The 71,520-nt window shown below is 50.8% G+C and overlaps 1 protein-coding gene, 2 non-coding genes and 1 pseudogene across 3 annotated transcripts; 3 read left to right on the top strand and 1 right to left on the bottom strand.

Moving 5' to 3' along the window:
- Nucleotides 1-26,916: 26,916 nt before the first annotated feature.
- LOC121292058 lies at nucleotides 26,917-27,071 on the top strand (annotated as a pseudogene).
- Nucleotides 27,072-31,193: 4,122 nt separating this feature from the next.
- LOC121291298 (collagen alpha-1(I) chain-like) lies at nucleotides 31,194-32,681 on the bottom strand. Its single transcript, XM_041212370.1, has 2 exons — nucleotides 31,994-32,681; nucleotides 31,194-31,840 (listed from the first exon to the last, which is right to left on the bottom strand). The coding sequence occupies exons 1-2, from the start codon at nucleotides 32,679-32,681 to the stop codon at nucleotides 31,194-31,196; spliced, it is 1,335 nt and encodes a 444-aa protein (XP_041068304.1).
- Nucleotides 32,682-46,572: 13,891 nt separating this feature from the next.
- Nucleotides 46,573-46,679, top strand: LOC121292097. The gene has a single exon (XR_005946198.1). It is a non-coding gene; the product is annotated as a U6 spliceosomal RNA (small nuclear RNA).
- Nucleotides 46,680-51,041: 4,362 nt separating this feature from the next.
- Nucleotides 51,042-51,148, top strand: LOC121292096. Its single transcript, XR_005946197.1, has one exon. It is a non-coding gene; the product is annotated as a U6 spliceosomal RNA (small nuclear RNA).
- Nucleotides 51,149-71,520: the final 20,372 nt, after the last annotated feature.

Below are 71,520 nucleotides of genomic sequence, written 5' to 3'. Positions count from 1 at the left end.
ATTTTTCTGGTTTACTTGAAGTAGGTTCATGGGGGTAAATATAGTTGGGTCTGTGTGTGATTTAATTATATTTTGTAGTCAAGTAGACTATAAGTTTATAATTATCAAAAGGATCTAGGTGCTTGACATGCTAATGAGTAAACATGGGTGCTGGTTTAGCATGGAAGGTGTGGCAGAAATTTGCATTTTTAGATAAATGAAGGGAGGTTTGGATTTCAAAGGGATCTTAGTCTGTTTATAATTAGCCAGAAAAGCAAGGCTAAGGAATGTGTTTATTTTTCCCAAAGGTTACTGACAATATATAGTGGCAACATGGAAGTTTTTATATTATGAGGAATATACTGTTTCAAAGACATTTGGAACAATAGAATTTACATAGTAAAAAGAGAGAAACATATATAAAGGAGAATGAAAGGTTACATGTCAGAAGGCCCACGTAAGATCTAACAGGAGTTAAATAGCCTTAATGAAGCCTCCAGCATTTGTGCATAAGTCTGCTACCTAATGAAACTGAAGTTGAGGAAAAACATTTTGGAATTCCATTGTCCATGGTATTGTGTTAACTTGCTGCATTTGTTTTAAATCCATGATCTATTTTGGACCATTGCCTCAAAGGAAATGTAACTGGGTGTATAGTTAATTTGGTTTTTTAGGAGTTATTATAGTAGTAAATAATCTGTAGTCTTATGTATGTGCTTGAAATAATTTATATTTTGTTAATAAATATTTTAATTGAATTTTTAAAATCTCTAAAAGTCTTGGTGAACTTATTACTTCTGAATTCAGTGCACACACTTTATGATAAATACAAATTGCAAAACTTTTGTGATAGCATAACCAAGTTTTCCTCATGGATTTGGTTCACCTGGCATACATCATCTGCCACGTCATAATAGTCCTGGACAAATCCAACCTGGCCAATTATTGCCTCATCAGTCTACCATCGATCATCAGTGATGGATGGGCACTTTATCAAGTGGCACTTGCTTAGCAAAAATCTGGTCATTGACACTAAATTTGGGTTCTGCTAAATCCACTCAGCTCCTAACCTTATTATAGCCTTGGTTCAAACATGGGCAGCAGATAGATAGATACACCACATGGACTCCAGTGATTCAAGAAGGCAGCTTACCACTACCTTCTCAAGGGCAATTAAGGATGGGAAATAAATGCTGGCCTAGCCAGCAATGCCCACATCCCATGGATGAATAAAGAAATGTCATGCCACCTGTTTAGCATGACTGCCCAAGACAATGTTATATCAAATACAGTTTAATCCACTGCGTCTGTCCTTCCAAACTTAAGGCTGCCACTCTAAACTCCTTGACTGGACTTCTGATGGTTCTGGAAGAGCCACCAAGGCATGATTTGTATTGCCCAACTGAAATGGACAGCTCTCTTTGTTTTTACCTTTATTCTCAGACTGTCTTTAGATGATAACTGGTGTGAGAAACTAAAAGTTAGACATGACAGCAGCACCAATTCAATGCAAATCACATTCAATTCTCTTTGTAACACACATTGGGACAGAAAAAGGGATGAAAATTCAGGTGCTGCCTGAAAGAGTAGGAGTATGTGAATGAAAGCAGGCCAAAGGGGAGGAAAGGGAATGTAGAGTAGGTGAGGACGGTTATTAAAGAGAGCAAACAGAAGAGTAACTTTAGGCTGGAAGACTGTGAATGCCAGTTCAATAGTAACTTTCAGAAGGGAATTGTCTATAAACTGGATAAGAGAAAATATGCAGTTTTAAGGAGAAACAGCAGGGGAGTAGAACTAAGTGGATAGTGCTTCAACGATACCACGGCTGCAATTGGCCAAATCACCTCATTTAAACAAAAAACATCATTCATGGATTTGGGCATCACTGGTGAGGCAGCATTTAGTACCCACTCTAATTTCCCTTGAGAAGGTGCTGTTGAGCTGCACCCTTGTGGCCATGAATCTGGCATAGGTATATTCACAGTGCTGTTAGGAAGGTAGTTCTAGGGTTTTGATCCAGTGACAGTGAAGGAACGGGTGTTAAATCTCAAAGTCAGAATGGTATATGAGGGAGCCCTGCTGGTGGTGATTTTCCTATGAACCTGTTGCCCTTGTTGTTCGAGATGATAGAGGCCACAGGTTCGGGAGCTGCTGTCCCAGGAGACTAGACACGTTGCTCCAGTACATCTTTAGATGGTGAGTACTGCTTCCATGGTGCACCTGTGTTAGAGAGAGTGAACTTTAAAAGTGATGGATGGGGTGCGAGTTAAGTGGATTGATTTAATCTGGAAGATTTTTGTTCATTCATTCATGGGATGTGGGTGTCGCTGGCTAGGCCAGCATTTATTGTCCATCCCTAATTGCCCTTGAGAAAGTAGTGGTGAGCTGCCGTCTTGAACCGGTGTGGTATAGGTACACCCACAGTGCATTTAGGGAGGGAGTTCCAGGATTTTGATCCAGCGACAGTGAAGGAATGGCAATATGTTTCCAAGTCAGGATAGTGAGTGGGTTGGATGGGAACTTCCAGGTGGTAGCGTTCCCATTCATCTGCTGCTCTTGTCCTTCTAGATGGTAGTGGCTGTGGGTTTGGAAGGCGCTGTCTAAGGAGCCTTGGTGAATTTTTGCAATGCATCTTGTAGATGGTAGACACTGCTGCCAATGTGTGTCAGTGGTGGAGGGAGTGAATCTTTGTAGATGGGGTGCTAATCAAGCAGGTTGCTTTGTCCTGGATGGTGTCAAGCTTCTTGGAGCTGCACTCATCCAGGCAAGTGGAGAGTGTTTCATCACACTCCTGGCGTGTGCCCTGTAGATGGTGAACAGGCTTTGGGGAATCAGGAGATGAGTATAATGTGGGAGAATTGAAATTTTCCATTTTGACAGGAAGAATGAAATACAGGCATATTATCTAAATGGTGAGAGATTACAGAGTTCTGAGATGCAGAGGGATCTGGGTGTCCTAGTGCATGAATCGTAGGTATAGCAAGTAATTAGGAAAGAGCATAGAATGTTATAATTTATTACGAGGGGAAATGAATACAAAAGTAGTGAGGTTATGCTTCAGTTGTACAGGGCGCTAGTGAGACCACATCAGGAGTACTGTGTACAATACTGGTCACCTTATTTAAGGAAGGATGCATTGGAAGCAGTTCAGGGAGGGTTTACAATACTAATACCTGGAATGAACAGGTTGTCTTATGAGGAAAGGTTGGACAGACTAACCTTGTATCCTCTGGAGATTAGAAGAGTAAGAGGCCACTTGATGGAAATATATAAGATTCTGAGGGGCCTTGACAGGGTGGATGCGAAGAGGATGATTCCTTTTATGGGAGAATTTGGAATTAGAGGTCACTGTTTAAAAATAAGGGGTTGCCCATTTAAAATGAGATGAGGTAAATTTTTTTCTCTCAGAGGGTCTGTGTATTTGGAACTCCCTTCCTGTAAAGGTGGTGGAATCAGAATCTTTGAATATTTTAAAGCAGAGATGGATAGATTCTTGGTAAGTAAGGGGGTGATTGGTTATCGGGGTAGGTGGGATGCAGATTTGAGGTTACTATTAAATCAACCACGATCTTAACGAATGTCGGTGCAGGTTCGAGGGGTTGAATGGCCTACTCCTGCTCCTTATTCAGATGTACTTTCTGCAGAATTCCTAGCCTCTGACCTGCTCTTGTAGCCACAGTCCTTAAATGCTAGCCCAGTTAAGTTCCTGGTCAATAGTAGGATGTCGATATTGGGGGATTCAGCGATGATAGTGCCAGTGAATGTCAAGGTGATGGTTAGATTTTTTCTTGTTGGAGAGGGTCATTTCCTGGCACTTGTGTGGCATGAATGTTACTTGCCACTTGTCTGCCTAAGCCTGGATATTGTCCAGGTCTTGCTGCATTTGGACAGGGACTGCTTTGAGGTTTGAGTCTTGTTAGATCTGCACTCATCCAGGCAAGTGGAGAGTATTCCATCACACTCCTGACTTGTGCCTTGTAGTTGGTGGACTGGCTTTGGGATGTCAGGAGGTGAGTTAGTCATCGCAGAATTCCTAGCTTCTGGCCTGTTCGTGAAGTCATAGTATTTATGTTGCTCGTCCAGATAAGTTTCTGGTCAATGGTGATCCCCCAGGGATGTTAATGGTTGGGGATTCAGTGAGGGATGTCAAATGGAGATGAATAGATTCTCTCTTGTTGGCGATGGACATTGCCTGGCATTGTATGGGGGGAATGTTACTTGTCACTTGTCAGCCCAAGTGTGAATATTGTCTTATTTTTGCTCAATGCCGGCACAGAGTTCTTCCTTACCTGAAGAGTTGTGAATAATACTGAACATTGTGTATCATCCGTGAACATTCCCACTTCTGACCTTATGGTGGAGGGAAGGTCATTGATGAAGATGGATGAGCCCAGGACACTCCCCTGAGGAAATCTGCAGCGATGTCCTGAATTCATATTGAGCCTTTCGTGACATCAGAAACCAACATGCTTTTCAGCCAATGAAGTGCTGTCACTGTCGTCTTGCAAGAAACATGGTGGCCAATTAGAGCACAGAATAATTACAGGGAACATTAAGCAGATACTAATCAGCTAATTTGTTTCCTTTAACATAATCACAGAATCACAGAATCACACAGTGCAGAAGAGGCCCTTCAGCTCATTGAGTCTGCACCGACACGTGAGAAACACCTGACCTACCTACCTAATCCCATTTACCAGCACTTGGCCCAAAGCCTTGAATGTTATGAAATGCCAAGTGCTTTTTAAAGGATGTGAAGCAACCCACTTCCACCACCCTCCCAGGCAGCGCATTCCAAACCGTCACCACCCTCTGGGTAAAAAGGTTTTTCCTCACATCCCCCCCTAAATCTCCTGCCCCTCACCTTGAACTTATGACCCCTTGTGACTGACCCTTCAACTAAAGGGAACAACTGCTCCCTATCCACCCTGTCCATGCCCCACATAATTTTGTACATCTCGATCAGGTCGCCCCTCAGTCTTCTCTGCTCCAAAGAAAACAACCCAAGTCTATCCAACCTCTCTTCATAACTTAAATGTTTAATCCCAGGCAACATCCTGGTGAATCTCCTCTGCACCCTCTCCCGTGCAATCACATCCTTCCTACAATGTGGTGACCAGAACTGCACACAGTACTCCAGCTGTGGCCTCACCAAGGTTCTATACAACTCCAACATGATCTCCCTACTTTTGTAATCTATGCCTCGACTGATAAAAGCAAGTGTCCCATATGCCTTTTTCACCACCCCACTAGCATGCCCCTCCGCCTTCAGAGACCTATGGACACACATGCCAAGATCCCTTTGTTCCTCAGAACTTCCTAATGTCATGCCATTCATTGAATACTTCCTTGTTAAATTACTCCTTCCAAAGTGTATCACCTCACACTTTTCAGAGTTAAATTCCATCGGCCACTTATCTGCCCATTTGACCATCCCATCTATATCTTCCTGTAGCCCAAGACAATCAACCTCACTGTTAATCAACCGGCCAATCTTTGTGTCATCCGCAAACTTACTAATCCTACCCCCCACATAGTCACCTATGTCGTTTATATAAATGACGAATAATAGGGGACCCAGCACAGATCCCTGTGGTATGCCACTGGACATGGCTTCCAGTCGCTGAAGCATCCTTCTGTCACCACCTTCTGTCTCCTACAACTAAGCCAATTTTGAATCCACCTTATCAAATTACCCTGTATCCCATGTGCATTTGCCTTCTTTATAAGTCTCCCATGTGGGACCTTGTCAAAGGCTTTGTTGAAATCCATATAAACTACATCAAGTGCACTACCCTCATCTACACACCTGGTCATCTCCACAAAAAATTCAAAAAATCCCCGCTTTGCTCTCCTAATTGCTTTCTTAAGTTCCACCCTGCACTTTCTGTACTCCACTAATGCCTCTGCTGATTTGCTTCCCATGTACCTGCTAAAAGCCTCTCTTTTCCTTCTCATCATATCCTGAATATCTCTGGTCATCCATGGTTCTCTGGGCTTGTTACTCCTTCCTATCACCCTACAGGGAACATGTTGAGCCTGTACCCTCCCCATTTCCTTTTTGAACGCCTCTCACTGCTCCTCTATAGATTTCCCCACAAGTGGCTATTCCCAGTTGACCTTGGCCAGATCCTGCCTTATTTTACTAAAATCCGCTCTCCCACAATGCAAAACATTTTTTTTTGCAACTTGTCGATTTCTTTGTCCATAAGAAGCTTAATTTGTACCATGTTGTGGTCACTATCACTAAAATGCTCCCCCACCACCAGCCAACTGTCTAGCTTCATTCCCCAGAATTATGTCCAGCACTGCACCGTCCCTTGTTGGACCCTCTACATATTGACCTAAAAAGTTCTCCTGTACATATCCATGGGGGAATTATTGCTGGTCATGACAGAACGGAAACATCTTCGAAATGGTGCTGTGGGATCTATTAAGTTCACCCGGGAGTTTTTGGAATATGAGATTTATGAAGCTGATAAAAGAAATTAGGCATTGGAAGAGTTAAGTTTCTCCAAGTTTTTTTAAATAAATTTGCTCTTGTACAAAATGTTCTATTTACAAAGACTCAGGCCGATGTATTATCACAAGTACCCCCGATATCGTACAGACTAATTGTGACCTCCCCGCCAACTGTGGACATGAATGCACTCAGAACTTCTGTAACTTTTCAATATGAAGCCTTTCCAGGTTGAAACGTAATATTAAGTAAAATATAACTACTGCGGGTGCTGGAAATCTGAAACTAAAACAGAAAATATTGGAAAATCTCAGCAGGTCTGACAACATCTGTGCAGAGAAAGACAGAGTTAATGTTTCGAGTCCGTATGACTTCTTCAGAGCTAAAGAGAAGTAAAAATGTGATGAAATTTATACTGTTTAAGGGGGGTGGAGTAGATGAAGCTGGATAGAAGGCCAGTGATAGGCAGAGGCAAAGGAGAGATTGACAAGGATGTCATGGAGAAAAGGACAAAGGGGTGTTAATGGTAGTGGTACTGGCTAAAGGAGGTGTCGATGGTGGCGTTAAGGGCTAAAAGCAGAATGTGATAATAGCAGGACAATGTTAAGTATGCTTGTTTATAGTTTTATTACTTCAGTTATATTTCTCCCGTTAAACTTAGGAAAAGGAATATTGAGCTTGGGTTTTATTTAAACTTATCTCCAAGGCCCATGGCGTGCATAAACTGTAAAAACCGAAAAGAAGCACAGCTGAAGCGTGTGCTAAAGATAAAGATGGCTAAGTGAGGCTCAAGCCTGTGCCAGGCCTTAGATCTGCTGTCACTTTGATTGGTTTGGTTTCTTTTAATGCATTTCCGGTTTTGGGGTTATACCGTAAGGGTTTTACTTAGTGTGAAGGAGGCAACCAAAAGGTTGTGCAGTTTAGTATGAGCAAGGGGAAGGGGTATGGGAATGGGTCACAACTTGGAACCAAACAGCAACGAAATTACGCAATTCTCGATTCTTCCTAACAAACTGCTACTCAAATACTGCATGTGTTAATTCTCACCGTGTTTAAATAAAATTCATAAAAACAAAATACTGCAGATGCTGGAAATCTGAAACAAAAACAAGAATAGCTGGGAAAAACTCAGCAGGGCTGACAGCATCTATGGAGAGGAATACAACTTGGTGAGTGCTGCTTCAAATGCCTTATCCTATCAATCGCATCCCTGACCTCACACACTGCTCAATGCACACAACGCTCGCCACGCCCTTACCAACTACCTCTAGTGATCAGGAATGCAGCACGTTCAGAAACTCCACTTTGCCTTCACAAACACCTACCAGTGCTGCAAGCCTCACACCCACATCTCACACCACCTACATATTGCTGGATATTCAGCTATGACAGCTACATCATCCAACAACATTGCAATATTCACTGTCATCGCTGTCTCTCTTGCAGGACCAGGTGGCCCATGACAGGCGGCAGCAGCAACAAGCTGGTGGGGTCAGGCGTAGCTGCATGTCCTCAGCCCTCATAACCATGGCCTCCAGTTAGTGTATCATTGACTATTTTTTTTAGATTTGAGATATTTTCCCACAGTACAAAGAAGTTTTTTGGCTGGATTTCACTGGAGGAGGCAGGAGGGCTAGTAAAATGGTGGTGGGAGTTGTTGGAAGTGAAGTACAACGTCTTCCTACCAGCACGGGACACTAGCGGTGGCAAAAGACTTCAACAATGCAGTGGCTCACTGGCTGCCAATTAAGACAAGTAGGTGCCCAGTTAAGGGCCATTTCCTTTCCCATGGCATTTTACTGGCATCCGGAGATGCTCTGTCACATGGAGAGACCACAGGTAAAATCTGGCAGCCGCCCAGTGGGTTCCCAGGATCGTGGACTATGGAGCTGACTCCCAACAGCTAAGGCTGCGCCCTCATAAGCTATGGAAATATTGATGGAGGGTGCAGCTCCTGATTGCCTGGGGCCTGGCTAGTCCCAGCAATGTTAAAAAATCTTACATTGTTTGTAGTGGTGCCTCCCTTTGGAGGTGTCCTCTCAATCCTGCAGCCGCAGCAGTGGCTGCCTCTAACAGTAGCGATGCCAAGACTGCTGAGCTGCCAAGCCTCTGGTTGGGTCAGCAGCTCTGGTAGGAGGGCTGCCACCCTTTACTGGTTCTGAAGAAGAGTCATACTGGACTCGAAACATTTACCCTGTTTCTCTCTCACTGTGCTACCAGAGCTGCTGAGTTTTTCCAGCGTTTTCTGTTTTTATTTTAGATTTCCAGCATCTGCCATGTTTTGCTTTTATCCTGAATTGACTGGCAGTTCAGCCAGCAGTCTCGTAACTGGCTGCAGTCAGTAAAATGCCACCCAGCGTCCTGCTTGCCTGCCTTCATGGGCTCAAGTCCCGCTTTTGGCCTGTGCGGTGTGACTTCATCTTTGATTTAGATTTCAATCCTTGTTGTCATTTGTTCATGGCTGTATCTATATCGTGCCACGTTATTATTAATTTTTTCAATAAGCGTCAGTACTATGAAATTCTCCCATGTCAGTTACAGCATAAATTATATGCAGAGTAAAGCTCCCCTTATACCTGTGCCATTAAACACTCCCAGAACATGTAGATCCTGAGTTAGATACTGAGTAAAGTGTCCTCCCCGCTGTCCCATAAAAGCACTCTGAAGACGAAAGGGCCAGGGACCTGTGCCCTTGTGTTCTGGGGTACTAGGAGCTCATGCCACCCACCTCGAGGACCACCTGACAAAATTTGATTTGAGCAAGCCTTGGGCCCTTGTATATCTTTCTAATCTTAACATGTGTTGGCAGTGAGGTGAAACCTCATCAGTTGAAACTCCCCCCCAAATTGTTTGAAATGATTTTGTGCAAACATATTCACTGAAAGATCCTTCCTTAAAATTTACTAATATTGCAATGCATGTTCCATGTCATTCTGTGAAGGGAAATGGAGCATTTCACTGATACTCAGACTCGAGCTGGCAGAGCCCTTGGGGCTGAAAAAGTGACATTGAAGGAACTGAGGCTACTAAATGTGAGCAACAGATAACCAAGAGTGGTATGTGAACGGAACAGCCTTGAGGTTGCTCATTAGATACGTTGCACAATTGCACTCCATTTTTCCTGTCCGCTTCCTGTGGGTATGAACTAATAAGATCTTATGACGTCTACTTTCCTGTTTACGAATTCTCACTCAAATCGAAAGGTCTTCCAGCCCCAGAAAGGCACAAAGCCTCACTCAACCACACCACGGCACCCGCAGTAGATGATCTGAGATGATATGATAGGAAAGGTGGATTGTACAACGCCTCTAAAGAGCAAGCTCAAGGCTGTTCCGTTCACATGTCACTTCTGGTTATCTGTTGCTCACATTTAGTAGCCTCAGTCCCTTCAACTTAACTTTTTCAGCCCCAAGGGCTCTGCTAGCTCAAGTCTGAGTATCAGTGAAATGCTCTATTTCCCTTCACAGAATGACGTGGAATGTGCATTGCAATATTAGTAAATTTTAAGGAATGATCTTTCAGTGAATATGTTTGCACAAAATCACTTCAAACAATTTTGGGGGAGTTTCAACTGATGAGGTTTCACCTCACTGCCAACACATGTTAAGGTTAGAAAGATATACAAGGGCCCAAGGCTTGCTCAAATCAAATTTTGTCAGGTGGTCCTCGAGATGGGTGGCATGATCTCCTAGTGCCCCAGAACACAAGGGCACAGGTCCCTGGCCCTTTTGCCTTCAGAGTGCTTTTATGGGACAGCGGGGAAGACACTTTACTCTGTATCTAACTCAGAATCTACATGTTCTGGGAGTGTTTAATGGCACAGGTATAAGAGGAGCTTTACTCTGCACGTAATTTATTCTGTAACTGACATGGGAGAATGTCATAGTGTCGATACTTATTGAAAAATTTAATAATAACGTGGCACGATATAGATACAGCCGTGAACAAATGACAACAAGGATTGAAATCTAAATCAAAGATGAAGTCACACCGCACGGGCCAAAAGCGGGACTTGAGCCCATGAAGGCAGGCAAGCAGGACGCTGGGTGGCATTTTACTGACTGCAGCCAGTTATGAGACTGCTGGCTGAACTGCCAGTCAATTCAGGATAAAAGCAAAACACGGCAGATGCTGGAAATCTGAAATAAAAACAGAAAACGCTGGAAAAACTCAGCAGCTCTGGTAGCACAGTGAGAGAGAAACAGGGTAAATGTTTCGAGTCCAGTATGACTCTTCTTCAGAACCAGTTAAGGGTGGCAGCCCTCCTACCAGAGCTGCTGACCCAACCAGAGGCTTGGCAGCTCAGCAGTCTTGGCATCGGTACTGTTAGAGGCAGCCACTGCTGATGCTGCAGGATTGAGAGGACACCTCCAAAGGGAGGCACCACTACAAACAATGTAAGTTTTTTTAACATTGCTGGGACTAGCCAGGCCCCAGGCAATCAGGAACTGCACCGTCCATCAATATTTCCATAGCTTATGAGGGCGCAGCCTTAGCTGTTGGGAGTCAGCTCCATAGACCATGATTCTGGGAATCCACTGGGCGGCTGCCAGATTTTACCTGTGGTCTCTCCATGTGACGGAGCATCTCCGGATGCCAGTAAAATGCCATGGGAAAGGAAATGGCCCTTAACTGGGCACCTACTTGTCTTAATTGGCAGCCAGTGAGCCACTGCATTGTTGAAGTTTTTTGCCACCGCTAGTGTCCCGTGCTGGTAGGAAGAAGTTGTACTTCACTTCCAAGAACTTCCACCACCATTTTACCAGCCCTCCTGCCTCCTCCTACTTGTAACGGCTCAGACCTAATCTCTGCAGTACTGCCACATCCAGAAGTGAATGGTGGTGGACAACTAAATAGCACAGTGGAGGAGGAGGGCTCCACAAATATCCCCATCCTCAATGTTGGGGGAGCCCAGCACATCAGTGCAAAGATAAGGCTGAAGAATTTACAACAATAGTTATCCAGAAGTGCCAACTGAATGATATATCTTGGCCTCCTCCGGATGTCCCTAGCATCACAGATGCCAGTCTTCAGCCAATTCAATACACTCCACATAATACCAAGAAATGGCTGATGGCACTGGATACTGCAAAGGGTATGGGTCCTGACAACAGTACTGAAGAGTTGTGCTCCAGAACTTTTTGTGCCCCTAGCCAAACTGTCCCAGTGCAGCTACAGCACTGGCATCTACCCAGCTATGTGGAAAATTGGCCAGGTATGTCCTGTACACAAAAAGCAGGACAAATCCAACCCGGCCAATTACTGCCAAACCAGCCTACTCTCAATGATGGAAGGTGTCATCAACAGTGCTATCATGCGGCACTTGCTTAGCAATAACCTGCCCACAGACACTCAGTTTGGGTTCCACCAGGGCCACTCAGCTCCTGACCTCATTACAGCCTTGGTTCAAAAATTGGCAAAAAAGATGAACTGCCAAGGTGAAGTGAGAATGACTGCCCTTGACATCAAGGCAGCATTTGACCAACTGTGGCATCAAGGTGTCCTTGCAAAACTGGAGTCAATGGGAATCAGGGGGAAAACTCTCCGCTGGTGGTCATACCTAGCACAAAGGAAGATGGTTGTGGTTATTGGAGGCCAATCATTTCAATTGCAGGGCATCACTGCAGAAGTTCCCTAGGGTAGTGTCCTCGGCCCAACCATCTTCAGCTGCTTCATCAATGACCTTTCTTTCGTCATAAGGTCAGAAGTGGGGATGTTCGCTGAAGATTGACAATGTTGAGCCTCATTTGCAACTCCTCAGATACTGAAGCAGTCCATTTCCAAATGTAGCAAGACTTGGACAATATCCAGGCTTGGGCTGACAAGTGGCAAGTAACATTCGCACCACACAAGTGCCATGCAATGACCATCTTCAACAAGAGAGATCTAACCATCATTGGCATTACCATTGCTTCACCCTCCCATTATCTACATCTTTGGGATTACCATTGACCAGAAATTGAACTGGACTCTCCATATAAATACTGTGGCTAAAAGAGCAGGTCAGAGGCTAAGAATCCTGTGGTGAGTAACTCACCTCTTGACTCCCCAAAGCCTGTCCACTATCTACAAGGCACAAGTCAGGAGTGTGATGGACTCAATTTGTCTGGATGAGCGCAGTTCCAACAACACATAAGAAGCTTGACACCATCCAGGACGAAGCAACCCTGCATCACATCCACAAACATTCACACCCTCCACCACCGACACACAACAGCTCCAGTGTGTACCATCTACAAGTTGCATTGCTGGAATTCACCAAGGCTCCTTAGGCAGCACCTTCCAAACCCATGACCGCTACCACCTAGAAGGACAAAGGCAACAGATACATGGGAACACCACCACCTGGAGGTTCCCCTCCAAGCCACTCAAACATCCTGACTTGGAAATATATCGCCACTCCTTCACCGTCATAGGGTCAAAATCCTGGAACTCCATCCCTAACAGTGCTGTGGGTGCACCTACACCACAGGGACTGAAGCGGTTCAAGAAGGCAGCTCACCACAACCTTCTCAAGGGCAGCTAGGGATGGGCAACAAATGCTGGCCCAGCCAGCGAATTAATTCCCATGAATTAATTTTAAAAGAACCCAGGAAGCTGCCATGACTCCTACTTCTTTGGTAGATTGCAGATCTTGGGCATCTACGAGGGACCATACAGGGTCCAGGATTGGTTTCTCAGTGACAAATAGTGCCCGCAAAGGGCATGGCTGATGATGCCCATGTGGCCTCCACAAAGTCTGGATGCCCATATTGCTACCCGAGCATTGGTGGGACACAGCATTAGCATCTAAAAGATACGATTCAGATGCCTGGACGGATCTGGTGAAGCAATCCAGTACAGCCCCCAGAGAGTCTATCAGACTATCGCTGTTTGTTATGCACTGCACCACCTGGCACTGCAAAGGGGTGGAGGACTTGCCAGATGCCAACATGGAGGAGCTGCACATCTCTGATGAGGAGGACATTAAAGGTGATGAGTCCGAGGAAGCTAAGGCTGCAGGGGAAGAGACCATAGCACAAGCCAGGTGAAGCAGGTGTGCACATGAGGCCCTCCTGGTCACCAGATTCCAGCAGGGTGATAACAAGTTGCAGTGAGTTTCCTCTTGGACAAGTGCCCTCCATCGCGAGCCAACATGAACACCAGTGTTGCTATTCATCTTATTTCAGCCATGAGCTTCATTCTGAGAGTCAGCACTTACACATCAGTCTCAAATTGTCCTGATCTTTTGAAGGAAGAAGAAGCCTCAGGAGCATGTGTCCTTGCTGAGGTGATGTGCTACCTGGGGGAGGGAGTCCTGGCATCAGACGTCAGAAGGTGCTTCCTCTTCAAGCGTCTCTCCAGTATCCCAGTCACAATGGCAGCTTCCAAGAGGCATGAGCTGTTGCTTGTAGCTGTATGCCTTCAATCTGACAAAGCTCCTCAAGAAGATCCATCTCCAGCAATAGGACAACGCATTCTGCATGATGTCGATGGTGAGACTTATAGATGGCACTGGTGAACATTATATGCACGTGGTGAATACCCATACCACTGTTGTGACTATTAGTGCATGGAAGAAGGCTGGAAAACAGGACAATGGACTCACAGTCTCATTGCCTGAGGAATGAGCTGGTGCAGCCTCCTCACTTGGGTGTGCGTCGCCAACCTCACCGTTGGAATGGTCCACATCCTCTCCAGCCAGCGCAGTGCATGAATCCTCATAGGGAGTGAGGACCTTGAATTCCGCTAGACCACCTCCCCCCCCCCCCCCACCCCCCACCCGGGACCTCTCTCTCTTATTGTGTCCAAGCTTGTCCTGCATAAAGGCAGATGGAGGGAGTGTGAGCAGGGCACATGCCAAGGCAGATGATATGGAAGCCTGCCTTGTGTGGGTGGTGAGTGGAGCCATGGGCAGGGTGAGGACGCGAGCTCCAGAGGATATGAGGCCAGATAGAGATGTGAAGATGTGTGTGAGATCATGACCAGTGATGCCCCAGATCTGGCAGCATGTGAGGTGCCAGTGAATTTGTGATAAGTTGCGAGTGTATGAATTGAGAGTGATGAAATAATGGACTTAACCTGGCGGAACGGATGAGATAATTGATCCTGTTTCTACACTGGGTGGCTGACCTCCTGTGTGCAGCATTGGCACTGACCGCCTCTGTCACTGCCTCCCAAGTCAGAGTGGTGAAGTTGGTGGACCTCCTCCGGCCAGAACGAGGGTAGTGGACATCACGCCATCCAGCAGCCAGGCCAGAGAGACATCACTGAACTTTGGGGTAGCCGATTTTGGGCTTTGGGGGCCTCCTCTATGTCCTGGGCTGCAAACGTTCAGAAAGGTAAGCGTGGATGCTCTTTAAATATAGCGCCCTGAGTCAGGAACCAGTGAGGTCATGGTGGGGCGGGTGAACCATTGGGGTCTGTGATCCGGCATGCAAAATTGGTTAGGCTGGGAATAGACAATATGGCATGAAAACTCTCCATTGTGGCCAGTGGGAGAAAGGCCGATTTTCGTGCATGCTACTACACTTAGTGCATGGAGGGGACAATGCCCCCCACCCCCCAAGAGCTCTATTTCTTCAGGGGGATCACCTCCAGAGGGTAGTGTTTCTCAAATCTCCTAAGGAGGTGCGAGGGGTAGAGGGAAAACTTTGGAAGTTGAATAAGTACGTATACGGTTTAAATGATGCCTCCAGAGTAAGGTGCTTTTCAGTTCAATCAGTGTTATTAAAGTTGGATTGTCTCCAATTGAAGGCAGATCCTGCCATCTTTTACTGGTGCCATGGTGGCAAATTTGCGGGCATCTTTATGGTGCATGTTGACAACTGCCAATTTGGGGGGGGTGGCGGGGGGGGGCGCTGTGGGTGGGACACTAATGAGTTTCAAAACAAAGTTATTGTCAGGATTAGAACAGGTTGTGAATCAGCCTAGTGGGGCATTTAAATATATCGGATTAGAAATAAAACAGTGTGGGCCTGAGGTTACTGGACACCAACAATCGTATTTAGAAAGTGTTAGCCCTATTGCAGTCAGTCGGGCAAGGTCTTCACAAAAAGGTGCAGATGCTTCCAAAGATGAGACAAACAGTAGCTGCAAAGTCTGACTGGTTGAGTAAATGGGCTGGGCACACAGTCGGCCAGGTGCAAGCTCTGACGTCCTTGAACTGAGTGCTGTAATGAAACATCCTGAGCTCCAGGACATCTTATGGGCAAACAAAGCATTAAAAAAATTAAAGATGGAGAAATGTGTACTCAAGTTTCTATCTTTGGGTGGCCCTAAGAATATAAAATTGATTGTGTTCAGTGTCGCCTCTCATGCAAGCTTTGTTGATCAGTTTTCATGTGCAGCGGGTTTTATAATATTTCTTATGGGGGAAAATGGGAAGTGTTGTCCCTTGGCTTGGGAAGCCAAGAATATAAGGCAAGTAGTACAAAGTATGCTGGCCACATAGACTCACATTAGTAGAGATAGTTGACATGGCAATCTTTTCAGCTAAAACATGAGGGGAAATACTACATGGGGGAAATGACAAAGAAGATTTCTCAGGAGGATGTTATATTGACAATCGATCCCTTTGGGATAACTTAGATAACAAAGAGTGTGACTGAGAAAAGATTCTGAATCGATATTGTTAGCCTAAAACAAATGGTGGAGTAAAAGGAAATCTCTAAGCTCCAGTGGGTTGATCCAGGTCATCACCTGGTACCCCATCCACCACCTTAAACATTCACTCACTCCACCTCCAGCACACAATGGCAGCAGTGTGTGCCATCTACATGATGCAGTGCAGCAACTCACCAAGGCTCATTCGACAGCACCTTCCAAACCCACAACCTTTACTACCTAGAAGGACAATGGCAGCAGATGCATGGGAATGCCACCTGGAAGTTCCCCTCCAAGTCACACATCATCCTGACTTAGAAATATATCACCGTTCCTTCACTGTCGCTGGGCCAAAATCCTGGAACTCCCTCCTTAGCAGCACTGTGGGTGTACCTACACCACATGGACTACAGCAGTTCAAGAAAGCAGCTCACTAGTTTTCATAATACCATTGAATATCAAGGGGAGATGGTTAGCTTCTCTCTTGTTGGAGAAGGTTATTGCCTGGCAGTTGTGTGACGCAAAGGTACTTACCACTTATCAACCCAAGCCTGGGATATTGTACACACGGGCATGGACTGCTTCAGTATCTGAGGAGTTGCAAATTTAACTGAACACTACAATCATCAGCGAACCTCTTCACTTCTGACATTATGAGGGAAGGCCATAGATGAAGCAGCTAAAGACAGTTGGGCCAAGGACACTCTCCAGAGGAACACCTGCAGAGATGATTGACCTCCAACACCAGGACAGTCTTCCTTTGTGCTAGGTATGACTCCAACCAAGGGAGTTTTCCCTGAATTCCCTTCGACTTCAATTTTGCCAGGGCTCCTTGATGCCACACTCAGTTGAATGCTACCTTGATGTCAAGGGCAGTAAATCTCACATCACCTCTGGAGTTCAGCTCTTTTGTCTAAGTTTGGTTCAAGTCATTAATGATGTCTGGAGCTGAGCGGTTTTGGCAGAACCCAAACTGAGCATCGGCAGGTTGTTGCTGTCAAGTGCTGCTTGATAGCACTGTCACTGACAGCTTCTATCACTTTGCCAATGATTGAGAGTAGACTGAAGGGGCAGTAATTGGCTGGTTTGTATTTATCCTTCTATTTATGGACAGGATATACCTGAGCAATTTTTCACATTGACAGGTAGAAGCCAATGTAATAGCTGTACTGGGACATCTTGGTTAGGGGTGCGGCTATACTAATGCACAAGTTTTCAGTAATACTGCCAAGAAGTTATCAGGGCCCATTGTCTTTGCAGTATCCAGTGCATTCAACATTTCTGAATATTATGTGGGGTGAATTAAATTGACTGAAGATTGGCATCTATGATGCTGGGGACCCTGAGAGGAGGCTGAGGTGGATCATCTATTCTGCATTTCTTGCCGAAGATGGTTGCAAATGTTTTAGCCTCGTTCCTTGCCCGAATGTACTGGACTCCACCATCGTTGAGAATCGGGATGTTTGTGGGGCCTCCTCCTCCTCCTGTTAATTGTTTAATTGTCCATTCATGACTGGATGTGGCAGGACTGCAGAGCTTTGGTCTGATGCGTTGGCTGTGGTATCGCTTAGCTCTGTCGCCTGCTGCTTCCCACCAGGTTGGTACCTTGTTTTTAGACATGCATGGTGCTGCTCATGCCATGCTCACCTGCACTCCTCATCAGGGCACACATTAGTTTAATCTTCCATTATTAATGTGTTGGTTAACAACCACTGTGTTGAATGATTGGTACAGATACTACCTCTGTGTCTGTGGTTGGTTTATGCTTTGTGTCCACCCTGTTAGTTTTTGCTGTGACTGCAATTCATTGATATTTGGAACTTGGGACTGTATTAGGAGATTCCTAGAAAACATAGGTAAAGAATAATTTCTTTATTATATAAAATTTCAAAACCTAAAAATGAAACTACATCATCTAACTCATCTCATCGTTTGTACTTGACAGATTTTTGTGCTTCACTTGATGAAAGTTATACTATGAGTTGCCATCTCAATCTCCAACCTAGTGGAAGAGATTCAGCAAACCAGTTAGTTTACTGTCAGTCCTTCATCACTGTTCATAACATTTCATCAGAATGTTTTCAGTAAGTTTCTCCCAAGAATGGCTGAACCATAGAGAATAGAAAGGCCCCAGGTTTGCATTGAATGAATAAATCTCAAACAAAAACAGAATTACCTGGAAAAACTCAGCAGGTCTGGCAGCATCGGCGGAGAAGAAAAGAGTTGACGTTTCGAGTCCTCATGACCCTTCGACAGAACTTGCGTTCGAGTCCAAGAAAGAGTTGAAATATAAGCTGGTTTAAGGTGTGTGTGTGGGGGGCGGAGAGATAGAGAGACAAAGAGGTGGAGGGGGGGTGGGGGTGTGTGGTTGTAGGGACAAACAAGCAGTGATAGAAGCAGATCATCAAAAGTTGTCAACGACAATAGTACAATAGAACACATAGGTGTTAAAATTAAAGTTGGTGATATTATCTAAACGAATGTGCTAATTAAGAATGGATGGTAGGGCACTCAAGGTATAGCTCTAGTGGGGGTTTTTTCATATATAATGGAAATAGGTGGGAAAAGGAAAATCTTTATAATTTATTGGAAAAAAAAGGGAAGGGGGAAACAGAAAGGGGGTGGGGATGGGGGAGGGAGCTTACGACCTACAGTTGTTGAATTCAATATTCAGTCCAGAAGGCTGTAAAGTCCCTAGTCGGAAGATGAGGTGTTGTTCCTCCAGTTTGCGTTGGGCTTCACTGGAACAATGCAGCAAGCCAAGGACAGACATGTGGGCAAGAGAGCAGGGTGGAGTGTTGAAATGGCAAGCGACAGGGAGGTTTGGGTCATTCTTGCGGACAGACCGCAGGTGTTCTGCAAAGCGGTCGCCCAGTTTACGTTTCGTCTCTCCAATGTAGAGGAGACCACATTGGGAGCAACGGATGCAGTAGACTAAGTTGGGGGAAATGCAAGTGAAATGCTGCTTCACTTGAAAGGAGTGTTTGGGTCCTTGGACGGTGAGGAGAGAGGAAGTGAAGGGGCAGGTATTGCATTTTTTGCGTGGGCATGGGGTGGTGCCATAGGAGGGGGTTGAGGAGTAGGGGGTGATGGAGGAGTGGACCAGGGTGTCCCGGAGGGAGCGATCCCTACGGAATGCCGATAAGGGGGGTGAAGGGAAGATGTGTTTGGTGGTGGCATCATGCTGGAGTTGGCGGAAATGGCGGAGGATGATCCTTTGAATGCGGAGGCTGGTGGGGTGATAAGTGAGGACAAGGGGGACCCTATCATGTTTCTGGGAGGGAGGAGAAGGCGTGAGGGCGGATGCGCGGGAGATGGGCCGGACACGGTTGAGGGCCCTGTCAACGACCGTGGGTAGAAAACCTCGGTTAAGGAAGAAGGAGGACATGTCAGAGGAACTGTTTTTGAATGTAGCATCATCGGAACAGATGCGAAGTGGGCAGTAGCAGGGAGGTGACAACTGACTTCAGTCTCCTCCCCCATCCCCACCCCCAACTCAAATTAGGGAGGGTAAGATAGGCTAGATTTCCAGTCCTAATGGCCATTCAACCTGCATTGAAGTTGATGAAGAATAACATTGAGCTGGGTGCAAGTCTGGCAATCCACCCAGTTCCATTGGTTCCCCACCCAACAATTTTGGCTAAAATCACCCCCTGTTTGTGAAGACTTGAATGAGAATAGGTTAATCTGAGACAGTAGTTCAACATCTGCTGGCTAACAGATGAAGGGGCTTGGCTAAAACTGACAAAAAGTTTTAGATGCCAGAGCCAGAAAGTGTTCTTCACTCAAAGAATAATTGGTTCCTGGAATAATCTTTAAGGTAGGACAGTTGAAGCAGACGTCTCACACTCATCCTGGGGTCAGTTAGATGGAGTGATGTGGAAATGTGGATCTTTAGTCTAGATGAATAGGCAAAAATGGGCAAATTGCCTTCCTTATTAGAATTAATCTTGCGATCATAGAATGTTCCAGCACAGGAAATGGCCATTTGACCCAACAAGTTTGCATCAGCAGCAATGGTCCACCTCGATTGATCCCATTTTCCTGTTCACTCTCTAAGCCCTTTAATGTTCCTTTTTTTGGATCTTACATGTCCACCTGAAAGAGCAGTCAAGGCCTTGGTTTTATGTCCTCCCTGTATACAGAACTGGAGCATCAGGCTAGATTTTGTGCTCAGTTCTCTGGTGTGGGGCTTGAACTCACGACTTTCTGGTTCTGAGAAGAGAGCGTCAGCTGACAGCTATTAAGATAGGAAGGATTCACTGAAGGAGCAAAGTTGAATTTTGAAAAAAACTGCTCTCTCTGATTAAAAGGCAGATGTTTCTCTACCACGATGGGAGCATGAGAATGACCGGAGTGAATTATTGTTAATTGAAGCACCAGCTGTTCTTGGTTTTATTCAGTTAAAATTAATAGACTGCAGATCATGAGATACTAGTGCCTGTATCTGTGATGTTCATGTCTACCATACCCAGCTCTTATACCCAGTGCTGAAGTGGAGTATCTCTCCTGAGGTATTGCTATTTAAGTTGCATTCTGTCCAATTCTTAGCTGTAGCACTTCTCCAATTTCAATCACTTCAACATTGATAGCCAGACCTTCAGCTGTCCCCACTCAGAATTCCACCCCTAAATCTCTCTGCACCGCTATGTCTTTTTTCTCCTTTAACATGGAAACAACACATAAAGATTTACGGCACAGAAGGGGGCCATTTGGCTCATCCTGTCCATGCTGGCTGAAAAAGAGAGATCCAGTCTAATCTCACTTTACAGCTCTCAGCCCATAGCCCTGCATGTTACAGCACCTGCAAGTGCATGTCCAAGAATTTTTAAATGCTGTGAGGGTTTCTGCCTTTACCACCACTTCCGAGCAGTGAGTTCCAGATCCCCGCCATCCGCTGAGTGAATAAATTCCTCCTCAAGTCCCCCCAGTCCTTCAACAAAATGCTTTACAACTAAGCCCTGTGGCCTTTGACATCTCCACTAAGGGAAATAAGCGCTTCCTATGCACCCTAACTAGATCCCTCATAACTGTATACGCATCAATTAAATCTCCCTCCAGCCTTCACTGTTCCAGAGGAAACAAGCTCAGCCTATGTAATCCAATTAAAGACCCTCCTTAAATCCTTCTCTTTGACCATACTTTTGGTAACCTTTTCTTAATATTTCCTTCTGCAGCTCAAAGTCAAATTGTATTTGATAACACTCCTGTTATGCACTTGGAGTATTTTATCCTCTAAAAAGTGCTGTATAAATTCAAGTGGTTATCGTTGCTGTGTTCTGGATGGGGAGATACTCGACGAGCAGAATATCACGTTCACCCACCGGTGGGTTTGTAGGTGGGGGAGGGAGTCTAAAATTTCTCAGATGCCCTTCCCACCGGGTTTCCACCTGCTCTGACCTCTCAGCAATTTTCCGCTTGAATGGCCGAGGCCTATGCTGGCTCGCCCACCCTTGCCCCAGTTGAGGCCCTTGAGTGGCCAATTATTGATCTCTTAAGAACCTTTCCCCTTCAAGCCTCAATTTTCAGGCTGGTGGGGTGAGGGTGGGGTTGCGGGGGGGGGAGGGGGGGTAGTTCAGGAACAAGGGGGTGTAGCCTGAAAGTAAATTGGGTTTAGACCTCAGGTGGGAAAGGGGGCAGGGGATGCCTCCATCAGCAGCCCCCTTTAACATCACACACCCTCCCCACCCCCGCTCACCCCCCCACCCCATAAGGCCTAGTCACCTCAGATCCTCCCAACTTCCCCCCAACTCCCGGCCTCTCCACTGACACCCCAACTCCCCTCTGTCCACTCCCCCAGGCCTCACCTACCTAATCTCCCCTCCCTAAGGTCCCCAGAATGTACCTGGTCCTGGGCTCCTGGGATTTATTCCCTGGGGACTGCTTGCAGTCCTGTCTACTGCAGGTTCTGGAGCTGCAAGGACTAGACAGCTGCTGGCAAATCAGATTGGCTGGCAACTTTCTGAGGTGGGACTTCCTTCTGTGTGGGGAACAGAAGGCTTACCTCCGGCCAACTCACGTCGTTGGAGTGTTAAATGGCTTCCGGGCAGGTAGTATCGGCGGGGACTCTTCAGATGGGAAGGGAAACCCTATCATCCTAAAAATCCAGGCCAATGCAAATTAACACAGTGTGTTCACTGTTGTACACTTTCAGATCAAGGTTGCCATGTTATCATTTTGCCCTGGAGAATATTGGTCCCATTGGTCACCTGTGTGAGAATCTTTATTATAATCTTTTCAGTGGCCTTTGCAATACACTAATTTAAGTATCAAATGGATCCAAGCATTCACCACTTTGTAAAGAATTCAGTTATAATGAAAGATTTAACCTGTAATTCTCCTAATTGCTTTAATTTTTAAAAGGGAACAGTTACGAAGAAATCTCATGAGTACATTATCCATTCCCTGTCCCTTCATATTTGCACAATATCAATGTCTTTAAGATAAAGGCTGAAATCATAGGTGAATTGCAAAGACTTAGGGTTGTTTTTAAATCATCAGATTGGTTACCTGACATCCAGTACTGCGTGAGCAGAAAGTTCCTCTAATTAAATGTTGTGAAGACTGAAGTTTTTGTTTTTGGTCCTCGCTCCAAACTCCAACCACCAACTATCAACTCCATCCCTCTCCCTGGCAACAGTCTGAGATTTAAGCCAGTTAGTTAGTAACCTTGGTGTGAGCTTCTGACCTCATATTCCTGCCATCATTACGACTGCCCATTTCCAACATATTGATTGTAAACTTTTTTTTTTAAATCTTCCCTCCCTATCTCAGTAATCTCCTCCGCACCCTCAACTGAGATAACTGCCCACCTCTATTTCTAGCCTCGTGTTCATCCCTGATTTTAATCATTCCATGATTGGAATATCTTCCCTACACCTCTCCCCATCTCTATCTTGCTTTCCTCCTTCAAGACACCCCTTAAAATCTACCTCTTTGACCAAGCTTTTAGTCACCTGACTTAATCTCTCCATATGCATCTGGGTATCATATTTTGGTTTATAATGCTCCTATGGAGTGCCTTGGGACGTTTTGTAATGTTAAAGGTGCTTTATAAATATAAGTTGTGGTTGTTGCTCAGTGTAGCAACACGATGAGTAGAACATGAAGAAGAAATGTCACAGAGGTGATCTGATAGAAGTGAAGGGGTTACATAACTGATTCCCAAAATTTTCCATCACTGGGATTTTTCTCATGTGATGCCTGGGTCTGTTGTAGATTAATCGATAGAGATTAATTTCTGTGATTAGCCAACAGCTCGATGATTGTCATATCATAGGACCGCCAGCCTGGTAGAAGTTGAATTAGATCGACCTTGCTCTTACTTCATTTACAATATCCTATGTTTCCACAGGAACTGTACTCCAGATTTGCTCCATGATCAGGGGCTGGAGGATGTGACTGTAAGTGAGGTAGGGATGGGGATCAGAATGTAACAATGAAGAAGCCTCATCCTTTGCAATTGTCCAATAGGTTTGAGGCCCTTGTAGCTTGTACGGTTAAGAGCGGGGGCTGCAGGGGCGATGACCAACCTGACCATAGCACTGTGGCACTGGGGTCCATTTAAGTGGGGGTAGTAAAAAGGAATTTAATTGTATTAGAAGACAGTATATTTGGAGGATATAGACACTGTTCACTGCAGCTGGGAGCGTCAGTCCCAAAGGCTGTGTTGCCTGACCTGTGCCAGGGTTGAGAACATCACCTCGGGGCTGGAGCGGAACTTGAAGTTGGAGGGGAAGGATCAAATTGCCGTGGTCCATGTGGGACCAGTAACATAGATAGGACATCCTGGGGCTGCATCGGCTCAAGAGGGCAGCTCATCACCACCTTCTTAAGGGCAATTAGGGATGGGCAATAAATGCTGGCCTAGCCAGCGAAGAGCACATCCCATAACAAAAAATAAAGCTGTGTGTTCGTTAATATGGCACATCAGAGATTGAAGCACTGGGCAAGCTTGGGTCACTCATCTCAATTAAACTTTGGCATCCCACGCAGGTCTCAAGATGTTACACATCTGCGATGCCATCTTGATCGCCTCGGTGTGCGTGTTAGTGTCTCAGGGACAAGGCGGCATCAGCCACCATGCTAGCAGGGCATGAAAAATATGAAAAAAACCTTAAAGTTTCTGTACATTCCATCTTCTGAGCTTCACTTTCTTCCCCCTTGAATCATTAATGTCTTTCAGGGAGAAAGCAAAAGCACATATGGACCCAGGGCACAATGCTGCCTTGATCTAACTGAATGATGGAGTGGGCTCGAAGGGCTGAATGGCCTACCCCGTGCTCCTATTTCTTATGTTCTTATATACATATGTACAAAGTATAGCCCAGACTAAGTGCTAGCTCCATGCTGACTTCTGCACAAATCTCCTGATAAAGTCTACTTCATATCCTAACCTTTCTGCTCTCAGCTCTGCTGTCACGTGACTCTTTACTTTGATATTTAAAAAATATTTTAAAAAGTAAAGGGTTAACAAAGTGTGTGTTGGTCCTGTAGAAAGCTTGTCTGGGGAATTAATAACGGAGCATAAAGAAATGGCAGATGAATTGAACGGGCATTTTGGATCGGTCTTCATTATCGAGGATATGAGTAACAACCCAGAAATAGCTGTAAATCAGGAAATGGGAGGGAGGGAGGAACTCAGTAAAACTGCCATCACCAAGGGAGTGGTACTGAGAAAATTGTTGGAACTGAGGGCTGACAAGTTCCCATGTCCTAGAGTCTTAAAATAAGTGGCTAGAGAGGTAGTTACTGCATTGGTTTTAATTTTCCAAAATCCCCTAGATTCTGGGAAGGTTCCATTAGATTAAGTTTTACTCTCCATATGCCTGGATGAGTGCAGCTCCAACAACACTCAAGAAGCTTGACACCATCCAGGACAAAGCAGCCCACTTGATTGGCACCCCTTCCACAAATATTCACTCCCTCCACCACCATTGAACAGTGGCAGTAGCGTGTACCATCGACATTTAAGAGCCTGAGGGGTCTTGACTGGGTGAATGTGGAGTGTAAGGACTTCCAAAATGCGTTTACTACAGTTCCACACAACAGGCTTGTGAGGAAAGTTATAGATCATGGAATAGAAGGGACAGTAGCAACACGGGTACAAAATTGGTTGAGGGATAGGAAACAGAGAGTACTGGTTAATGGGTATTTTTTGGGCTGGAAGAAGGTTTGAAGTGGAGTTCCCCAGGGGTTGGTATTGGGACTTGATTTTCTTGATATTATTGCCCATCTCTAATTGCCCTTGAGAAGGTGGTGGTGAGCTGCCTTATGAACTGCTGCAGTCCATGTGGTGTAGGTACACCCACAGTGCTGTTAGGGAGGGAGTTCTATGTTTTTGACCCAGTGACAGTGAAGGAACTTCAACATATTTCCAAGTCAGGATGATGAAAGACTTGGAGGGGAATGATCTAGGCATTGGTGTGCAGGGGACAATTTCAATGCTTGCCGACAACGCAGGACTTGGGAGAATTGTAAACTGTGAGGATGACAGTGTAGAACTTCAAAAGGACATTGACACATTGGTGGAGTGGGCAGATAGGTAGCAGATGAAGTTCAATGCGGAGAAGTGTGAGGTGATATACCTTGGTACAAAGAACATGGAAAGACAGTATAAAATAAAGGATACTATTCTAAAGGCTGTGCAGGAGCAGAGAGACCTGGGTGTATATGTACATAACTCATTAAAGGTGGCAGGGCAGGTAGAGAGAGCTGTTTCTAAAGCATACAGTATTCTAGGCTTCATTAATAGGGGCATAGAATACAAGAGCAGGGAGGTTATGATGAACTTATATAAGACACTGGGTAGACTTCAGATGGAGAATTGTGTACAGTTCTCGGTGCCAGACTATAGGAAGGATGTAAACGCATGGAGAGAGTGCAGAAGAGGTTTATGGGAATGGTTCCAGGGATGAGACACTTCAGATATGAGGAAAGAATGGAGAGGTTGGGATTGTTTTCCTTGGAGAGGAGAAGGTTAAGAGGAGACTTGAAAGAAGTTTTCAAAATCATGAGGGGTCTGGACAGAGTTGATAGGGAGAAACTGTTCCTGCTCATAAATGTATCAAGAACCAGAGGGCACAGTTTTAAAGTGTTTTGCAAAAGAAGAAAATGCGAGGTGAGAAAACTATCTTTCCCACAGCGAGTTGATAGGGTTTGGAATGCACTGCCTGGAAGTGTGGTGGAGGCAGGTTCGATTGAGGCATTCAAGAGGGAATTGGATGATTATTTAAATAGAAACAATGTGCAGGGGTATGGGGAAAAGGCAGGAGATTGGCAACAAGTTAAAATGCTCAGAGAGCCGGTACAGACACGATGGACCGAATGGCCTCCTTCTACACAGTCACCATTCTGTGATTCTGTAAAAACAATGTAAAAACAGATTGAGATTTTTCTGCTCCTTTACCATGTTAGGAGTGAGGAGTGAGCCTGAGAGGTGAGGGAGCAGCCACGGCAGATGGAGAGTGAGGTAAAGGGAAAATACTGCGGATGCTGGAAATGTGAAACAAAAACAAAAAATGCTGCATAAGCTCAGCAGGTCTGACAGCATCTGTGGAGAGAAAGACAGGGTTAACATTTCGAGTAGGTGACTTTGCCTTTCCCTCCACAGATGCTGTCAGACCTGCTGAGTTTTTCCAGCATTTTTTGTTTTTGTACCAGATGGACAGTATTCGTATTGCAAACAACATTCATTTCCTTTCAAGGGTAATCTGCAAATAAGGGCAGCCTTTTCTCTAGAGGAATGGACAAGCATGAAATCAGTGGAAAGAATTGCCTTGTCTAAGTGGCAATAGGTTCCGAAAAGAGCGACATTATGATTTGAAACTGAGTGTGCGTGACTGTGAGAGGCAGTGCTTGATATGGGCTGGCAGCATATGGATTTAGTAAACATACTTACCTGGCAGGGGAGAAACAATGATCATGAAGTTCGGGTTCCCAGGGTGAGGCTATCCCATTGTGTGCTGACTCCTGCAATGTCCCCAAATGTGGGATACTTGACTGCAAAATTTGTGCTAGTGGGGGATTGTGTACGTGCTTTACCCTGATTTACAAATTATAGAACAGAGCTTACAGTTTGAATTATTCAGACTTCAGCAAGGGTTTTTCTTCTAAGCTGTCATGCTCAAGCTAATTAACCCACCAACTCACTCAATTCAATCTTCATACTTCATCCAAAGAACTGCAGAGACTTCATTGTAAACAAAGAGCAGGGAAAGCAGCTGATTGGTGAGTTGGATTGGTGAGTATTTCTAATCTTGAAAGTAAAATTAAGGTCTATAGTTTGTGTTTAGGTCTCTAGTATTTATTTTCTCTTTCTTAAAAATAGGTATAAGATCGATACCTGTGTAAAATAATTAATTACAATAAAGTGTAAAGACGGGGATACTGGAGTAATTCATCCATAAATTAAATAAACTAAGTTAGATACGGCAGAAGGGATGATGTGTTGCTGCTGCAGTATGTGGGATCTGATGTTGTACTTGTCCCCGGTGTTGCGAAGGATGGGTCTGGTCACGCTGCCGCGGAACGCTCCAAGTAGTTGGACCGTGCCGGACCACCTGTCCCTCGTGGAAAAATTTGTGCACAGAAACACCTTTGACCACAAGTCCATCAGGCGGTGGTCGGCACGTAATGTTTTAGAGGCCCCGAGGGCAAAGGAGATTGTATTGAAGCACCTCAGAGTGCAACATGAGCTATGTAGATAACTTGAATACCATTGCACTGTCTGACTGTCTGTAATGACCATATTGAAATGTCTGCAATATTCATTGATTGTATTGAAGCACCTCATGATCTTTGTGGAAAAGTTGAATATGATTGCACTTTTTGTGATGGCCATTTAGAAATGTTTTGTAATGTTCTTTCAGATATGTTATGAATAAAGTAGAAACTCTATTTATTACCTGCTGCTCTTGGTGTTCAGTCTACATTTAGCCCTCTGCAATACGTTCATGGCATGTCTATCTACTGGTTTGATGATAACCATGAAATGAGGGCTGTGCCGGGCTGTGAGATTGTGGTGGAATACAATCCTGCTGCTGCTGATGGCTCACTGCACTTCATAGATACCCAGTTTTGGGACCTGTCCTTAGTCTACTTCCCTAGTGATGATTAACATGGTGAAGTACTCATTCATCAGTTGGGAGGAGAGTGGTAGTTTTCTTTGAACTTGTTTGACCTGAAGCCATGGGACTCCATGGAGACAATATTGAGACTTCCCCACCTGCCAGTGGGATGGGACATACCCTGGGATGGTGATGGAGGGGTCTGGGATGTTTCCAGATTGATACGATTCAGTGAGTATCACAGCTACTTGACCAGCCTGTGGGGCAGCTCTCCTCACTTGAGTACTTATCCTTAGACCTTGGTAAGAGAGACTTTATAGATTTCACTGGGCTGAGATCACCTTAATCTTATTCTGACACAATGCCAGGATTGTCCAGATCTATCTGATTTCCCTCTTATTATTAGACTTTTCAGTGATTGTTTTTCATTGTTTGCCCAGCCACTTCAGAGGGCAGTTCAGTGTCAACAACGTTGTGTGGGATTGGAGTCACATGTAGACTGGACCAGGCTGTTGTAGCAGGTTCCCTTCCCTGAAAGACAATATTTGGGTTTTTTAGGACAACCTGAAAATTTTCATGTTTTTATTTTGATTGTGTTCAAAAATTCCAAAATTTATTAAATTCAGTTTCACAACATGGAGTGGTTGAGGTGAATAGCATAGACGCCTTTAAGGGGAAACTAGATAAGCACATGAGGGAGAAAGGAACAGAAGGATATGCTGTCCTAACCTCTATTTTTAACTGGCATTTTTGAGATGCAACTCTAAATTCAGGAGTCAGACCACCAGTTCTCAAGAGGTTTTGAATTAAACTAAATGAAACATTTTATTAAGTTACAATACATTAAACATATATACATTGCTGCAAATCACTACTGTCATAACTTTTGACAAATTCCCAAACTAATCTCCATTAAGGCAACAGCACCCATAGGCTTAATCAGGCAGGAGGCAAAGCATTTTCACCTTACAAATTCAAAACGAGGTTCCTCACACTTTGGTTCCTGTGGAGACAGTTGTAGGCTTACAGCTACTTTGATCTTATATTGCCTCTGCCCGCACATACGAAACTGCTATCAGTCATATCCAGCACATCTCGTTGAATGTAAATTCCCATTGTGTCACCAGACTCTGTAAGCTCCACCTCTTCTAACAATAGAAAACCTTCATAGTACCAATGTTATGCGTAATATAAACATATTGCTTGGTCTCTGCTAGCTAGGTACCAGATTTCACCCCATTTCTTGAATGCTTTATTCAAAAAATGCAAATGCACTCTACCTCTTTTATATCTCAGAACTAATACACATTAAAGCACCCAGACTAGCTGGCTTTAATCCAATTTATACACACGCACAGACTAAACTTCTATTTTAAAAGAAAAATATTTTCCAATAATATTATATCCATCAATAGCTTCATGACAATCAGCACCACAGCAATTTGGCTGCCATACCTGGAAAAATCTCTTTTCGTGCCTTCATTATAGATGTTATCTGAAGGCATCCATCTTTCCAAAAAACCTGGGCTTGGATTTGATAGTTTTGCACAGCACTGTGGCTGGCAGCTGAATTTGGGATGTGCAGTCTGAGCGAGTGCAGTGTATCTAATTTCCCAGGATCAACCAGAACCCTTCAATCAGCTACACTGAAGCAATAGTTTCCTTAGCTTCTAGCCCTTCCTGCCCAATGTGTTTCCTTCAAATAATTTTGGAAAGCAAGGGGAGAAATTTCAAAATCTCCATTGAATTAATATTTCTCCTGAGTGTTTTTTATATCAAACACATAGCCTGGGGTAAAACTGGTCTTTGCCAGCACAAATCGAGCTCACTGTGCATTGACAGCCCATTTTACCCGACTGCCTTTTCCATTGTCCTCATGGTGCCTGGGAAGATGGGGACTGAGCAGAGGAAAGAAAGTAGCCACATTTCTGCTCCAGGTCACTATCCAGTGTCCCTGGTGGAAACAGAGAGAGTGTGACAGTCAAGTGAGGAAAAGGAACGGACTTGCATCTGATCCCCCACACAGGGGGATAGCAGACTGGCACTCACTATGGAACAGTTTCTAACTGAGGAGTCAGCACCTTCAGCAAAGGAGGGGAGGGAGTTGTTTTGATGTTATTGCCGAGCTTTAGCGAAATTTTACTTTTCCCATCTTTCTGGTCTTACCGTACCTTGATGAGGCTTTGCTTCCCTATGACAGACTTGAGATAGTCGGTGTAGTTTAACTTCAAACAGTTTATTAAGAACCATTTACAAAGACCTCAGGGTAAGCACCTGGTATTCAGGATAAAGACTATTCTGCATCGAGCTCTCTTGGTCATCTGATTATTGATGTCACAGTTACATCATTATCATCATCATGGTCTCATTAACATAACTATTAACCCATTACTCTACATCTCTCCACAAGTATAATCTCAAATCTTACATTCTTTTATTAAATTATTTACATTACATTTTCCAAGCTCTGTAAACCTCCTGTACTGAGTACCGGTTCTGTCCAACTCCTACGCCTCCCCCCGGCTCCCCCCAAGTCACTGCCCCCCGAGTCTTCAATCTTCAACTGTGTCTTCACTCTCTTGCAGGACGTTGTGGACGTTTGTGTTCGCTTGTCTTTTTCCTGGAAGACAAACACATTGGTGGAGCGGGAAAGCAGATTCTGACGGCTGCTGCTATCTGTGCCGTGATCCTTACTATAATTTGCCTGTAAGGGTTATGAAACCCATTCAATGTAAGACTGCTTCAAGAGGGAAAACTTCAGGACATGGACAATCACACTCTCTTCAATAGGAGGAGATTAAACTAAGATTCTGCTTGGGATCTTCTGCTCTTCACACTAAAGGCTCGCAGCTCGCAGGACCAGAGCTGGCCGCCCAGGCTACCTTGTTGCAAGTCGGGCCGGGCCGGGCCTCTGGGCTGTGAGTCAGGCCAGGCCGGGTCTCTGGGCTGCGAGTCAGGTCAGGCAGGGCCTCCGGGCTGTGGGCCTAGTCACACCGGGCCTCCGAGCTGGTTTGGACTGGATCTCCATGCTGCAAACCGGGTTGGAATGGGCGTGCTGCGAGCCCAGCACAGCGGACCTCCATGCTGCAAGCTGTGCCGGGTCAGGCCTCTGTGCTGGGAGCGATACCAGGCCGGGTGTCCATACTGCAAGCCGGGCGGGGCATCCGTGCTCTGAGCCGCGCCAGTCCAGGGGCTGCGAGCTGGGCCAGGCCTCCTGAACAGGCCGGGCTGGGTCTGCATCCGCCTGGACAGACCGGGCCTGCATCCTCCCGGACGGGCGAGGCCAGGCTGGGCCGGGACTGTGTCCTCCTGGACGGGCTGGGCCTGGCCTGAGTCCTCCCAGACGGGCCTGCGTTCTCCCAGCCGGGCTGGGACGGACCTGCACCCTCCCAGATAGGCAGGGCCGAGTCTGCGTCTTCCTGGACGTTCTGGGCCTGGCCTGAGTCCTCCCAGAAGGGCCGGGCCTGTGTCCTCCGGGACGGTCCTGCATCCTCCCGAACCTCCCAGGCCGGGCCTGCATCCTCCCGGACTTGAGCGGCCGGGCCTGCGTCCTCCTGGGCGATCCAGACCACGCCGGGCCTGCGTCCTCCCGGATGGGCCGGCCTGCGTCCTACCAGATGGGCCTCCGCCCTCCCGGATGGGGTGGGCCGGGCCTGCGCCTTCCCAGACGGGCCGGACCTGTGTTTTCCTGGACAGTCCTCCTTCCTCCCGGATGGGCCGGGCCAGGACTGTGTCCTCCCAGACGGTCCTGGGTGTTTTTGAATGGGCCAGGCCGGGTCAGCGTTCTACCGGACAGGCCAGGCTGCGTCCTCCCAGACGTGCTGGGCCTGTGTCCTCCCGGACAGGCCAGGCTACGTCCTCAAGGATGGGCTGGGCCCGTCATGCATCCTCCCAGACTTGCCCAGCTGGGCCTGCATCCTCCCGGACGGGCCAGGTCGGGCTGGGACTGCGCCCTCCCAAACGGGCTGGGCCAGGACTGCTTCCTCTCTGATGGACCTGGGTCCGCCCAGACGGACCGGGCCGGGCCTGCGTCCTGCCGGAAGGGCCGGGCCTGCGTCCTCCCAGACGGGCCTGCGTTCTCCCAGACGGGCTGGGCCGGGCGTGCGACCTTCTGGATGGACCTGCATCCTCCCAGATGGGCAGGGCCGGGTCTGCGTCTTCCCGGACGTTCCAGGCATGGCCTGAGTCCTCCCAGACGGGCCGGGCATGTGTCCCTCCAGACGGGCCTGCGTCCTCCTGGACGGACTCGCGTCCTCCAGGAAGGGCCGGTCTGTGTCCTCCCAGATGGGCCAGGCCCGTCTTGAATCCTGCCGGACTTGACTGGCCGGGCTTGCATCCTCCCGGATAAGCAAGGCCGAGCCTGGCCTGTGTCCTCCCGGTAGGGTCGGGCCTGCGTCCTCCCGGACCGGTGGGCCCATCGTGTCCTCCTGGACTTGCCTGGCCGGGCCTGCATCCTCCCAGACGGGCCGGGCCGGGCCTGCGTCCTCTCGGACGGTCCTGCGCCCTCCCAAACCTGCCGGGCTGGGTCTGTGTCCTCCTGGATGTTCCGGGCCTGTCCTAAGTCCTCCCGGAAGGGCCAGGCCCGTCATGTGTCCTCCCGGACTTGACCTGCGTCATCCAGGACGAGCCAAGCTGGGCCAGGCCTGCATCCTCCTGGACACGCCAAGCTGAGCCTGCATCCTGCCGGACTGGGCGGGCATGCGTCCTCCCAGACGGACCTGTGTCCTCCCAAATGGGCCTGGCCGGGCCTGCGTCCTCCTGGACGGGCCGAGCCTGAGTCCTCCTCGACGGGCCGGACCTGCGTCCTCCCGGATGGGCGAGGCCAGGCCGCGCCAGGTCTGTGTTCTCCTGCATGGGCCGTGCCTGCATCCTCCTGGATGGGCCTGCGTCCGCACAAACCTGCCGGGCCGAGTCTGTGTCCTCCCGGACAGACCTGCGTACTCCCGAACCTGCCGGGCTGGGCCTGCGTCCTCTTGGACGGGCTGGGCCGGGCCTGCGTCTTCCCAGATGGGCCGGACCTGCGTTTTCTTGGACAGTCCTGCTTCCTCCTGGATGGGCCGGGACAGGACTGCGTCCCCCTGGACGGTCCTGGGTCTTTTTGAATGGGCTGGGACTGGCCTGCGTTCCACCGGATGGGCCTGCATCCTCCCGGAAGGGCCGGGCCTGCGTCCTCACGGACAGGCCGGGCCCATCATGCGCCCACCCGGACTTGCCCAGCCAGGTCTGCACCTCCCGGACGTTCCGGGCCTGGCCTGAGTCCGCCTGGACTTGACCGGCAGGGCCTACATCCTCCTGGACGAGCTTGCGTCCTCCTGGATAGGCCAGGCAGGGCCTGCATCCCCCCGGATGGGCCGGGCTGTGCCTGCGTTATTCTGGACGGACCTGCACCTCCCAGATGGGCTGGGCCGGGCCTGCGTCGTATCGGACGGTCCTGCGCCCTCCCAAACCTGCCGGGCTGGATCTGTGTCCTCCCAGACTTTCCGGGCCTGGCCTAAGTCCACCCAGAAGGGCTGGGCCTGAGTACTCCCGCACAGACCGGGCCGGGCCTGCATCCCCCTGGATGGGCCTGCGTCTGCCCAGACGGGCCGGGACAGGCCTGCGTCCTCTCAGACGGTCCTGCGCCCTCCCAAACCTGCCGGGCTGGATCTGCGTCCTCCCAGAAGGGCCAGGCTGGGCCTGCGTCCTCTCAGACGGTCCTGCGCCCTCCCGAACTTGCCGGGCTGGGTCTGTGTCCTCCTGGATGTTCCGGACCTGTCCTAAGTCCTCCCGGAAGGGCCAGGCCTGCGTCCTCCCGGACGGGCCTGGCTGGGCCTGCGTCCTCCCGGACAGGCCGAGCCGAGCCTGCATCCTGCCGGACTGGGCGGGACTGCGTCCTCCCAGACGGAACTGTGTCCTCCCAAATGGGCCTGGCTGGGCCTGCGACCTCCCGGACGATACAGGGTCCTTTCAAACAGGCCGGCCTGGGCCTGCATCCTCCCGGACAGGCTGGGCCGGGCCTGCGTCTTATCGGATTGGCCGGGCCTGCGTCCTCCCGGACGGGCCGGGCGTGCGTCCTCTCGGACGGTCCTGCGCCCTCCCGAACCTGCCGGGCTGGGCCTGTGTCCTCCTGGACGTTCCGGGCCTGTCCTAAGTCCTCCCGGACGGGCCTGGCTGGGCCTGAGTCCTCACGGACGGAATGGCATCCTCGCAGAAGGAACGGGCCAGGTCTGCATCCTCCCGGACTGGCAGGACCCATCATGCGTCCTCTCGGATTTGCCCGGCTGGGCCTGCATCCTCCCGGACGGGCCAGGCCGGGCCTTTGTCCTCCCGGATGGTCGTGCTTCCTCCTGGATGGGCTGGGCCAGGCCTGTGTCGTCCCGAATGTGCTGGGCCAGGTCTGCGTCCTCCCAGATTGGACAGGCCGGGCCGGGCCTGTGTCCTCCCGGACAGACCTGCGTCCTCCCAGACGGGCCAGGCCGGGCCTATGCCCTCCTGGACGGTCCTGCATCCTCCCGAACCTGCCGGGTTGGGCCTGCGTCCTCCCGGACTTGACCGGCCAGGCCTGCGTCCTCCTGGATGAGCCAGGCCGGGCCGGGACTGCATCCTCCCGGATGGGCAGGGCTGGGCCGGGCCTGCGTGCTACCAGGTGGGCCTGCGCCCTCACAGACGGGGAGGGTAAGGCCTGCGTCTTCCAAGATGGGCCGGACCGGCTTTTTCTTGGACAGTCCCATTTCCTCCTGGATGGGCTGGGCCAGGACTGCTTCCTCCCGGACGGTCCGGGGTCCTCTCGAACAGGCCGGGCCGGGTCTGCATCCTCCCGGATGGGCCGGGCCCGTCATTCATCCTCCCGGAATTGCCCGGCCGGGCCTACATCCTCCTGGATGGGCCAGGCCGGGCCGGGACTGCGTCCTCCCGAACGGGCCAGGCCTGCTTCCTCCCAGATGGACCTGCGTCCTCCCAGACAGACTGGATCAGGCCTGTGTCATCCTGGAAGGGCCGGGCCTGCGTCCTACCAGACGGGCCGGGCTGTGTCCTCCCGGATGGGCTGGGCCCGTCCTGCATCCTCCCGGACTTGCCCGGCCGGGCCTGCGTCCTCCCGGATGGACCTGTGTCCTCCCAAACAGACCGGTCCAGGCCTGCGTCCTCCTGGATGATACACAGGGTCCTTTCAAACAGACCGGGCCGAGCCTGCACCCTCCCGGACGTTCCGGGCCTAGCCTGAGTCCACCCGGAAGGGCTGGGCCTGCGTCCTCCTGGACGGGCCAGGCTGGGCCAGGCCTGCGTCCTACCGAATTGGCTGGGCCAGGTCTGCGCCCTCCCAGACGGGCCAGGCCGGGCCTGTGTCCTCCTGGATGGTCCTGCATCCTCCCGAACCTGCCGGGCTGGGCCTGCGTCCTCCTGGACTTGACCGGCCGGGCCTACATCCTCCCGGACGGGCCAGGCTGGGCCGGGACTGCGTCCTCCCCAGCGGGCCTAGCCAGACCTGCATCCTCCCGAATGGACCTGCGTCCTCCCAGACAGACCAGGCCAGGCCTGCATCCTCCCGGAAGGGCCGGGCCTGTGTCCTCCCGGATGGGCCAGGTCGGGCCTGCGTCCTCCCTGTTGGACTGACCCATAATGCGTCTTCACGGACTTGCCCAACCGGGCCTGCGTCCTCCCGGACGGGTCGGGCTGCGTCCTCCCGAACGGACCTGCGTCCTCCCAGACGGACTGGGCCAGGCCTGCGTCCTCCTGGATGATACAGGGCCCTTTCAAACAGGCCGGGCCGGGCCTGCGTCCTCCCGGACGGGCCGGGCCTGCGTCCTCCCGGACGGGCCGGGCCTGCGTCCTCCCGGAAGGGCCGGGCCTGTGTCCTCCCGGATGGGCCAGGTCGGGCCTGCGTCCTCCCTGTTGGACTGACCCATAATGCGTCTTCACGGACTTGCCCAACCGGGCCTGCGTCCTCCCGGACGGGTCGGGCTGCGTCCTCCCGAACGGACCTGCGTCCTCCCAGACGGACTGGGCCAGGCCTGCGTCCTCCTGGATGATACAGGGCCCTTTCAAACAGGCCGGGCCGGGCCTGCGTCCTCCCGGACGGGCCGGGCCTGCGTCCTCCCGGACGGGCCGGGCCGGGCTTGCGTCCTCCCGGACGGGCCGGGCCTGCGTCCTCCCAGACGGTCCTGCGCCCTCCCGACCCTGCCGGGCCAGTTCTGCATCCTCCCGGACTGGGAGGGCCCATCATGCGTCCTCTTGGATTTGCCCGGCTGGGCCTGCATCCTCCCGGACGGGCCAGGCCGGGCCTTTGTCCTCCCGGATGGTCGTGCTTCCTCCTGGACGGGCCGGGCCAGGCCTGTATCGTCCCAAATGTGCTGGGCCAGGTCTGCGTCCTCCCAGACGGGCCGGACCAGTGTTTTCTTGCACAGTCCTATTTCCTCCTGGATGGGCTGGGCCAGGCCTGCATCCTCCCGGACGGTCCTGGGTCCTTTCGAACGGGCCGGGCCGGGTCTGCGTCCTCCCAGATTGATCTGCGTCCTCCCAGACAGACCTGGCCAGGTCTGCCTCCTCATGGAAGGGCTGGGCCTGCGTCCTCCCAGATTGGCTGGGCTGGGCCTGCGTGCTCCCAGACAGACCTGCATCCTCCCAGAGGGGCCAGGCCGGGCCTGTGTCCTCCTGGACGGTCCTGCATCCTCCCGAACCTGCCGGGCTGGGCCTGCGTCCTCCTGGATGAGCCAGGCCGGGCCGGGCCTGCGCCCTCCCGGACGGGGTGGGTCCGGCCTGCGTCTTCCCAGACAGGCCGGACCTGCCTTTTCATTGACAGTCCTGCTTCCTCCCGGACGGGCCGGGCCAGGCCTGCGGCCTCCCAGATGGTCGTGCTTCCTCCTGGACAGGCCAGGCCAGGCCTGTGTCCGCCTGGACAGGCCGAGCCCCTAATGCGTCTTCCCGGACTTGCTGGGCCTGCGTCCTCCCCGACGGACCGGGCATGCGTTCTCCCGGACGGGCCAGGCTGGGTCGGGACTGCATTCTGCCGAACGGGCCGGGCCAGGCCTGCAACCTCCCGGATGATCCTGGGTCCTCTCGTACAGGCCGGACCGGGCCTGCATCCTCCCGGATGATCCTGGGTCCTCTCGTACAGGCCGGACAGGGTCTGCATCCTCCGAGACAGGCCGGGCCGGGCCTGCGTCCTCCCGGATGGGCCTGCGCCCTCCCGGACGGGGTGGGCCCGGCCTGCGTCTTCCCAGACAGGCCGGACCTGCCTTTTTGTTGACAGTCCTGCTTCCTCCTGGATAGGCCGGGCCAGGACTGCGTCCTCCCGGACCGTCCTGGGTCTTTTCAAACGGGCCGGGGCGGGTCTGCGTCCTCCCGGATGGGCCGGGCCGGGCCTATGTCCTCCTGGACGGTCCTGCATCCTCCCGAACCTGCCGGGTTGGGCCTGCTTCCTCCCGGACTTGACCGGCCAGGCCTGCGTCCTCCCGGATGAGCCAGCCTGGGCCCAGCCTGCATCCTCCCGGACGGGCCGCGCCAGGCCTGCGTCTTCCCAGATGGGCCGGACCAGCGTTTTCTTGGACAGTCCTATTTCCTCCTGGATGGGCTGGGCCAGGACTGCGTCCCCCTGGACGGTCCTGGGTCTTTTTGAAAGGGCCAGGCCGGGCCTGCGTCCTCCCAGACGGGCCGGGCCAGGCCTGCGTCCTCCCAGACGGGCCGGGCCAGGCCTGCGTCCTCCCAGACGGGCCGGGCCAGGCCTGCGTCCTCCCGAACGGGCCGGGCCAGGCCTGCGTCCTCCCGGACGGGCCAGGCCCGTCATGCATCCTCCCGGACTTGCCCCGCCGGGCTTACATCCTCCCGGTCAGGCCAGGCTGGGCCGGGACTGTGTCCTCCCGAGCGTACCAGGCCAGGCCTGCATCCTCCCGGATGGATCTGCGTCCTCCCAGACAGACCTGGCCAGGCCTGCCTCCTCCTGGAAGGGCTGAGCCTGCGTGCTCATGGACGGGCCAAGCTGGGCCAGGCCTGCATCCTCCCGAATGTGCTGGGCCAGGTCTGCGTCCTCCCAGATTGGCTGGGCTGGGCCTGTGTCCTCCCAGACAGACCTGCGTCTTCCCAGAGGGGCCAGGCTGGGCCTGTGTCCTCCTGGATGGTCCTGCATCCTCCCGAACCTGCCGGGCTGGGCCTGCGTCCTCCTGGATGAGCCAGGCCGGGCTGGGCCTGCGTCCTACCAGACGCGCCTGCACCCTCCCGGATGGGATGGGCCAGGCCTGCGTCTTCCCAGACGATCTGGACCAGCGTTTTCTTGGACAGTCCTATTTCCTCCTGGAAGGGCTGGGCCAGGACTGCGTCCTCCCGGATAGTCCTGGGTCTTTTCGAATGGACCGGGCCGGGTCTGCGTCCTCCCAGACGGGCCAGGCCTGGCCTGCGTCCTCCCAGACGGTCCGGGCCGGGCCTGCGTCCTCCTGGTTGGTCCTGGGTCCTCTCGAACGGGCCAGGTCGGGTCTGCATCCTCCCAGACGGGCTGGGCTTGCGTCCTCCCGGATGGGCCGGGCCCGTCATGCATCCTCCCGGACTTGCCCAGCCGGGCCTGCGTCCTCCCAGACGAGCTGGGCCTGCGTCCTCCCAGACGGGCTGGGCCTGCGTCCTCCCAGACGGGCTGGGCCTGCGTCCTCCCAGACGGGCTGGGCCTGCATCCTCCCAGACCTGCCGGGCTGGGCCTGCATCCTCCCAGATGGGCTTGCGTCCTACCAGACGGATTGGGCCGGGCCTGAGTCCTCACGGACGTCCTCCCAGACGGGCCGGGCCTGCATTCTCCCGGAAGGTCCTGCGCCCTCCCGACCCTGCGGGGCCAGGTCTGCGTCCTCCCAGATTGGCCGTGCATATTACGCTTCCTCCCGAATTTGCCCGGCCGGGCATGAGTCCTCCCGGACGGGCCAGGCCGGGACTGCTTCCTCCTGGAAGGGCCAGGCCTGCGTCCTCCCGGACGGGCCAGGTTGGGCCTGCGTCCTCCTGGATGGGCCGGGCCAGGCCTGCGTCCCCCCGGATGGGCCTGTCCTCCCAGCTGGGCCAGGCCGTGCCTGCATCGTTCCGGATGGACCTGCGTCCTCCCGGATGGGACGGGCCGGGCCTGCGTCGTTCCGGACAGACCTGCATCATCCCAGATGGTTGAGGCCAGGCTGGGCCGGGTCTGTGTTCTCCTGGACAGGCCGGGCCTGCGTCTTCCTGGATAGGCCTGCGTCCTCCCGAACGGGCCGGGCCGGGACTGCGTCATCCCGGACGGTCCTGGGTCTTTTCGAACGGGCCGGGCCGGGCTTGCGTCCTCCTGGACGAGCCGGGCCTGAGTCCTCTCAGATGGTCGTGCTTCCTCCTGAACAGGCTGGGCCAGGCCTGTGTCCTCCCGGATGGGCTGGGCCCATCATTCGTCCTCCCGGACTTGCCTGGCCGGGCCTGCATCCTTCCAGATGGGCCGGGCCAGGCCTGCATCCATCCGGATGGACCTGCGTCCTCCCGGACGTTCCAGGCCTGGCCTAAGTCCACCCGGAAGGGCTGGGCCTGCGTCCCCCCCCGGAGGGGCCTGTGTCCTCCCAGATGGGCCGGGCTGTGCCTGCGTCCTCCCGGACGGGCAGGGCCCGTCTTGCGTCCAACCAGACTTGACTGGCCGACTTGCATCCTCCCAGATGAGCAAGGTCAGGCCAGTCCTATGTCCTCCCAGACAGGCCGGGCCGGGCCTGCGTCCTCCCAGACAGGCCGGGCCGGGCCTGCGTCCTCCCAGACAGGCCGGGCCGGGCCTGCGTCCTCCCAGACAGGCCGGGCCGGGCCTGCGTCCTCCCAGACAGGCCGGGCCGGGGTCCTCCCAGACAGGCCGGGCCGGGCCTGCGTCCTCCCAGACAGGCCGGGCCGGGCCTGCGTCCTCCCAGACAGGCCGGGCCGGGCCTGCGTCCTCCCAGACAGGCCTGGCCGGGCCTGCGTCCTCCTGGACGGGCTACGCCCATCATGCGTCTTCCCGGACTTGCTGGGCCGGGGCTGCATCCTTGCAGATGGGCCGGGCCAGGTCTGCATCCTCTCGGTTGGTCCTGCGCCCTCCGGAACTTGCCAGGATGGGTCTGTGTCCTCCCAGACGTCCCAGGCCTGGCCTAAGTCCACCGGGAAGGGCTGCGCCTGCGTCATTCCGGACGGACCTGCATCCTCCCGGATGAGACGGGCCAGGCCTGCATCCTCCTGGACAGGCCGGGCAGGGCTTGCGTCCTCCCGGATGGGCCTGCGTCTTCCCAGACGGTCCTGGCCCTCCCGAACGGGCTGGGCCGAGTCTGCTTCCTTCCGGACAGGCTGGGCCCTGCCTCCTCCCGGATGGGACGGGCCCATCCTGTGTCCTCCCTGACTTGCCGGGCCAGGCCTGCGTCCTCCCAGATGGGCCGGGCTGGTCCTGTTTCCTCCCAGATGGTCCAGCGTCCTCCCGGACAGGCCGGGCAGGACATGTGCCCTCCTGGATGGGCCTGCGTTCTCCCAGACGGGCCGTGCCTCCGTCCTTCTGGATGGAACTGCGTCCTCCCAGACAGGGCGGGCCGGCCTGCATCCTCGCGGACAGTCCCAAGCCCTCCCGAATCCGCCAGGCCGGGTCTGCGTCCTCCCGGACGGGCCGGGCCCATTTGCATCCTACCGGACTTGACCGGCTGGGCATGCGTCCTCCCGGACGAGCAAGGCTGGGCCAGGCCTGCGTCCTCCTGGATGGGCCGGGCCTGCGTCCTGCCAGAAGGGCCGGGCCGGGCCCATAATCGTCCCCCGGGGCCGGGCCCGGGCGTCCTCCTGTCGGGCCAGCACGGGCCTGCGTTTCCCTGGACCAGCCGCACCAGGCACGGACTGGCATGTCCTGCGAGCTGCGAGACGGGCCCGGCCGGGCCTGCATGCTCAGAGACTGGATTCTCCATCAGTCAGATGAAGCTTTCCATGGCTATGGAGATATCATCAAAGTATTTCAGAGGGACAGGGCCTCGGTTCCCCCATCAGGCTCAGCATTTACTGGAGTGGTGGCTGAAGGACCAGGAGTTGTCCCTTGTTTCTCCATCGACTTCTGGGTGCAGTATTAGAGGAGGAAATGATCTCTACAAGTGAGCTCAGTGATTCAGCGTTGACCAGTGTCCATACATTGGTCGGTTCTGTGCCACCCGCCTCTGGAGAGGGAATGTGATCATCAACTAAATTTCAACAAATTGAGTCCCAGCAACAAATGCTGAGATTCACTGTAAACCCATCAAATGGGGCCGAGCCACTCCATAAACAGCAGTGGGAAAGTCGATCCTATGAGAGTGGGAAGAGTAATCATTGTATTCAGTCCATGACTCAGCACATTTGAGCTTCAATGTCCCAGTTATTACACATTGACACCTTCCTTTCTTCTTTCTTTCCTTCCTTCCCGCAGGGTCAAATTTTATCTCATATCTACAATTCACATCGTCCCGTTGTTCAATATTTCTGTGCTAAGTTCTCTTTGTGCTGTTTGCTTTCCAATTCCTTTGGAAGAAGTATTGTGTGTGTTCATCTGGATTGAGTGGGGAACATTTTGTTCAGAATCCAATTCCTCAAAGCTTTACGTTTTCTGATCCGTTCCTTCATCATCCCTCGCTCAGGGTGATTCTTTGATGCAACAAACCTGCCGTTATCTCAATTGCAGGGGAAATCCAGAATGTCCCCATCTGAACAGCACAGCAAGAGGTATGGATGAGATGGATGGTGCTGAGTGTGACTGGACATGTCCTACCTCTGCTGCCACTCTCGTCTCTTGTACACTCCTGGAAATGTGCTCAGGAAATACACGACATCTGTCGGACAGACCGGCTGTTTGAAGATGAGCTGAAGTAAAAAGAAATTGAAGAAGTCAAAGATGGGAAATCCCAATATTTACAACATTCCAACTGGAACCACGGGAAATGAAAAGTAGGATTGGAGTGGACAGGGGCTGATCACAGGAGAATATTGGGAAACGAAAGGTGTTTGTAACTCCAAAGGAATGAAATTTGCTGCACTCTTGTGTTTCATCCAGCAGCAGAACAGCAGAAACCTGTGGCGAGAGAGGGACAATGGTACTTGGAGGAACTTTCAATGTCAAATCCTCCTATTTATATATTTATAACTTAAAATGATATGTTAATGAGTTGTCATTCTTATCATGACCAAGAGGCCATTTCCTTCATTCCCAGCAGGCTGTGTGAAGTCCAGTCATGTCGTCTCTCAGAGCTCCAAGAACACAGCGGCAGGGAGGGGCTCCCATTGAGGCCTGGCCTCAGCTTTGGTCACAAAGGCAACTACTCAAGCCCCAGGAGTGGAGCTGAGCTGGGCCAGGAGGCTGACACCTTGGGCTGAATTTTACTGGCCTTATGTTGCCAGTGGAGACAGGCTTGACAGGAAAATTGGGGGAAATCCATGTTGTGATGGCTCCCGAATGCATTCCTACTGCCAGGGAACTTTCCTGGGGACAGGCTGGGAAGCATCATGATCCAACAGGCCTGCCGTTTTCTCCCTCCGCAGGGGAAATCCAGCATCTCCACATCTGCACTGCACCAACAGCTGTGGGAAAGATTGTCCGGGTTTCCCAGGCCAAAGGATTAGACAAAGGATGAGAAGACTTGACTCCATGAGGTGATTGTCTTTACAGCACCTCTTGCAGGCTAGGAAGAGAAGAAATGTTTGCTCCAGGCCCCCAAAAAATACCAAATATAAAGTGCCCCCCCACAACCAGTGATCTCTCTTCCTTCACTCAACCACTGTCTCCTCCCCCACACACTATTTTCATCCCTGGTCACACACCCAGTCATCATGAACCAATTTTCCTCACCCCAAGTATTGGGATTCACCCACACGATCTCTCTCTCTCCCTCAGTACAGCTACCTGCTCGCCTGGGCTTCAGCCTTGTGAAGCAAGCTTCCTATTGTATGGTCTCCATCTTGTCCCTCACACTATCTGTGGGCGAGAATATGACAGAAAATATTTCCAGATTGTTGAAAAGAGAGACATGTTGCGACGCTTCTCATCTTACACGCATCAGGACAAATGCAAGGATTCCAAATTTCAAATGAGCACGGCAACTCATACTACAGGTGAAAAGTATGCCGATTGGTCGGCAAGCTGACTGTGATTGGTCGCGGCATTGCTGTGAAGAATGCATGGGGATCTATTGGCCTGCCGACATTCCGGATAATTCAAAAAAGACACAAGACTTGAACATATTCCTTCTGTTTGCAGAAAACGGTCCCTGTGTATGAATGTCTGTCACTTCGAGCAAGTCTAAATGAGCCACGTTAACAGGTCGACTGATTATCTTCAATTGGCTATTACTGTAGTGTCACGGCCCCTGTCCCTTTTTCAAACTGCCTGTGATCAGTGAACTTAAAGAACAGGAATGGTGTATGTGTTTGTCTTAACCCCGAGTGTGAAAGCAAGAAATTGTATAACAGCAGACTTCCAGCAATTCTTTTTTCATAAAAGGAAAATGGAAGGAAGATAAAACCAAAAATTCAAAATGAACGCAACTTCACTTACACATTCACTCAGACTCACCCACTCTAGAAAAGTTACAGGGGTAAAAAATAGTGCACTGTTACAGTTTATATATGAAAAAGGAAATTTTCATAGATCACTTGCTTGATGTAATCTGATCATCAAAGTTGCAGGCCTGATGAGAGGTCTTCTTTAGTCGAAGGAGCAGTGAAGGAATTTCAACAGCCGGGGTAGAAGAGGTTTGTAGGAATCCTCTTGAAGGGATGAAGTTGGTTTCTGGTCATTTCTTCAATCGATGTACAGTGTCAAATCCAGCTCCTCCCAAAATGATATTACATTGAGGGGCATAACCAGGGGTGGTAACTGGTATCCTGGTGACATCACAAAGGGGCCAGCAGCCAATCACATAGCCGTTAGCAATGATGCCGTAATGCAGTTTCAATGACCAGTTTTAATGGACAGGGAGTTTGTGTCCGGTCTCAGCTACAGGCACAGGACTATTCAACCTGGAGTGTCTTTGCAGCAATAAATCTGTAATTGAACCACAGAGCCGTAGTTTGACCCTTAGGCCTAGACCATGTGCTATGTTTCACCTGTCAGATAGGAATGCAGCTACATCTTCACATACAAAGATGCAGTCACATGGGAACAATATGTGACATTGATCACAATTAAATAGAATATAATATTAGGTTAATAGATTCATTTAAATCGATTACTTGATTATCAAACGTAACTGGGTTCCAAACTAATTATTAAGCATGATTTTTACTACAAAGTATAGAATAGAAGACCAGAACAGACAATTCTAGTTTTTCTGGAACATTCTTTCCTCTCTTGTACACCCAGTGCTCTAACTCCCCATCCCACACACACTCGCTCCTTCCTGTGCTGAAATCCAAACCCATCGCAGCATCTCCAAAATATTTCCCTTTGGTCGACTTTTCTCCCTCCCCAGAAGGTGCTGACTCTGGCTGGGTTGAGTTTTACACTCACTGGTAACCGGCCCTCTCCTCCCCAGATGTGTTTATCTCTGCTTGGGTTCAGTTCCACACTCAACTGATGTGCTCCGATATGAGAATCATGTGGCCTGTGTGATAATAGGAACAGGAGGAGGCCCTCTGGACTGTTCCAACATTCAGTTAGATCCTGGCTGATCTCAGCTCCTTGTAACTAGCAATTGCTGGCCTTTACATCGTGTTGTTAATGTAATAATGTAGTTAAATATTCCAAGGCAGTTCACAAGAGCGTTAATCAGAAAGAAATTGACACCAATTCTAATTTTCAACACGAACACCTGAAATTTGTTTTAAGAACTGCAGTTTAATAGGAAGGCGCAGGAACTAATTGGCTAGGCATACGAAGCGCCGAAGAGCCGGTTTCTAATTTATGTCAAATTGGGCCAATGGCGGATTGCATGGCGCAAATAAATTTGGTCTGTTTCTATCTGCATGGATGCAACATGCAGGCGCGAGTAAGTACGCGCCCCACAAGCCCGTCTGTCCGCGCAGAGCATGCGCACTCGCTGCGGCTCCTGGAAGCTGAGCGGAGATGAGCGCAGCCTCAGCAACAGCGATTGCGGCTCTCAGAGGCTGAATCACAGCCGCCTGGAGAGCATGCGCATTCTTATAGTCTGGGAAAAATGATTGAGCGGTGTCTGGGGCGCAAGGGATTATGGGACCAATGGCCGCCATTAGTCATCGCGCCTCAGTGTGTTTTGTTGCAGGCTGACGGAAGGTCAACCAACTTCAATGTTGACTTTATTTCTCTTTCCACAGATGTTGCATGATCTGCTGAATATTACAGTATTTTTTCTTTTTATTTCAAATTTCCAGCATTCAGTGTTTAACTTGTGTTTTTTTTTCGGGTGTTGTGTACAGAACCTAGTCTAGAAACACAGACAGACTCAATAAGTGTTGGCTGACAGCTAGGCATTCAGTCTCTTGTCTCTGCAGGTCTTCAGTTTCACACTCTGGGACGTGTTGCTGGCAGCTCCTGTCTTTTTAACCCTTTCTGGTGCCCTTCCCATGTTCATCAGTGGCAATCCAAGACTTTGATTGGTTCAAGATTGCGCGATCAGTCTGATTGGTTTCTCAGAGTCACCTACAAATGTAATTTGGCTTGGCCTAAATAGCCAAGTGGTTATGGTACTGGGTTTGTAACCCCAAGATCAAGAGTTCAAATCTCACAATGGCAAACTATGAAACAATGTAACTTCATCTGAAACAGATGGAAATGGGTTTGTACTCGAAAGAGTTACAAATGTAATTTGCTTGGCCTAAATAGCCAAGTGGTTATGGAACTGGGTTTATAACCCCAAGATCAAGAGTTCAAATCTCACAATGGCAAACTATGAAAACAATGTAACATCATCTGAAAAACAGATGGAAACGTGTTTGTACTCGAAAGAGTTACATTTAAAAAAAAGGCTTGGCCTAAATAGCCAAGTGGTTATGGTACTGGGTTTGTAATCCCAAGATCAAGAGTTCAAATCTCACAATGGCAAACCATGTAACTTCATCTGAAACAGATGGAAACGGGTTTGTACTCGAAAGAGTTACAAATGTAATTTGCTTGGCCTAAATAGCCAAGTGGTTATGGAACTGGGTTTATAACCCCAAGATCAAGAGTTCAAATCTCACAATGGCAAACTATGAAAACAATGTAACATCATCTGAAAAACAGACGGAAACGTGTTTGTACTCGAAAGAGTTACATTTAAAAAAAAGGCTTGGCCTAAATAGCCAAGTGGTTATGGTACTGAGTTTGTAACCCCAAGATCACGAGTTCAAATCTCACAATGGCAAAAGTGAGAGGCTACACCTAAATAGCCAAGTGGTTATGGTACTGGGCTTGTAACCCCAAGATCAAGAGTTCAAATCTCACCATGGCAAATTATGAAACAATGTAATTTTAGCTTGGCCTAAAGAGCCAAGTGGTTATGGTACTGGGTTTATAACCCCAAGATCAAGAGTTCAAATCTCACAATGGCAAACTATGAAACAATGTAACTTCATGTGAAAACAAATGGAGTACTGTGTGCATTTGTGGTCGCTTCGGCAACACGTATATTAAAATTGGAACGATACAGAGAAGATTAGCATGGCCCCTGCGCAAGGATGACACGCAAATTCGTGAAGCGTTCCATATTTTTTCATCTTGTTGGCCCCGCATTTTCAGCCGGAGATCTTGGGGGTCAAGGAGCCGGTGCCAGGCCGGTTGCTGCACCTGACTGTGCGTCTGGGGGGGGCGGTGCTTCACTTTGTGAATGTGTACGCTCCCCTGGGCACGCAGCAGCAAGCGAGCTTCTTTGAAGAAGTGTCCACTCATCTTGGCTCCATCGACGCTGGCGAGTGCATCGTCCTCGGGGGGGATTTCAATTGCACCCTCGGGGTCCGGGACCGTCACGGTACCCCGCACTGCACGCGAGGTGTGAGTAAGTTGCGGGACCTGGTTAGGTCCTTCGACTTAGTGGACGTCTGGCGAAATCTCCATCCTGACTCCAGCGTGTTCACCTTTGTGTCACCTGGAGTCGGAGCGTCCAGACTCGACCGCCTTTACGTTTCGAAGGCGTACGTGTCCTGCGTTCCGGCTGCTTCTATACAGCAGGTTCCGTGCACGGACCACCGTCTGGTGTGGGCGGAGCTCACTTCGTTCTGCGCTCGGACGGGGTCCGCGTACTGGCATTTTAATAACCTGTTGTTGGAAGACCAGCGGTTCCTGGACTCGTTCCGTCGCTTCTGGGCCGGCTGGAGAAGGAAGCGGGGAGGCTTCCCCTCCTTGAGGCTATGGTGGGACGTGGGCAAGACTCACGTCCGAGTTTTCTGTCAAGAGTACGCGAAGGGGTCGACAAAGAGACGCAAATCCAGGGTCGAGGAGTTGGAGAAGGAGGTGCTCGACCTGGAGGCACGTCTCCGTCAGCCCGACGCGGACCCGGCCCTGCGGTCGGTGTACGATGAGAAGAAGGGCGCGCTGCGGGACCTGCAACTGGTCGGGTCTCGGGGCGCGTTCGTGAGGTCGCGGATCTGTTTCCTTAAGGAGATGGACCGTGGCTCTCCCTTCTTCTACTCACTGGAAAAAAGGCACGGGGTCCGTAAGCAGCTCTTTACGCTGCTGGCCGACGACGGATCACTTGTCTCGGATCCGGAGGGCATCAGGGCCATTGCCCGAGATTACTACACTGCCCTTTTCTCTCCGGATCCGTCCAGTGAGGAAGCTTGCAGAGTTTTGTGGGAGGACCTGCCGCAGGTCGGCCCGGAGTGCGCCGGAAAGCTCGACTCCCCTATAAGTCTGGGGGAGCTGACCGGCGCACTCGACGGTCTTTCTAGGGGCAAAACCCCGGGACTAGACGGGCTGACCGTGGAGTTCTTCAGGGCGTTCTGGGACGTCTTGGGGAGCGACTTCGCGGGGGTCCTGGGGGAGAGCATTGCTACCGGGGAGATGCCCCTTTCGTGGCGCAGGGCCGTGATTGCCCTGCTACCGAAGAAGGGGGATCTCCGCCTTCTTCAAAACTGGCGCCCGGTCTCCCTCCTCAGCACGGACTACAAAATCTTCGCCCGAGCCATGTCTTCTCGGCTCGGCACCGTGCTGGACCACATGATCCACCCTGACCAGTCCTACACCGTCCCGGACCGAAGCATTTATGATAACATCCATCTGGTCCGGGACATCATCCACCATTCCCAGAGGGTTGGTCTGTCGAGCGCCTTCCTGTCTCTCGATCAGGAGAAGGCGTTCGACAGGGTGGATCACGAATACTTACTCGGAACTCTGCGAGCTTTCGGGTTCGGGACGCATTTTGTCGCCCGGATCCGACTTCTGTACACTGCCGCGGAGTGTCTAGTGAAGGTTAATGGGTCCCTGACGGCGCCCCTTCGCTTTGGGAGAGGGGTACGTCAGGGCTGCCCCCTGTCTGGCCAGTTGTATTCTATTTGCGTGGAGCCTTTCCTGCGCCTCTTGCGGAGGAGGTTGTCGGGATTGGTTCTGCGCGGGCCGGGCATCGGGGTGGTCCTTTCGGCTTACGCCGATGACGTGCTCCTTATGTTTAGTGACCCGGCTGACCTGCGGAGGATGCGCGAGTGCCAGGAGGTCTACTCTGCCGCTTCTTCTGCCAGGATCAACTGGGGTAAGTGTTCTGGACTCCTGGTCGGTCAGTGGCAGATGGATCCCCTACCCGAGGAGCTCAGGCCTTTCACCTGGAGCAGGACCAGCCTCCTCTACCTGGGGGTCCATCTCTGCCCCGCTGAGGAATCCTGGCCGGCAAACTGGCAGGAACTGGAGACGAAAGTCACCGCTCGCCTGCGGCGCTGGACAGGACTGCTCCGAGTGCTATCTTACCGGGGTCGAGTTCTGGTCATAAACCAGCTGATCGCCGCCATGTTGTGGTATCGGCTGGTCACTTTGACCCCTCCCCCGGACTTTGTCACAAGAATCCAGAGATTGTTAGTCGACTTCTTCTGGGACAAAAGATTGCACTGGGTCGCTGCCGAGGTTCTGAGTCTCCCGCTTAGGGAGGGTGGTCAGGCGCTAGTGTGCCTACGCACACAGGTGGCGACTTTCCGCCTTCAGACCCTGCAGCGATACCTCTACGTTGAGCCTCCTCCTAGATGGTGTGCCCTGATGACGTATTTCTTCCGTCAGGTGCACGGCCTGAATTATGACGTGCAGCTCCTGTTTATAGAACAGCTGGGCCTCGGTGGCTCCTTGCAGGCGTTGCCCGTCTTTTACCAGGACCTGATCAAAGTCTGGAAAGTGGTCGCCTCGCGACGCAGCTCTCCCCCGTCAGGAGTAGCGGCTATCGTCAGAGAGCCGCTGCTCAGGAATCCGCCCCTCCGTCCTTTTCAGTGGTTGGCGGAGAGGAGGGCTGTGGCCGCAGGGGTGACCAGGATCGGGGACGTGCTGGGTGGCGGAGGACTGGGCTGGATGCTCCCACAGCAGTTGGCGCGACGCGCGTCTGTGAGTGTCCAGGTCGCAGCCGATGCCATCCAAGACCTGAGAACGGTCGTGCTCGGACCCGACGTTATTTTGGGTCTTGAGGTGGCCCAGGTGCGCGGTGGTCTTCCGTCTGAGCGTTCCCCTGTTCGGACGGAATTCCACATTGGCCCCAAGCCCCGAACCCTCCCTCGGGTGCTGGTGCCCCGCAATATGAGCCGCCTCGGGGACATGCCCTCTGTGCCTTTTGGCACAGCAAAGAGGGGCTTTTTGTATGGACTGCTGCTGCACACCTTCCATTTTCTCGCCCTTGTCCGTCGACCGGACACGCCCTGGCGTGCCTTGTTGCCGTCCGGCGGCGGAGGCCCTCGATGGGAGGCCCTCTACGGAGGTGTCCTCCCCCTTTCTATCGGAGACCTGGGTTGGAGGGTGTTGCATGCAGCAGTCCCTTATAATAAGAGGATGCATTGGTTCGCGGACTCTCAGGACACGTGCCCTTTTTGCGGTCTTGTGGAGTCCGTGGACCATGTATACATAGGGTGTTGTAGGCTGCACTCCCTTTTTAGTTATTTGAAAAACCTTTTATTGATGTTTTGTTTGCACTTCAGCCCCACGCTCCTGATCTATGGGCACCCGGTGCGGAAGGGGGTCGGGAAGGAGGAGGACCTCCTCGTGAACCTGCTCCTGGGCCTGGCCAAGTTGGCCATTAACAGGTCCAGGCAGCGGGCGATCGACGGGGGAGTCCCGCCCGATTGTTTGTCCCTCTTCCGCGGCTACGTTCGCTGCCGGATGTCCCTGGAGAAGGAGCACGCGGTGTCTGCTGGCACTCTCGAGGCCTTCCGTGCTCGGTGGGCACCGCGGGGACTGGGGTGTTTTGTTGACCCCTTTAATCACATTTTGATTTAAAGTTTGTAAGTTTCCTTTAAAACTTTGTTCTTGGTTTTACAGCTGACCTGAATTAGGGGCTGTGCCTGATTTATCCCAATTTTGTTGATTTGGTTTTCATTTAAAAGATTATCAAGAGTTCAAATCTCACAATGGCAAACCATGTAACTTCATCTGAAACAGATGGAAACGGGTTTGTACTCGAAAGAGTTACAAATGTAATTTGCTTGGCCTAAATAGCCAAGTGGTTATGGAACTGGGTTTATAACCCCAAGATCAAGAGTTCAAATCTCACAATGGCAAACTATGAAAACAATGTAACATCATCTGAAAAACAGATGGAAACGTGTTTGTACTCGAAAGAGTTACATTTAAAAAAAAGGCTTGGCCTAAATAGCCAAGTGGTTATGGTACTGAGTTTGTAACCCCAAGATCACGAGTTCAAATCTCACAATGGCAAAAGTGAGAGGCTACACCTAAATAGCCAAGTGGTTATGGTACTGGGCTTGTAACCCCAAGATCAAGAGTTCAAATCTCACCATGGCAAATTATGAAACAATGTAATTTTAGCTTGGCCTAAAGAGCCAAGTGGTTATGGTACTGGGTTTATAACCCCAAGATCAAGAGTTCAAATCTCACAATGGCAAACTATGAAACAATGTAACTTCATGTGAAAACAAATGGAGTACTGTGTGCATTTGTGGTCGCTTCGGCAACACGTATATTAAAATTGGAACGATACAGAGAAGATTAGCATGGCCCCTGCGCAAGGATGACACGCAAATTCGTGAAGCGTTCCATATTTTTTCATCTTGTTGGCCCCGCATTTTCAGCCGGAGATCTTGGGGGTCAAGGAGCCGGTGCCAGGCCGGTTGCTGCACCTGACTGTGCGTCTGGGGGGGGCGGTGCTTCACTTTGTGAATGTGTACGCTCCCCTGGGCACGCAGCAGCAAGCGAGCTTCTTTGAAGAAGTGTCCACTCATCTTGGCTCCATCGACGCTGGCGAGTGCATCGTCCTCGGGGGGGATTTCAATTGCACCCTCGGGGTCCGGGACCGTCACGGTACCCCGCACTGCACGCGAGGTGTGAGTAAGTTGCGGGACCTGGTTAGGTCCTTCGACTTAGTGGACGTCTGGCGAAATCTCCATCCTGACTCCAGCGTGTTCACCTTTGTGTCACCTGGAGTCGGAGCGTCCAGACTCGACCGCCTTTACGTTTCGAAGGCGTACGTGTCCTGCGTTCCGGCTGCTTCTATACAGCAGGTTCCGTGCACGGACCACCGTCTGGTGTGGGCGGAGCTCACTTCGTTCTGCGCTCGGACGGGGTCCGCGTACTGGCATTTTAATAACCTGTTGTTGGAAGACCAGCGGTTCCTGGACTCGTTCCGTCGCTTCTGGGCCGGCTGGAGAAGGAAGCGGGGAGGCTTCCCCTCCTTGAGGCTATGGTGGGACGTGGGCAAGACTCACGTCCGAGTTTTCTGTCAAGAGTACGCGAAGGGGTCGACAAAGAGACGCAAATCCAGGGTCGAGGAGTTGGAGAAGGAGGTGCTCGACCTGGAGGCACGTCTCCGTCAGCCCGACGCGGACCCGGCCCTGCGGTCGGTGTACGATGAGAAGAAGGGCGCGCTGCGGGACCTGCAACTGGTCGGGTCTCGGGGCGCGTTCGTGAGGTCGCGGATCTGTTTCCTTAAGGAGATGGACCGTGGCTCTCCCTTCTTCTACTCACTGGAAAAAAGGCACGGGGTCCGTAAGCAGCTCTTTACGCTGCTGGCCGACGACGGATCACTTGTCTCGGATCCGGAGGGCATCAGGGCCATTGCCCGAGATTACTACACTGCCCTTTTCTCTCCGGATCCGTCCAGTGAGGAAGCTTGCAGAGTTTTGTGGGAGGACCTGCCGCAGGTCGGCCCGGAGTGCGCCGGAAAGCTCGACTCCCCTATAAGTCTGGGGGAGCTGACCGGCGCACTCGACGGTCTTTCTAGGGGCAAAACCCCGGGACTAGACGGGCTGACCGTGGAGTTCTTCAGGGCGTTCTGGGACGTCTTGGGGAGCGACTTCGCGGGGGTCCTGGGGGAGAGCATTGCTACCGGGGAGATGCCCCTTTCGTGGCGCAGGGCCGTGATTGCCCTGCTACCGAAGAAGGGGGATCTCCGCCTTCTTAAAAACTGGCGCCCGGTCTCCCTCCTCAGCACGGACTACAAAATCTTCGCCCGAGCCATGTCTTCTCGGCTCGGCACCGTGCTGGACCACATGATCCACCCTGACCAGTCCTACACCGTCCCGGACCGAACCATTTATGGTAACATCCATCTGGTCCGGGACATCATCCACCATTCCCAGAGGGCTGGTCTGTCGAGCGCCTTCCTGTCTCTCGATCAGGAGAAGGCGTTCGACAGGGTGGATCACGAATACTTACTCGGAACTCTGCGAGCTTTCGGGTTCGGGACGCATTTTGTCGCCCGGATCCGACTTCTGTACACTGCCGCGGAGTGTCTAGTGAAGGTTAACAGGTCCCTGACGGCGCCCCTTCGCTTTGGGAGAGGGGTACGTCAGGGCTGCCCCCTGTCTGGCCAGTTGTATTCTATTTGCGTGGAGCCTTTCCTGCGCCTCTTGCGGAGGAGGTTGTCGGGATTGGTTCTGCGCGGGCCGGGCATCGGGGTGGTCCTTTCGGCTTACGCCGATGACGTGCTCCTTATGTTTAGTGACCCGGCTGACCTGCGGAGGATGCGCGAGTGCCAGGAGGTCTACTCTGCCGCTTCTTCTGCCAGGATCAACTGGGGTAAGTGTTCTGGACTCCTGGTCGGTCAGTGGCAGATGGATCCCCTACCCGAGGAGCTCAGGCCTTTCACCTGGAGCAGGACCAGCCTCCTCTACCTGGGGGTCTATCTCTGCCCCGCTGAGGAATCCTGGCCGGCAAACTGGCAGGAACTGGAGACGAAAGTCACCGCTCGCCTGCGGCGCTGGACAGGACTGCTCCGAGTGCTATCTTACCGGGGTCGAGTTCTGGTCATAAACCAGCTGATCGCCGCCATGTTGTGGTATCGGCTGGTCACTTTGACCCCTCCCCCGGACTTTGTCACAAGAATCCAGAGATTGTTAGTCGACTTCTTCTGGGACAAAAGATTGCACTGGGTCGCTGCCGAGGTTCTGAGTCTCCCGCTTAGGGAGGGTGGTCAGGCGCTAGTGTGCCTACGCACACAGGTGGCGACTTTCCGCCTTCAGACCCTGCAGCGATACCTCTACGTTGAGCCTCCTCCTAGATGGTGTGCCCTGATGACGTATTTCTTCCGTCAGGTGCACGGCCTGAATTATGACGTGCAGCTCCTGTTTATAGAACAGCTGGGCCTCGGTGGCTCCTTGCAGGCGTTGCCCGTCTTTTACCAGGACCTGATCAAAGTCTGGAAAGTGGTCGCCTCGCGACGCAGCTCTCCCCCGTCAGGAGTAGCGGCTATCGTCAGAGAGCCGCTGCTCAGGAATCCGCCCCTCCGTCCTTTTCAGTGGTTGGCGGAGAGGAGGGCTGTGGCCGCAGGGGTGACCAGGATCGGGGACGTGCTGGGTGGCGGAGGACTGGGCTGGATGCTCCCGCAGGAGTTGGCGCGACGCGCGTCTGTGAGTGTCCAGGTCGCAGCCGATGCCATCCAAGACCTGAGAACGGTCGTGCTCGGACCCGACGTTATTTTGGGTCTTGAGGTGGCCCAGGTGCGCGGTGGTCTCCCGTCTGAGCGTTCCCCTGTTCGGACGGAATTCCACATTGGCCCCAAGCCCCGAACCCTCCCTCGGGTGCTGGTGCCCCGCAATATGAGCCGCCTCGGGGACATGCCCTCTGTGCCTTTTGGCACAGCAAAGAGGGGCTTTTTGTATGGACTGCTGCTGCACACCTTCCATTTTCTCGCCCTTGTCCGTCGACCGGACACGCCCTGGCGTGCCTTGTTGCCGTCCGGCGGCGGAGGCCCTCGATGGGAGGCCCTCTACGGAGGTGTCCTCCCCCTTTCTATCGGGGACCTGGGTTGGAGGGTGTTGCATGCAGCAGTCCCTTATAATAAGAGGATGCATAGGTTCACGGACTCTCAGGACACGTGCCCTTTTTGCGGTCTTGTGGAGTCCGTGGACCATGTATACATAGGGTGTTGTAGGCTGCACTCCCTTTTTAGTTATTTGAAAAACCTTTTATTGATGTTTTGTTTGCACTTCAGCCCCACGCTCCTGATCTATGGGCACCCGGTGCGGAAGGGGGTCGGGAAGGAGGAGGACCTCCTCGTGAACCTGCTCCTGGGCCTGGCCAAGTTGGCCATTAACAGGTCCAGGCAGCGGGCGATCGACGGGGGAGTCCCGCCCGATTGTTTGTCCCTCTTCCGCGGCTACGTTCGCTGCCGGATGTCCCTGGAGAAGGAGCACGCGGTGTCTGCTGGCCTTCCGTGCTCGGTGGGCACCGCGGGGACTGGGGTGTTTTGTTGACCCCTTTAATCACATTTTGATTTAAAGTTTGTAAGTTTCCTTTAAAACTTTGTTCTTGGTTTTACAGCTGACCTGAATTAGGGGCTGTGCCTGATTTTTCCCAATTTTGTTGATTTGGTTTTCATTTAAAAGATTATCAAGAGTTCAAATCTCACAATGGCAAACTATAAAAAAAGAATGTAACTTCATCTGAAACAGAAGGAAACATGTTTGTACTTGAAAGAGTTACAAGTTGTTGCAGAATAATTGCAAATGGAAAAAAAAAAATTAAAAAGAACTTCTCGGTCCTCAGGGACGGGAAGTACGCGTTGTGCTTCCTGCAAGAAACCCATACCGTTCCGGGAGATGAAGCCACGTGGCTCCTGGAGTGGCGAGGGGGGGTCTACATGAGTCACCTAGCCTCCAATTCTGGCGGGGTGGCTATCTTGTTGGCCCCGCATTTTCAGCCGGAGATCTTGGGGGTCAAGGAGCCAGTGCCAGGCCGGTTGCTGCACCTGACTGTGCGTCTGGGGGGGGCGGTGCTTCACTTTGTGAATGTGTACGCTCCCCTGGGCACGCAGCAGCAAGCGAGCTTCTTTGAAGAAGTGTCCACTCATCTCGGCTCCATCGACGCTGGCGAGTGCATCGTCCTCGGGGGGGATTTCAATTGCACCCTCAGGGTCCGGGACCGTCACGGTACCCCGCACTGCACGCGAGGTGTGAGTAAGTTGCGGGACCTGGTCAGGTCCTTCGACTTAGTGGACGTCTGGCGAAATCTCCATCCTGACTCCAGCGTGTTCACCTTTGTGTCACCTGGAGTCGGAGCGTCCAGACTCGACCGCCTTTACGTTTCGAAGGCGTACGTGTCCTGCGTTCCGGCTGCTTCTATACAGCAGGTTCCGTGCACGGACCACCGTCTGGTGTGGGCGGAGCTCACTTCGTTCTGCGCTCGGACGGGGTCCGCGTACTAGCATTTTAATAACCTGTTGTTGGAAGACCAGCGGTTCCTGGACTCGTTCCGTCGCTTCTGGGCCGGCTGGAGAAGGAAGCGGGGAGGCTTCCCCTCCTTGAGGCTATGGTGGGACGTGGGCAAGACTCACGTCCGAGTTTTCTGTCAAGAGTACGCGAAGGGGTCGACAAAGAGACGCAAATCCAGGGTCGAGGAGTTGGAGAAGGAGGTGCTCGACCTGGAGGCACGTCTCCGTCAGCCCGATGCGGACCCGGCCCTGCGGTCGGTGTACGATGAGAAGAAGGGCGCGCTGCGGGACCTGCAACTGGTCGGGTCTCGGGGCGCGTTCGTGAGGTCGCGGATCTGTTTCCTTAAGGAGATGGACCGTGGCTCTCCCTTCTTCTACTCACTGGAAAAAAGGCACGGGGTCCGTAAGCAGCTCTTTACGCTGCTGGCCGACGACGGATCACTTGTCTCGGATCCGGAGGGCATCAGGGCCATTGCCCGAGATTACTACACTGCCCTTTTCTCTCCGGATCCGTCCAGTGAGGAAGCTTGCAGAGTTTTGTGGGAGGACCTGCCGCAGGTCGGCCCGGAGTGCGCCGGAAAGCTCGACTCCCCTATAAGTCTGGGGGAGCTGACCGGCGCACTCGACGGTCTTTCTAGGGGCAAAACCCCGGGACTAGACGGGCTGACCGTGGAGTTCTTCAGGGCGTTCTGGGACGTCTTGGGGAGCGACTTCGCGGGGGTCCTGGGGGAGAGCATTGCTACCGGGGAGATGCCCCTTTCGTGGCGCAGGGCCGTGATTGCCCTGCTACCGAAGAAGGGGGATCTCCGCCTTCTTAAAAACTGGCGCCCGGTCTCCCTCCTCAGCACGGACTACAAAATCTTCGCCCGAGCCATGTCTTCTCGGCTCGGCACCGTGCTGGACCACATGATCCACCCTGACCAGTCCTACACCGTCCCGGACCGAACCATTTATGATAACATCCATCTGGTCCGGGACATCATCCACCATTCCCAGAGGGCTGGTCTGTCGAGCGCCTTCCTGTCTCTCGATCAGGAGAAGGCGTTCGACAGGGTGGATCACGAATACTTACTCGGAACTCTGCGAGCTTTCGGGTTCGGGACGCATTTTGTCGCCCGGATCCGACTTCTGTACACTGCCGCGGAGTGTCTAGTGAAGGTTAACGGGTCCCTGACGGCGCCCCTTCGCTTTGGGAGAGGGGTACGTCAGGGCTGCCCCCTGTCTGGCCAGTTGTATTCTATTTGCGTGGAGCCTTTCCTGCGCTTCTTGCGGAGGAGATTGTCGGGATTGGTTCTGCGCGGGCCGGGCATCGGGGTGGTCCTTTCGGCTTACGCCGATGACGTGCTCCTTATGTTTAGTGACCCGGCTGACCTGCGGAGGATGCGCGAGTGCCAGGAGGTCTACTCTGCCGTTTCTTCTGCCAGGATCAACTGGGGTAAGTGTTCTGGACTCCTGGTCGGTCAGTGGCAGATGGATCCCCTACCCGAGGAGCTCAGGCCTTTCACCTGGAGCAGGACCAGCCTCCTCTACCTGGGTGTCCATCTCTGCCCCGCTGAGGAATCCTGGCCGGCAAACTGGCAGGAACTGGAGACGAAAGTCACCGCTCGCCTGCGGCGCTGGACAGGACTGCTCCGAGTGCTATCTTACCGAGGTCGAGTTCTGGTCATAAACCAGCTGATCGTCGCCATGTTGTGGTATCGGCTGGTCACTTTGACCCCTCCCCCGGACTTTGTCACAAGAATCCAGAGATTGTTAGTCGACTTCTTCTGGGACAAAAGATTGCACTGGGTCGCTGCCGAGGTTCTGAGTCTCCCGCTTAGGGAGGGTGGTCAGGCGCTAGTGTGCCTACGCACACAGGTGGCGACTTTCCGCCTTCAGACCCTGCAGCGATACCTCTACGTTGAGCCTCCTCCTAGATGGTGTGCCCTGATGACGTATTTCTTCCGTCAGGTGCACGGCCTGAATTATGACGTGCAGCTCCTGTTTATAGAACAGCTGGGCCTCGGTGGCTCCTTGCAGGCGTTGCCCGTCTTTTACCAGGACCTGATCAAAGTCTGGAAAGTGGTCGCCTCGCGACGCAGCTCTCCCCCATCAGGAGTAGCGGCTATCGTCAGAGAGCCGCTGCTCAGGAATCCGCCCCTCCGTCCTTTTCAGTGGTTGGCGGAGAGGAGGGCTGGGGCCGCAGGGGTGACCAGGATCGGGGACGTGCTGGGTGGCGGAGGACTGGGCTGGATGCTCCCGCAGGAGTTGGCGCGACGCGCGTCTGTGAGTGTCCAGGTCGCAGCCGATGCCATCCAAGACCTGAGAACGGTCGTGCTCGGACCCGACGTTATTTTGGGTCTTGAGGTGGCCCAGGTGCGCGGTGGTCTTCCGTCTGAGCGTTCCCCTGTTCGGACGGAATTCCACATTGGCCCCAAGCCCCGAACCCTCCCTCGGGTGCTGGTGCCCCGCAATATGAGCCGCCTCGGGGACATGCCCTCTGTGCCTTTTGGCACAGCAAAGAGGGGCTTTTTGTATGGACTGCTGCTGCACACCTTCCATTTTCTCGCCCTTGTCCGTCGACCGGACACGCCCTGGCGTGCCTTGTTGCCGTCCGGCGGCGGAGGCCCTCGATGGGAGGCCCTCTACGGAGGTGTCCTCCCCCTTTCTATCGGGGACCTGGGTTGGAGGGTGTTGCATGCAGCAGTCCCTTATAATAAGAGGATGCATAGGTTCACGGACTCTCAGGACACATGCCCTTTTTGCGGTCTTGTGGAGTCCGTGGACCATGTATACATAGGGTGTTGTAGGCTGCACTCCCTTTTTAGTTATTTGAAAAACCTTTTATTGATGTTTTGTTTGCACTTCAGCCCCACGCTCCTGATCTATGGGCACCTGGTGCGGAAGGGGGTCGGGAAGGAGGAGGACCTCCTCGTGAACCTGCTCCTGGGCCTGGCCAAGTTGGCCATTAACAGGTCCAGGCAGCGGGCGATCGACGGGGGAGTCCCGCCCGATTGTTTGTCCCTCTTCCGCGGCTACGTTCGCTGCCGGATGTCCCTGGAGAAGGAGCACGCGGTGTCTGCTGGCACTCTCGAGGCCTTCTGTGCTCGGTGGGCACCGCGGGGACTGGGGTGTTTTGTTGACCCCTTTAATCACATTTTGATTTAAAGTTTGTAAGTTTCCTTTAAACTTTGTTCTTGGTTTTACAGCTGACCTGAATTAGGGGCTGTGCCTGATTTATCCCAATTTTGTTGATTTGGTTTTCATTTAAAAGATTATCAAGAGTTCAAATCTCACAATGGCAAACTATGAAACAATGTAACTTCATCTGAAACAGATGGAAACATGTTTGTACTTGAAAGAGTTACACCTAGTACAAAGTTTGGGCTTGGCCTAAATAGCCAAGTGGTTATGGTACTGGGTTTGTAACCCTAAGATCAAGAGTTCAAATCTCACAATGGCAAACTATGAAACAATGTAACTTCATCTGAAACAGATGGAAACAGGTTTACTCAAAAGAGTATCAAGAGTTCAAATCTCACAATGGCAAACTATGAAACAATGTAACTTCATCTGAAACAGATAGAAATGTGTTTGTACTCGAAAGAGTTACAAATGTAATTTCCTGATTGATTCCTTCACGTGCCAGTCAGCTGTGGAACAGTCCCCCTTATTACAACATTCCTTTGTGCTGTCATTAAATTTAATGGTTTTCTGTTGAGATAATGCGGTGCCTCATGATGTTCAGTACCCATCATTATAAAGTTTCATAGAAACATAGAAAATAGAAGCAGGAGTTGGTCATTCGGCCCTTTGAGCCTACTCTGCCATTCAGAATGATCATGGCTAAATCTGCGTCTCAGTGCCCTACTCCTTGCTTTTACCATACCCCTTGATGCCTTTAGAGTCTAGGAATCTATCTATTTCATCCTTAAATATATTCAGTGACTTAGTCTCCACAGCCTTCTGTGGTAGCAAATTCCACCACTCTGAGTGAAGAAGTTTCTCTTCATCTCAGTCCTAAATGGCCTACCCAAAAGCCTGAGACTGTGACCCCTTGTTCTAGACCCTCCAGTGAAAGGAAATATCATCCTTGCATCCAGTCTGTCCATCTCTGTCAGAATTTAATATGTTTCAATGAGATCCCCTCTCGTTCTTCTAAACTTCAGTGAAATCAGGCCTAGTCGACCCAATCTCTCCTCATGCGATAATCCTCCCATCCCAGGAATCGGCCTGGTGTACCTTTGCTGCACTCTAGAGCTGTGTGGTATGTGGTGTCAATATAAGAAAGCTTAGATGGTGAATTTTTTTCAAGTAACTATTAATCATTTTCAGACTAAACTTACCGAATACACTAACAGGGCCAAAGGAATTCATTTTAGAAATAACCTGTAATTCCCTAGCAGTAATCACTTTTTATATAGTTATAATAACAATGACTTAGACAAGCCAGCATTAGATTATTTTCAGATAGTGTGCCTCAATTTTAACTGAAGACATTAGAGGAATCAATAGTTATTTTCAAAGGCTTAGCTGGTCAATACCCCTTTAAAAACAAGTCTTTTAATGAAATACATGACACTGCAATTTTGAAGAACTTCTGTTAAGTTTGACATAATTACTGCACATGCCTCACGGCATGATAATGTTTAACTATGTATTGAAACATGTGCCAATAACATAAAATTACAAGTAGTGTGCCTTTTTAATGACAGTCAGAAGATTTAACCCTTGATTACTAAAAGAACTGACATTATTAGTTCACATTTTGTAAGTGTATAACTTTAGCCGTATAATATTACCTTTTTAAGTATTTACATTTAAGTTGAATTAGCTCTCTCGAATTTATCTACATTGCTAGGATTACCCCAAAGTTGAAAAACAATGATCTGCACCATTATCATGTAAGTAGCTATGGTAACAACAGATACGGACCATGAGCAGAGACCTGGATCCATCAGCTCACATGAATAGTTGACCCCAGCTCAGAAATTAAGATTGAGCCTCAGTTACAATTATAAATAAGGAACTATGAATTAATGAGTAGTTTTATCACAGGATTGGTCTTTAAACTTATAAAAGTTAATATTAGGTGTGCTCTTGAAGAGATCATATGTTTAAAAATTATGTAAAGCCTTCTTACCTACCTTAAACTAAAAATGTAGATACAAAATGGCTGCAAAGAATACATTATGTTGGCGTTCATTGCAAGAGGACTTGAGTACAGGAGCAAAGATGTCTTACTGCAGCTTTACATGGCCTTGGTGAGACCACACCTGGAATATTGTGTGCAGTTCAATTACTGGTGAATAGGGTTGATTCCAATTGGGTATACATTCAAAAAAAACTCTTAGACTTTTGTAACTATTGGTGTATTTCCAAATGGTTCATGTTCTCCCATTGTATGTACATTCACGCAGACACACACACACCAGACACACACACACACATACCAGACATACCAAATTGCACCAAGTTATCCGGATTTCTGACAGATATTGAAAAATCACACCTTTCCTAGCCTGCTGCGTTCTGTTCTGCCCTTAATGGATCATGTAACAAAGATAGAAAAGATGGAGAGGAAGAAAGGGGAGCTGGAGTAGCTGTACTTATTGGGATAGCAACAGGCAGTAGAAAAACAGGACACAGCAATCAGCAAGACCAATTCCATCTGGATAGAGATAAAAGATCGATCACACTGAGAGGTGTGGTCTACAGACCATCTAATATTGGAAAGGAGTTAGAGGAAAAATACACAGAGAAAATAGGGAATTGAGGAACAAACATGGAATAATCACCATTCAAATACTAAATGAATGACAGAAATAAATCAGAGAATGTAATTTCCAGCATTTACACCTTAGCAACAATTCGTGGGTTTAACATTTGAACAGATGAGAATCCTAAAGCCATTGATCTAAGTATAAAAAGATCTATAGAAAGAAATATAAATAATTTTAATACTTGCCCCAGTGTGATGTTTGCGTGTGTGTGTGCGCATGCAACAGTGAGGAGGGAGTTTTACTTTGTATCTAACCCCGTGCTATACCTGTTCTGAGAGTGTTTGATGGGGACAGAGTAGCAGAAGCTTTACTCTATTCCTAACCCCGTGCTATACCTGTCATGGGAATGTGCTATTCCTTTCTCAATGTGTTATTCTGAACTTTCACTGGGCTCCCCTTCCCATTTCCCAGAATTCCCACATCTTCCCTCAGCCTCATTCCACCCCGGGCACCTTGTTTACAGACACACTGATCCTAAAGAGAAATAAGACAGGGATATGAAGCAGTGATCAATGTAATCAGTTTTATTTCTGATTACAGCCCATTATTCAGACAGCAGGAATACAGGGTCAGGGCTTAGGGGAGTGAAGCAATCAAACAGAGCCTGTTTCTCAGGAACGAACATTCAATGAGAACGTGGACAGCTCAGGATGTTGCCAATCCGTCACTGGATCTTTCACTTCTACTGAAAACAACATTGGGTTGAAAGTGGGCAAGGTGCAGGGAATTGGAGATCGGGGTCACAGTCTTCAAGACATACTCTTCAGTACATCTTACAAAAGTCATCTTCCCTAAAATCCAAATGAAGAATGAATTAATTGATGATTCTGTATATGAGGGACGGGCGAGTAAACCGGAGGCTGAGTCTGTCAGTGTCACTGGGACTGACTCTGGAGCACACAGCAACATTAACTCTTTCATGTTTAATAAAACATCACATCTCCCACCTCCCCACCCCCTCCCCCACCCCTCACCACCACCCGCTGACCTGTACAGACTCCCTCTGTCCTGACACCTCCAATATCACTCCCAATTCCCAATTCTTCACCTGGGAGACTGGACAGTGAGTTTGGGGGAGCTCCTGATCCTGTCCTCACAATCAGTCCACAGCAGGTAGCAGTGATCGGGAGCAGCAACTGTGAATCTGTAATTCCTGGGTACTGAGGCCAATGACAGAGTCTCCCATCTGGATCAATGCCCCTGTTGAGGTCCAACAACTCAGCCCTGCCCAGTAATTTGTATTTTCATTGTTGGTCTATTTGAATCAACTCCCAACACCCACCATCCCCTCGACTCACTCAGGTAATGACTAAACCATCAGGCAATTTACTTGTGGAACTGTTTTACATTAAACTCTTCAATCTTTCTTATCTCACAATCACCTTTACAAAACAAATCAAATCATTACATTGAAAAATAATAAAATCGTTTAAAAATAAAACTGTCAGGGCATTGGCTGCTGAGAGATGAGATATTTACAGACATGTACCTGGCGGATACCACGTGGAAACCCTCTAGTGGGACTGGGCTGAGTCAGTACCAGAATAACAAGCACCAAGAGCAGTCCTTTCATCAAATTCAGTGGAGTTCCTCAGAGTCAGGACCAGAATGCCAGTGTAGAAATATTCAGTATCCAATCTCAGAGTGTTTGCTGCTTTTATAATCACACACACAGGAAGTTTCTTTGCTTTCTGGTGATATCTTTGGTAAAAGGCATTTCCCTTTCTGCTGCCTCCTCATTTCCATGATTGTAACATCCAGCCAAGCATGACCTGCACTGCTGATTTAGTGAACACCCGGAATGGGCCCCAGCGGACCATGTATGGCTAGTGTTCCAGCTAATGGGAACAGCTTTTCTTGGTCCACTTTATCTGAACCTTATCTAATCCTCTATCAAATCTCCCCTCAATCCCCTTAGCTATAAGGAGACCAGCTTCGCAAAACAAAAACTTGTAACTCAAATCTCTTATCATTGGAAACAGAGGAGATTCTGATAAATCTCCTCTGCTCTCAAGAACCCTCACATTCTTCCTAAAGTGTGGAGACCAGAACTGGACACAGTATTCTATTTGTAGCTTAATTACTACTGTGTCTATTTTGACCATAACCTACCTGCTTTTGTACTCAATACCTCTAAATATGAAGCCCAAAATCCCATATACTTTGCTAATCACACTCTCAATGTGTCCTACCACCTTCAAAGATCTATGTACTTGTACCTCCAGGTCCCCCTGTGCCTGCACACTGCTTAGAATGGTGTCATTCTGTCTCTATTGCCTCTCCCTATCCCTTCTGACAAAATACATCACCTCACACACCTCCTTCAACAGCATTATAATTTCTTCCCTAAGGAAGAATGACTTGCATTTATATGTTCTATTTATATGAGGCGAGGTGAGAGTGACTGCGCTTGACAGCAAGGCAGCATTTGACTCAGAGTGGCATCAAGGAGGCCTAGCAAAACTGAAGTCAACAGAAAGTATAGGGCAAACTCTCCACTGGTTGGAGTCATACCTAGCACAAAGGAAGATGGTTATACTTGTTGGAGATCAATCATCTCAGTTCCAGGGCATAACTGCAGGAATTCATCAGGGTAGTGTCCTAGGCCCAACCATCTTCAGTCGCCTCATCAATGACTTTCCTTCCATCATAAGGTCAGAAGTGGGGATGTAAACTGATGGTTGCATGTTGTTCAGTACCATTCATGATTCCTCAGATATCGAAGCAGTCTGTGTCCATATGCAGCAAGACCTGGACAACATTTAGGCTTGGGCCGATAGTGGCAAATAACATTCATGCCATTCACGTGCCAGGTAATGACCATCTACAACAAGAGGGAATATATCCATCTCCGCGTGACGTTCAATAGCATTGCCATCGCTGGTAGTGTCTTTGGAATCTGTTGATATATCAAGATCGATGACTGACAAATATACACGGACAGAGAAAGAGAGAGAGAGAAAGGGGTGTGGGAGATGGAGAGACAGCAAGAAAGAGAGTAGAACCAGACAGAGGGAAATAAACAGATAGAAAAGGAATGATACGGAGACAGAGAGGATTACAGAGTGGGGGAAAGAAAGATTGATATGGAGGAGTGCAAGAAACGCAAGAAAAGAGAGAATTTGAAAGTGTGAACGATGCAATCAGAAAGAGGGAAATAACTGAGGTACAGGCATAAGAGGCTTCACTCTAATTTTAAGAGGTATTCACTCTTCTGGACTCAGCCACCAGAAGAAATATTCCTCTCAATCTGTTCTAGGCACTTCAAAACAACGCACTTTTCCCTGCTAAAGTGAAGAGGGTACAAGGCTGATCAGTCCTCATATTTTAACTCTTTCAATTTCAGTATCATCCCAATGAACCTGTGCTGCACATACAAAATATCCAGACTCACTGTTTGATCCTCTTTAACTTTGACAATCATCTTTCCATTTTCTATTTTAAATTTCTCACAGTCCTTTTATCAGTTCTTCTAGTGTTATATTAACCTCACAAATCTACCTGGTCAAACTGAAGTAAAGTCATTTTCCAATATTTCTACCATTTCACTGACATTATCTGTGTCTTTATCTGGTGTATACTTTAGTGAGCCTGTCCCTATCATGATATACCTTTTGTTATTTAACTGTCTGGATAATACTTTACTATTCCTTTTCACATTCTTCCACAATTTAAATGTGGAGTTCCTCTTTGTCTTCTAATTATATGTACCTGCTTTCCAAAACAGAGAGATGCAGAAAGAGTGAGAGATGTGGGAGAGACACAGTCAGAAAGAGAGAAATAACACGAGGTGTAGAGGTGACCGGGCCCCCATAACATGCTGGTCCACTCGTCACTCATCCCTAACATCCCCTCCCTTCCCTCTGGCACCTTTCTGTACAAGTACGGAGATGCAACGCCTGTTTTTTTACCTCCTCCCTTCTCATCATCCAAGGCCCCAAACACTTAAAGATTTACGTAATCTGCTAAGCAAGTGTTGGTGCAGTTGCAGATTTGTACTTATTGCTGTTTAAAAGCTATTTTTGATTCTGTACTTACCCCTTTTTCTCCTCAGACAGGAATCATAGGAACTTAATCTTGTCTTTCAATTTAATATACTGTTTTCATTATTCACAATGTGGTCTCCTCTACCCTGGGGAGACAAACACAGATTGGATGACCACATTGTGGAACACCCGTGTTCAGTCCACAAGCACGACCCCAAGCTTTCCTGTTGCATGTCAGTTTAATTGTCCACTTTGTTCCCGCTCTGACGCCTCTGACCTTGGTTAGTTTAAATCTCCACTTTGCTCCCACTCTGACCTCTCTGTCCTTGGCCTACAACAGTGTTCCAGTGAAGCTCAATGCAAGCTTGAGAAACACCACCTCATCTTTTGACTCAGCATTCTACAAACTTCTGGAGTCAATATTGAGTTCAACGGTTTTAGATCCTGAGCTTTGCCTCCATATTGTTCTGTGTGCTTTCTTATTGTTGTTTTTCTTGGCTTGTTCATTTCTTTAACCCTTCATCTTGCATCCAGATGGCTGCTATGTAGCCATTCAGACCTCATCTTTGTGTCTTTACTAGACCCATTACTTTGACTGTTGCATCATGAAACCTGTTGTTATTTCATCTCCCCTGCCCTCCACCCTATCACAGTGCTTCCCTTTTATTCTTCCTGTCCCCTCCCTCTCCCCACCTTCCTCTGGCTTAAAAACTCTTCCATTTCAATTTTTCTTCAGTTCTGATGAAAGGTCATCTCCAGCTGAAATGTTAGGTCTGTTTCTCTCCACAGAAGCTGCCTGACCTGCTGGGTATTTCCACCATTTTCAGTTTTCATTTCAAATCCATCTTGCTTGACCAGCTGGGAAATACTGAGGCAAAAATATTATCTAATATTTATTATATTTCTCCCACATTACCTGTGAGGAGGATGATTGTTTTGAATCGCTCATTGGTTCTGTCCATATTTGGAGTTACCTTTTGTTATTTTTGTGCCAGAAGGATATTTTATCATTCGTTTTATATTCCTTTCATGATTTAATTTCATAAGACCCTGATTTCTTTCCTTTTTTAAATTCTTTGCTAATTTCTTGATTTTATTATTTTATCATTCTCTCCTTTATTTTCAATCTACTGTAGTCAATGTCTTTTACTTGATTTTCAGTTTAACCCTTATCACTTTGTTCACCCATGGGGTTTCATTATTGGCCAATTGGTTCTTGTTTTACTGGAATTTTTCCCCTGATCTGCATTGATCAGGTGGATTTAAAAAATGTAAATTTAATTTTTAGGTAGAATTGTCATGTTATAACTATCTTTAATTACCATATATTCTGTGATGAATCTATAATTGATTCATATAAGAAATATTCATAAGCAAGTATAAAAGAGTTGTAGTCTCATATCCTCTCCAGCCCACATATAGATAACAATATCCAAAAGGAGAATCTTCTCCACATCGGGTGGGCCTGTCGGAAGTGGTTGCGGCACTGATCGCCATCCACAACTGACTGCGCGCTGCCATTTTAGGTGGGCGGGCCAATTAACGCCCACCCTGCATGATGCACGCCCGGTAGTGCTCAGTGCTACCTGTGTGGGCGGGGGGAGGAGGGAGAGTCGGGGCCTTTGTAAGAGCGCAGAAATCTCCCTGAGGCACGGAGCTGCCTCAAAGGGTTTAAGTTCAGTTCTGAAGTTGGAATAAATAAAAAAATAAAATTATTCAGACATGTCCCCTCGTGTGACATGAGCTGGGTCATACTTATGAATTTTCATAAAAATTTTATGTAATGAATAAAACCTTCATGAGACCTCATCCCGCCTGTGGATGAAGCTTCATGAAAAATGCAAAGGCCTGCTGGGCTCTTTGCCTGCCCGTCAGCCCTTACTATGCCCGGACAGTGACGTCAATTAGTTCATTAATGGCCTTAACAGGCCTTTGAGAATTGGGCAGGCATGTAGCCAACTCAGGTGCGAGCCCACCGAATGGATGTTCGGAATGATGAGCAGCGACGTCAGGATGCACTGCCCACCCCCGCACACCCAACAGGAAATGCTGGCCCCAGAATTCTTCAGTTCGGATTCTAAGTGCTGACGTTGGTAAATGTAAAAAGAGTTTTTGCTGCTGTCAGATACCTGTAGATATATTCTACCCGGAGATTAATTTTGATGGTTTGAAAACTCCTAGTGGGGGAGAACGGACATTTCATTTCAGGGCCCAGTCTATAGCTGGTAAAGCTGACCAAGTTCCTTGATAGATCTGAAATTTCTCTTTGTTGAGGTTTTAAGTGAGCGATGAGTTTCACTGGATAGGTTTACCTTGCTGGGGGGGGGGTGTGCGGTAAAGATAGTAGATCTATTCACAGCTGGTGCCCAGCTCATGGAGCTCGAGATCAATATTAATTAAAAACCAACCTAAATAGAATTATCCTCTGATTGTGAAGAGATTACACAGGAATTCCTTTAAAACTCACAATAAACTAAAAGGCCTTACTGAGGGAGGCCCTGACAAAATACAAACTGTGGCAGCAGAGCAGGTTATATGGCAGGTCCACATTTTAGCTGACCCAGCAAACCATCTTGCTGGGCAACAAAATGCAATTCCACATCCTCAACCCGATTAGGTTGTGATTTTTGCTGGCACTGGAGGCGGCACAAATGGAGGTTCTGTCCGAGCTCCAGGGATATTTGTTCCTCCTGAAAATCAGGCAGGGATAGCTCCAATTAACTGGCAATAGAATTTTGTTTAACAGCCTTTAAATCAATATGCTGTCTGCATGACAAATAGTCAAGATATTCCCTTTTGGGAGAGAAATAGCTTTACCACCCATAGGGGTAAACCAATACACCAGACAAGAAAGTGGAAAAAGATAGCTAGTCTGAGGAAGACTGAACCACATTTTCAGGTAATACATATCAAAAGACATAAAAAGGATGGTACACATTTCTTCTGGAACAATGTGGTCGACATGGAGGCAAAAGCAGTAGTAGCTAAGCACCCAGATTGGAAACACATTCTCGTAGTTACTAGAGCATAAACTGTAGAAAACACAGATTCTAGGCTCCAACAATTATTGTCTTTGTCTCAGCCAAATCCACCCACATATCCAAAAACAGATAAACATTGCCAAAATCCAGAAGGTAAAGTTCTGGTAGAACTGCCTAAAGGAGAAAGGGAAATACCGACAAAACACAAAGGAGATGAACTGATTGCAGAAGCCCAATCTGGCTAGGAAACCTACACCCAGGAGGTCAAGGAACTTTCTGTAAATGAACAAACTATTATTGGTGGCCTAACATTCAGAAACATTGCAAGACTTCAGTTGTAAATTGTACAGCATGCAAGCAGGTGAACAAATCTTTTATTATAAAAGCACCACCAATAATCACCAAAAAAGCCGAGCATCCATTGGATAAGATTATTATTGATTTTATTGGACCTTTACCAAATTCCATTGGATACAAATATGAGCTTATTAATATTGGCCATTGTATTGATTTTGTCCAGTGTCATCGCCCACCAAAGATGTAATGGAATGTGCACTCATTAGTGCTTTTGAAAGAGAGTTTGTTGCATTGTTGGAATGCTGAGGGCACCGCGCTCCCACCCAGGGCACTGCACCCCCACCTAGGGCACTGTGCTCCGACACAGGACAATGCACCCCCACCCAGGGCACTGCACCCCCACCCAGGACACTGTGCTCCAACCCAGGGCACTGCGCTCCGACCCAGGACAATGCACCTTCACCTAGGGTACTGCGCTCCGACCCAGGGCACTGCACACGCACCTAGGGCACTGCGCTCCGACCCAGGGCACTGTGCTCCCACCCAGGGCACTGCACCCCTACCTAGGGCACTGCGCTCTGAACCAGGGCACTGTGCTCCGACCCAGGACAATGCACCCCCACCCAGGGCACTGTGCTCTGACCCAGGGCAATGCACTCCAACCCAGGACAATGCACCTGCACCCAGGGCACCCCGCTGTCACCCAGGGCACTGTGCCATGACCCAGGGCACTGCACCCCCACCCAGGCCACTGTGCTCTGACCCAGGGCACTGCACCGCCACCCAGGGCACTGCACCCCCACCCAGGGCACTGTGCTCTGACCCAGGGCACTGCACTCCCACCCAGGGCACTGCACCCCCACCCAGGGCACTGCACCCCCACCCAGGGCACTGCGCACCCACCCAGGACACTGCACCCCCACCTAGGGCACTGCGCTCCGACCCAGGACAATGCACACCACCCAGAGCACTGCGCTCCGACCCAAGGCTCTGCACCCCCACCCAGGGCACTGCGCTCCGACCCAAGGCACTGCACCCCCACCCAGGGCAATGCGCTCCGACCCAGGACAATGCACCCCACCAAGGGCACTGCGCTCCGACCCAAGGCACTGCACCCCCACCCAGGACACTGCGCTCTGACCCAGGGCAAGGCACCCCCACCCAGGGCACTGTGCTCTGACCCAGGGCACTGCGCTCCGACCCAGGGCACTGTGCTCCCACCAGGGCACTGCACCCCCACCCGGGGCACTGCACCCCCACCCAGGGCACTGTGATCCCACCCAGGGCACTGTGATCCCACCCAGGGCACTGCGCTCCGACCCAAGGCACTGCACCCCCACCCAGGACACTGCGCTCTGAACCAGGGCAAGGCACCCCCACCCAGGGCACTGTGATGCCACCCAGGTCACTGCGCTCCGACCCAAGGCACTGCACCCCCACCCAGGGCACTGTGATCCCACCCAGGGCACTGTGCTCCGACCCAAGGCAAATACACCCCCACCCAGGGCACTGCGCTCTGACCCAGGGCACTGCACCCCCACCCAGGGCACTGCACCCCCACCCAGGACACTGCACACCCACCTAGGGCACTGCACCCCCACCCAGGGCACTGCACCCCCACCCAGGGCACTGCGCTCTGACCCAGGGCAATGCACCCCCACCCAGGGCACTACGCTCCGACCCAGGGCAATTCACCCTCACCCAAGACACTGTGCTCCCACCTAGGGCACTGCACCCCCACCCAGGGCACTGCACTCCGACCCAGGGCACTGTGCTCCCACCAAGGGCACTGCACCCCCACCCAGGGTACTGCGCTCCAACCCAGGGCACTGTGCTCCCACCCAGGGCACTGCATCCCACCCAGGGCACTGCAACCCCACCCAGGGCACTGCACTCCCATCCAGGGCACTGTGCTCTGACCCAGGGCACTGCACCCCCACCTAGGGCACTGTGCTCTGAACCAGGGCAATGCACCCCCACCCAGGGCACTGTGCTCCCACCCAGGGCACTGCACCCCCACCCAGGGCACTGTGCTCCGACCCAGGGCACTGCACCCCCACCCAGGGCACTGTGCTCCGACCCAGGACACTTCACCCCCACCCAGGGCACCGCGCTCCAACCCAGGGCACTGCACCCCCACCCAGGGCACCCCGCTGTCACCTAGGGCACTGAGCTCCAACCCAGGGCACTGCACCCCCACCCAGGGCACCCCGCTGTCACCTAGGGCACTGAGCTCCAACCCAGGGCACTGCACCCCCACCCAGGGCACCCCGCTGTCACCCAGGGCACTGCGCTCCAACCCAGGGCACTGCGCTCCCACCCAGGGCACTGCACCCCCACTCAGGGCACTGCGCTCCAACCCAGGGCAATGCGCTCCAACCCAGGGCACCCCGCTCCCACCTAGGGCACTGCGCTCTGACCCAGGACAATGCACCCCACCCAGGGCACTGCGCTCCGACCCAAGGCACTGCACCCCCACCCAGGACACTGCGCTCTGACCCAGGGCAAGGCACCCCCACACAGGGCACTGCGCTCTGACCCAGGGCACTGCGCTCCAACCCAAGGCACTGCGCTCTGACCCAGGGCAAGGCACCCCCACCCAGGGCACTGCACCCCCACCCAGGGCACTGTGCTCCCACCCAGGGCACTGCGCTCCGACCCAAGGCACTGCACACCCACCCAGGACACTGCGCTCTGACCCAGGGCAAGGCACCCCCACCCAGGGCACTGCGCTCTGACCCAG

Source organism: Carcharodon carcharias, chromosome 19 (genome assembly GCF_017639515.1).
Source record: "Carcharodon carcharias isolate sCarCar2 chromosome 19, sCarCar2.pri, whole genome shotgun sequence".
Taxonomy (NCBI): Eukaryota; Metazoa; Chordata; class Chondrichthyes; order Lamniformes; family Lamnidae; genus Carcharodon; species Carcharodon carcharias.
Note: the sequence above shows the minus strand (reverse complement) of the source record. Positions and strands in the feature narration are given on the sequence as shown.

Coding starts and splice junctions, on each gene's coding strand:
- LOC121291298 (XM_041212370.1), bottom strand. CDS start 32,681: ATGACGGGCCTGGCCCTTCCGGGAGGACTTAGGACAGGCCCGGAACAT. Junction 31,841..31,993: donor GAGGATGCAGGCCCAGCTGG/GCAAGTCTGGGA, acceptor AAAAACACCCAG/GACCGTCTGGGAGGACACAG.